The 52575-nt window shown below is 40.7% G+C and overlaps 1 protein-coding gene across 1 annotated transcript; it reads left to right on the forward strand.

Annotated features, from left to right (window-relative positions):
• The first annotated feature begins 1947 nt into the window (after positions 1-1947).
• GOLPH3 (golgi phosphoprotein 3) lies at positions 1948-33639 on the forward strand. Its single transcript, XM_030237184.2, has 4 exons — positions 1948-2329; positions 22462-22593; positions 26295-26409; positions 29826-33639. Exons 1-4 carry the CDS (start codon positions 2114-2116, stop codon positions 30248-30250), a joined length of 888 nt encoding a protein of 295 aa, XP_030093044.1. The 5' UTR covers positions 1948-2113; the 3' UTR covers positions 30251-33639.
• The last annotated feature ends 18936 nt before the right edge of the window (positions 33640-52575 follow it).

Raw genomic sequence — 52575 nt, forward strand, 5'->3', positions numbered from 1 at the left:
GGAAAATATCCAAGTTGCTCAGAGAGGACTAAATGAATAAATGTTTGAGTTTAATTATAACTCAAAAATGACATTCCCAGGAAACGCATCTTGTAGTGCTATTGTTACATCTCTTCTTTGAGCAAACGATAATTTGATAAAAATAACCGTGATGGTATAACCTTCAGCTTTGGTTTGGCATTTGAGCTGGTACAGAAGGACATTTTAATTAACAAAAAACCCAGAAAGAAAAAAAAATTCAGAATGTTGCACAGTAAGTGGACTGTGAATAATCAGCAGGCCTCAAAAACCAGAAGAGGAACAATCAGCAAACACTTGCGTGAGCGACCCAGATCCTCTGGGGATCAGGACTGTCCATCTGCTATTCTTTCTTATGCTGCACCAAATTGTCACTGAGTCACAATAGGAAGGGATGCAAGAACTGGGCATGTGGAAAATAATGAAAGCTAAAGTCACTTCCAGAGTGACTCAGAGCGCTTGGCAAACAGGGTCCAGTTAGGAAAAAAAAAAATCAAAACAAAACCAACAAATTAAAACACCAAACAAACAACTCATTAAAACCAACCATCTATTTATTGACATATTTTATTTATATATTAAATACCTATTTTACATATCTTTGTATTTATAAATCTCATAAATACAATATTGGTTAAATGCAATATTCTAACTGTGAACTAAAAAGTGTAAGCCATCCTTGCCTACAGCATGAACACCTTTATTTTGCAATAAATTACAGTGCCTGAAAACTTACATGGGACTTATTCTTGATAGGAATTTTTTTGAGTTTTTGGTGTGCCACATACAAAAGGGCTCAAGGTTTGAAAAGGTGCCCATCAACAGAACTGAGGGACTCCATCTCCAAAATCTGAAGTGAAAACTGTTGAGAGCTCACCTGAGTTCACCTCACAGGTACATGTATATATTCATGGAATCATGGCATTTGGGCTGGAAAAGATCATCTTGTTACAATCTCTGCCATGGACAGGGATACAGAATCACAGAATCAGCCACAGGCTGGAAAAGACCTCTGAGATCTGTGAGTCCAGCCTGTGACAGAACACCATCGTGTCAACCAGACCTCGGCACCGAGTGCCACATCCAGGCTTTCCTTAGACACCTCCAGGGATGGTGACTCCACCACCTCTCTGGGCAGTCCAGTCCAATGTCTAATCACCCTTTCTGTGAAGAAATGCTTCCTAATGTTCAGCCTGAACCTTCTCTGGCACAGCTCGAGGCTGTATGCTCTTGTCCTGCCAAGACAAGAGGCCAAACGCCACCGGGCTACACCCTCCTATCAAGGAGTTTGGAAAGAGTGATAAGGCTCCCCTTGAGCCTCCTTTTCTCCAAACACCCCCAGCTCCCTCAGCTTCTCCTCATCAGCCTTGTGCTCCAGACCCTTCCCCAGCTCCACTGCCCTTCTCTAAACTACTCAGTGTCTTGTGAGGGGCCCAGGAGCGCTCACTGCACAGTCCCAGTGTGGCCCCACCAGTGCCGCACCCAAGGGTATGGTCACTGCCCCGCTCCTGGGCCCACACACCTCCACCAGCCCAGGCTGCTCGCTGCCACATCCACCCCAGCAGTCGGACACCGTTTTCCGGCTGAACTCGAATGGTCAGTCACTGGAACAGACTGCCCAGGGGCGTGGGGGGGTCACCATCCCTGGAAGTCAAGAGCCGTCTGGATCCGGCGCGGGTGATGTGGTTTAGGGGTTACAGGGGCAGTTCTGGGAGGACGGTTGTACTGGATTGTCTCGAAGGTCTCTTCTAACTTTAATGATTGAATGAAACCAAGCGGACTTGCGGCTGTGCAAACGAGGCACTCGTGGAAGCGCACCCCGATCCCAAAGGCAGCGCAGTGCCCGCCCCGGGTCACGGCCGTGCTCCTTCAGCCGCGGGTCCCTTTCCGGCGCCGCCCCGCCCGGCGCTGCCACATCCTCCGCTGACATCAGCCCGCGCCGCCATATTGAGCCGCCGCCGCCGCCAGCGCGGCCGCCCCGGGACCGGCCCGCTCCCCATGACTGCCCCCGGCCGGGCCGCGTAGGGCGGAGCGGCTCCAGCCCGGCCCGTCCCCTCCCCGAGCCGCCGCCGAGCTCCGCTCTCTCCCCGACACCATGACTTCCCTGACCCAGCGCAGCTCCGGGCTGGTGCAGCGCCGGACCGAGGCCTCCCGCAGCGCCGCCGCCGCCGATAAGGAGCGGGGCGCCGGCGGCGGCCCCGAGGATGAAGGGCGCCGGGACGAGTCCGGCGACGACGAGAAGGGAGATTCCAAGGAAACGCGGCTCACCCTCATGGAGGAGGTGCTGCTGCTGGGCCTCAAGGACCGTGAGGTGCGGCCCGGGGCGCTGGGCAGGGGGTGCCCGAGGGCAGAGCGGCTCTTGGGGAAGAGGAGCCTTGTGGTGGGATGGGGTCAAGGGCGCTGCAGAATGAGTGTGGCTGTGGATTAGGTCAGAGGGGTTGGGGGACGTGATGTGCCTGGAACAGCTTTGGTATTTTGGAGGAGATGGGGAAAAGGTGCACGGATTTTGGGGAGGGGGAACCTGGCAGAGTTTGTGGCGCTGCAGTTTGGTTGCGGGGTTCCCAGAGGGGCTGACATATGAATACACATGGAAGGGAATATAGAGGACCCGGGAGGTGCTGGGTATGGGGACCAGGGCTTCAGGCCAGCGTTGGACTTGAGGGCCTGGGTGAACCTGGCACATTTATCCTTCTTCAATTTATCCGTGCCTCTAATGTAGGAGATCCCTCTACTCGCGGGGGTTTTGTCAGAACTCTGGTACTTAGGAGGTCCTCAAGTGCTCTAGGATGCTGAGCAGTCCTTTTCTGCTAAGATTTCGCAGAGTAATGCATGTGAAAAATATAAAATTGGGGGGAGGGCTATATGACAGAAATGGGCCATAAGTAATGAGAAGCGTGTCAAAATTAAGAAATGGCATTATTATATAACTTTGTATTTTTACTGATTTCATTACTTAAGAGTTTGCCATGGTACTGTGAGTAAGTCATTGAGGAAGGTGTACTTCCACCACTGTGTTGGATTTTTTTTTTTTGTTTGAAAAGGCAGTCAATGTAGAAAGTCACACTGTGGAATGAGAGTTCTATCAGGGAAGCAGTTTAATTTGATGAGGTGTATGATTAAAGGGTGATACACCCTTATTTTAGATATGAGATACAGTATGGATTTGATTGAGTGACCAGCTTTTGTTTTTTAATTTGTGTGACAAGTAAATAATTTAATCCAGTTCATTGATTTGAATGGAAGTCTCTTGAAACCCTGCCTGTTCAGAAGGTCAAGATACTGTGGGAGAGAAGCTGGTAAGTTATATGTTCTTTGACAGGGCGTTGCATCTGCAATAAATTTACTGGTTGATAGTGAATGAAGAGTGGTTTTCGTGATTAATGTTTGCTTTTTTAGCACATATCTCAGCACCAAGCCTGTCTGAGTTCAAGCAGCGTTTGGACAGTACTCTTGGGCACATGGTGTGACCCTTGGGGATGATGCTGTGCAGGAGCTGGACTCAGTGATCCTTGTGGGTCCCTGCCAACCCAGTTTATTCTGTAACTCTATGATCTGTTTATGTACCTGCTACAGTAGCGTTGTTTTTCTCAGACTGTGTGTTTCAGAGCATATTCTTGTAGCCCCATCATTTCAGGTGGACCTTGCCATGGAGTCCTGATAACCTAAGCAGATAGTGATCTCTGCTTCTATGTGTGAAATTGAAGGCTTGTTGAATTGAATGCATATCAGCATTTTTCCTTCTACATGCCTGAATAGTTGGGGGAAAGTATGTTAGGAGTGGCAGGAGCGGTTGCTGGCAGAATTGGTTGAGGATACATTACCTTGAGGAAGGTGGTATAAACTGGGTGATCTTTCAGCCTGTTTTTTGGCTGGGATTATGTGCTAAATCTGCTGAATTGGTGGGCATTATGCTGTAAAGATCTCAAGGTAGGGAGCGTTGTGTCTGCCAGGACAAATATGTGGCACAGTTCTTTGTGGTGTATCAAAGTTAACATTGGGTCTAAAAGTCTACCTTTGCAATGGTATGCATCAAAGTTATAAATTATCTGACTTTGCTAAGCACAGCAGTGACATATGTTGAAGATGATCTGTTATTCCTTTGTAGAGAAAAAGGAACTGAATGGTTACAGTGGCGTGGATATCTCTTAAGTCCCTTGAGATTTTGCAGTGGAGACATCAGACACAAAGAATTGTAATTTCAGCTCTAGGGCAGGGGGCTTAAATGCAGGAGCTGTAGCATACCCTCTTTGTGAGCTTTGTTAGACATGAAGCATTGGGATTTAGACCTTGGGTTTGGGTCTGCTTGTGCCCCTGTGTACAGGGCACACAATTTAAACCATTTGTCATGTGTTTTCCTTCCAAAACTGGAAATAAAACTGCAGGCTCATTTTTCCAATATGAATATTTTTTGTTCTCTCTTGTTCTAATGATAAGTAAGCAGAACCAGCTTACTTTACACATCTGGAAATGTTTTTTTTCAAAGTCTTTACTTCCAGTAGAACTGATTTACTGTAGCATTTGAGTGAGACTTTCTCAAGAGAGCAAGCAAAGCAGAGCAATATAGAGTCTGTAAAGTGTAATTGTGAAACTATATGAAGTCTAAGGGACAGGCAAAGGCAAGTTTATGAGATACAAGCTTGATTGGAAGTTTGTAAATTTAAAGCTGAGAATATCCTTCCTGTTTATTCCAATAGGCGAAAACAATTTAATGTTTACTTTAAAATAAAAAAAATACAAGAACATATAAATAAAAAAATATAAAAACAAGAACTCTGTTTTGGCCAAAGAACATATTTCCCTATAAATAAATGCTTTCTCAGAACACTCACTGAGACATGCATTGATAACATAGCTTTCAGATTTTTAGGTAATTTTAAACACTAGTGCATATGGTTTAACTTCATATTATTTGTATACAAAGCAGCTCACATGTAGGGAGCTACCTGTATAATTTCTAAGTATATGTGGAAGAGTCTTTGCTACTAGGAGACAGTTTTTCAGGAAGATATTTAATGATGCATTGATGAGTTCAGTGTTTCCAGGAGATTGTTAGATAATTGCATACAAAATAGCTCACACATACGGAGCTACCTTTATAATTTCTAAGTCTACATGGAAGGGTCTTTGCTACTAGGAGACAGTTTTTAGTGACAGGAAGATACTTAGTGATGCATTGATGAGTTTGGTGTTTCCAGGAGATTATTAGATACTCATGTGAATCTTGTTTCCAGGGTGGTGTGGTGGTTGTAAACAACCACAGCAAGACTTTTGAGTTGTTGTCTGGTTGCTGCTGCAGTATGAATTCAGTGATGGGAATTTCTGGCAGCTGTAAAACAAGCACACCACCCCTCAGTCCTATTCCTGACATCTGAACACAATTACCTGTATTTGTACATTATTCTTGGACATGGCCTTTTTGTTTTTAATGTTGTGTTCCCCACCAGTTTGGCCTAATTAGGTTGTATGTAATATATGTGTTCTGATTGCTCTTTTCCACCAACAGTTCTTTTTCGGTCTATATTTTCTGTGTACACATAACTATTTTTGTATTCCAAAGTTAAGATAGGTTATAAGGGATATGAGCTGAAATACGTGCATGCTTGCATAACATGACAGATGCGGTGTCCTTGGAGGAGCAGGTAATAAACTGGAAGAAAATACATTACTAAAATTTTTCAGGGAGCCATCAAAATACCTGCATGTATTTGGAAATCCTTCAGAAACATGTCTGGAAAAGACAAGTTCATCCATTTCAAGCAGAGCAATAGCCAGTTGCTATAGGAATGAAAAGCATGCACTGAAATAAACCAGTGCTGTATTAGGTAAAAAACCAGTATTGTGATAGGATGGGTCAAAGCCACAGCAAAAGGGAGTTACAGTGTGGAACTACTGAAGCAAAAGAAGTGAGTGATTAATATTGGAAGTCATATTCTAACTTATTTAAAAATTATAGCTAAGAGATGAGTACAGGGTAGCTGTTTCATTACAGGTCCTCCCACATCTTGTAATTCAGTCCCATAAAAGTGGAGAGGTTGTGAGGTGGTCCTGCTATGTAACTTGCTCCACTGGATTTCATCCTTGTAGGGTTTCTTCTGGTTGTGGGTTTGGGCTGTTTTTTATTTTTTCGTCCTTTTTGATATTTTCTTTTGATAGTTGTTTGGAATCTATTCAAATATAGTAGTGCACTCATCTGCTTTTATCTTCTATACAATTGCCACAACTAAACAAATTGAAGCAGCTAGGGAGACCTAGCACCTACCAAGATAAAATATTTATTTGATCTGTAACTAATTCCTGACTTGTTGAAAAAATACTCATGTAAAGTATGCTGAAAAATATGTGGGTACTGCAGTCTACTGCAAGATTAAATATTTCTTAGATTTTTTTACCCTTTCTTAGCTGAAGACTAAAATGTCATTTGTGGGAGTGAAATAATGTCAAATCACTTCATTAGGTATAGAAATTATCTTGGATCTTTGTTGCTTATGTTTGGCCTTCAAAAATTTCATTTATTGCTGAAAATTTGGTTTTGCAGCACAGCTTTGTGTCCAGATAGGTCACATGAAGGTCTCCAGCTTATGATATTTTTCATTGTATTGAAATAAGCTTTTGGGGAAGTAATCTGCCTGCTTCAGATTTTTGTATCGACCAGATTAGTATGAAAATGTAGTTTCCTTATTATGCATTACAAATGTGAGTGTCTCAATTGGTTTCTGAATTTTATATTTTAATCCTAAAGATACTTGCGTGAAGGGTGGCATAGAAATTTTGAAAACATTCAAAATGTGGGTGGTGTTTTTCCTGCTCTTAAGGTTTGACTCAGTGAAATGGATACTGTGATGTAGAAGCCTTGAGAGGATTTGCCTTTGTAAGAAATTAACAGGTTTTGAAAAGTCTTCTTTGTATCCTTTTAGTCTTTTTTTTGTCTCATGAAAACAGTTTCAGCAAGAGGTTGAATGTCAACTTAGAAGCGCCCAAGTTTTGCTGGAAAATTTCTGAGACAAACAAGTGTAACTTGAAGAGGCATCCCCTGGGAATTCATTCACATTGCAGTTGAAGAGTGATGTATGAATGTGTTGAAACCTGGACAAAGGCATGCTTTTTCTCAAATGTCCAGGGCCTAATAACAACAATGTGTGTAATGTCTGTGGTGAAAAATTCTTTCTTTCATAGTTGCCTACCTTTTTGGTCTTTTTTATTTTTGTATTTCATGTCTATAGATAAATGACAGACTAGGAGAAGATAGGAGGTGTGGGGGGAGTACCCCAATTCTCTTTGCTACAAGATGAGTAAAGTGCCTCTTTACCATACTACTGAATAAATCCTGCTTTTGGGCTCTTTTGAGGATATGCTGATTTTGAATCATTTGCATGCAGTTGGTGTGGTTATCCCTGTTTTCATAGCATGGTTAATCTGTAAGTGATATTATTTTTCTATGGATAACTTGGAGTGTGGAAAGTTCCTTTTTTATGTCAAGCTGCCTGGTGTAGGGCAAAGACAAAAACCAAAAACCAAAGAGCATTTTTAGTAGTGCTTTCCAGTTTTTTAAGTGCTCTCAAACCGAGCTTTAACTTAAGAGCTCTTAAAAACATCCCATAACTATTCTTCCTCTCCCTTTAGCAAGCTGCTTTTATTGAACATTTTTAATGTAAAGTGTATATATAGGAAAGTTTTGCTCTTTACTGCTAGAAGATAAATAATCATTAAACTGAAAATAATGTTTTATATTAAAGAAGTCATGTTTTTTTTTCAGGTAGTCTTTAATCCTGATGTAGATAACATTTAGTTATCAACATTAACTAACATATAAATGCTATATTAATAGCATTTCCATTCCATTAGAAGTCCATGTAGTGGACTTCTTTGCAAGGGTAAATTGACCAGACTAAGTATTGCAGATAGTATATTCAAGAATTACTTTCTTGCAGATCAAATAATTACTACAGCACATACTCATCTCTCTGTTTCATTACTGGGAAGAGGGGATGCTAGTCTGGAGTAAATGTGCTTGGTTTCCTCTGAACAACATTTTCAGTCCATTTTTATAAGTTTTAATAAAAGAAGAAAATAATTAGTTAACTAGCCATGTGCAACTTTTAACTGTTTGGGGTTTTTTCTGGCTTGCAAACAGGTCTTAGATAAATTTCAGTAACTTGCTTTCTCTCAGAAGTATTGATAAAATGTTACTGCAGAATGATTTCACATGCACTTTTCAGACATAAGAATTATGAGATTGCGCATAAAATAGTTCTCAGCTGCTCTCTTCCTCCAAGTACACTGTGCGTAAGCCTGGATGAGTAGAAGCACATGTGAGTAGCAGCACAAAATCATTGTGCATTGGCCTGAGTGTGAACCAGCATTGTGCGTGCCAAGTCTTTCCCACTCCCCCGGTAAAACCTATACTAAACTACCACATTTCACCTTTTTTTTTCCTTTTTCTTGCCATGTTTGTGGTGGTCTGTTGAGATAATAAACCCTACAAGCGAGGTCTTTATATAGGTGCTATTTTCAAAGCTCTGTTTTTATTTGTGGATGTTACCGGATTTGTTCATCACACTGGGAAATTAGTTGTCAGGCTTTTTACATATCTTTCTGTTGCTGATACTCTTTTAAGCACTTGTAAGCTGCTTTTTGCTATATACTTTCTAGTCATCTGCCTTTATGGTCTTACCAAATAGCATGATGGAGTTGTGTTATTTAGAGTCCTTAGCTGCCAGACTGTCTTTTGTACATGGTTTATACTAGGATGTTTGTTTTTAGCTTGTCATTCTTGTACAGCACAGCACATTGCACGTCCATGTTTTTTTGTTTCAATAGACACTTGATTTTACTGTGGCACTTCCACAGCAGTCTCTACCATGAGAGAAGCATTCTGTATGTATTATGTTGTAATTTCAGTATTCTGTCTTCTGCAGTGCACAGTGACCAGGCAAGTATATGATGCTCATTGTGTAGCTTGAAGTAAATGTCAGGTGTATATTCTGTCTGTACTGATCACTCAGGGAGGGCTAACTGCAGCTACACTGCTTGAGCTGGATTTTTAAATGGAACTCCTGCTTTAGCAGCTTCTGCAAACTATGTCTGAGACTCTCAGTTTACAATTAGTATGTGTTAAATACTAAAAAGGAGGAATTTGTTCCTTTCGATGTGAGAACAGTGCAGTGGGTGGACTTTTTATTTAACCCCATAACAATGATGTTGACATGGCATTATTATGAGTTACTCTGTTTCTTGAAGATTGCTTGCACCTGGACAAGTGAAAGAAGTGAGGAACTAGAAGTTTGTTCTGAAAAGAACTGAAAGGAAGATGGACGATATTTAGACTAAGAATAGAGGAATCTCTCTCCATTATGTACAAAGACCCAAACCACAACTCTAGAATTCTATCCACATTAATGCATATTAAACAAAATTAAGCATTGTGCACCTCCCCACTTTGAAATAATACAGTGTTTTATACAGTGTTTTTAATTGTGGCTGCTGTAAAAGAAAAGGTAGAAGAGAGGGAAGTTGTAGATGTTTTATGTGGGTGCAGATACCCTCTATATATAAACCTGGAGGACAGAATTATAATTTTAATAAATGTGGCCTGCTTAGTCAAAATTAGTGAAATCTCCACCTCTTATTTAGTCAGCCTATAAGGAGCCTGGTTTGTCTGTATCAGAAAGACATACTAGATTCAGGTTTTTCCTTTTGTTTTTAAGAGAAGTGTACTGGACCTGTCTGCTGTAGAGTTAATTTTTGTCAGAGCAGCCAATAAGGTGCCATGTTTTTTATTTTTGACCAAAACAATGCTGATAACACAAAACAGTGGTGATAACACACACCCTGTGCTTTCTGTTGCTGAGCAGTGTTTGCACAGCATCAAGGCCTCCTCTGTTTCTCACTCTGCCCACCTCTTCAGTGGGGAGTGGAAGAGGCTGGGAGGGGGCACAGCCAGGACAGCAGACCCCAGCTGACCAGAGGGGTACCTTAGGCTAAGTGGTGCCATGGTCAGCAATAAAAAGAGAGTGGAGAGAGCAGGGTGGGTGGTCATAGCCAAGGGACCACCTGGGCATCAGTCTGCTTGTGGTAGTTGGTAAGCATTTGATATCACTTACTTTTGTTTTTTCACTTAAGGCCTTCCTTTTCTCTCCCCCCATGCCAAAGTGACTGAGGGAACAGTTTTATGGGACTTAGCTGCCACCAAGGTTTAGCCCAGCACTAGGGGACACTAAATTCTACTTAAACAGTTCTTTCATATAAATGTTAGATTTTATGTTCAGTAACAATAGAAGGTAGAGTAGAAATCAGTTTGTTGAAATCAAAGGTTATTGAACAAACTAATTATGTCTTAATTTTGCACCAATATGAAGGTAATAGAGATTGGACACTGAAGGAAGGTGGCTTTGCAAGAGTCATGCAAATATTTGAAGTCATTATCTGCTTGTGTATACAGTTAATCATGAAGAAAGTTAGGCTTCTAAGTTTGTCTTATCATTTTTAAATGAGCAGTCAGACTCTTAAATGTTGATTTAATCAGAGGTCTCATAAGGGTTCAGCAGTGTGTGTATGCTAGTTGCCTCTTCTTTAGAAAATTTATGGTTTTTTATTATCTCCATTTTAATGAGAGATGTGCCTGTGTAACATCTGTGTGTACGTGCTTGAAAACATGGGCAGTAACATCTTGCTTCAGTGCTGCAGTGCCTGACAGCTGCTGCTGTGTGTTACTTATTCCTAAATGCAGTGGCAGGTTAATCAAATACCTGACAAGTTCCTTGTCAAGAGTACTGTGCTTTGTAGAATATGTAAGCATGCTTTCCTAAAGTATTTCCATGTTTGACTGTCAGAACATTTCAGAGATTTCCCCCACTAACTTATCTTCTATTTATAACTGGAATACAATTTATGTTCCAGTAAATGGCTAATGATTTCATTTGCATTAAAAGAGGAAATCAAGAGGGACTGGAGTAAAACATCAAAATCCTTGCCTTGTAGTATTCCAGTAATAAACACTTCTGCACTCTGGCTTGACTTTTTCTTCTTAATTTTCAAAAGTTTCGTAGGTTAGGATGTACCATTAGGTGTTCCTGCAAGTTTCTGGGTTGAGAAGGTGGTGGCTTACTTGAAAGGTCAGATTTGCAGGAAAGAACTATCTAGTATAGGTTGAAAAAGACCTAATGTAATGTGAAGATGAATCCATTTTATTTAAATTGCACATGATTGAAGTTTGAATATTTTTCCTTTGACTTGAGAAAATCCAGAGTATTCCTATAGCAGTGTCTTACTTGAATATTTTTTTAGTATTTACACATTTTGGGCATCTTGTTTTTATCTTTTTATTATTATTACTCTGTTTCCTGATGGCACTAACTTGAGAGTAGCTGTTGACCCCTGAAAGTCATAGAGACCCAGCAGAGAGACCTTGACAAATCAGAGAGTTTGATACCACCAGCTGTGTGAAGTTTAACAAGGGCAAGTGCCAGATTCTGCAGCTGGGATGGGTCAACCCTGGATGTGGGGAGGAGTGAGATTCTGGAGATGCCTCAGGCGCATGGCAGGATTGTTTGGGGTGTCCTGTGCGGGGCCAGGAGTTGGGCTTGGTGATCTTTGTGATTCCCTTCCACCTAAGGTTATGGATACAGGATATGATAGGTTATGATGCTGTGATTTCTGAGGGATGACTGGCAAAAGAGACCAATGTCTCCTAAAATTATTTTGTTTTCAGAATGTCATCAAAATGTTTTTTCCAGCTATTTCTTTTACTGTATCTGAAATCCCTTCGTTACCCATTTTAAAGATATCTGAAAAATGAAACTCCCACTTTTGGTAATTAAATCTATTATTTGTCTATATAATACATAGAAAATAGCCTTCACTGAATGCTCCCATGTCAAGTGAAGCTGGGTCATGTATTTAACCAAATGTTTTAAAATAGGTTGGTCTGTAGAAGCAGTGAAAATCAATATATGACAGACAGTAGTGTGAAAACCATTTAGTAAGGAAAATGGAGAGTTAGTCCTTTAGAATTTGGTAATAATTAAGAATTTTATTGAAATATGTTGTCTGAACCAAAATTCAGTTTTGTGTTTCAGGATTGCTTAGTGTCTTGGAATCTAGGCATGGAGAAAAAAATGAATGTATTTTCAACTTAACTATCATTCTTGTATTCCAGATTTTTTTTGTGCAGGATGTTTTTTGTCTGTCTTGTTTGATAAGTCCATTGATGGGGAGAAGATTGAAACTGTTATTGAAGAGTTGTTCAAGCAAGACACCCTAGACCTGACATTTTATTTTATTTTCGGCTAAGGCCACACAGTTCCTTGCCAAAAAAAGTTAATCTGGGACTTGCCAAAGAATGCTGCCAGAGAAGCTGGACTTGGTTTTCAGTTTAAATATGTCTGCCATTGTGCAGCATTGTAGTATCGTGGAGTATGAGATTTTCTTAGAGGTAACAAGTTGATAGCTATTAAGAGCTAATAAACAGAAATATGTATGTTGAATGTATATTAGAAAGTAAGAATAGCTGGGTCATTAAAGCATATGCATAATTTGACTGTGTCAGCTTGTATTGTTTGAGACTTACTGCCTGCTGGAGCTTCTGTGCTGTGATTACATTCAGGTTGATATAAATTACAGTAACCTGCATTGGAAAGAAAAGATCTTTTTGGTTCCCTGAAGATGAAAATGGATCAGTTCATATAAGATACCTATGATGAGAACAGTCTTTCTTTACCTTGAGAATTCAAGTAATTTTGGACATTCCAGCCTGTGTTCAATGAATGTTGCAATAGTTTTTCCTTTTCCTCATCTTCTGTAATTGTTTTCTGTTATTTGCATTTTCCCCACATTCCCTTAAATATGTTTAGTTAGGCTGGCAGAAAGACTCTTCATTGTTTCTTGCTGGACTTCGAGGTGCTTTATATGTTTATTCCATCTAAGGCCCCTGAAGCAAAGTCAGAGGTTCACAGAGGTCTGTATAAGGACCCAGCTGAAGTGGAACAAATGGTGGCTGGCTGCAGGAGAGAAGTTCTAGTGTTGACCAGCATTTCTGTTTGTCATTGAAAACTTGGAAAAGTTTGTGGACTTTTTTGAATTTTGTGTTCTTGAATTACAAGACCAGTTTGCCTGCTGTTATGCTGTGAAGCTTGTTGTAACAGTATGCTGGAAGGAAAGACTTCTTTTTTTTTTCTTTGCTTTTTAAAGAGGGTTCCTAATTTCTAAGGGATAATCTAAAATTTATGTAGTTGAAGTTTTTGACTGAAAAAGTCAGGTGTCAGATTTGTTGGACAAATACTTTATATAACACGCTTGGTATTAAGTTAAGCATCTATAGCATCAGTCTTGCTGACTCTGACCCCATTCAAGAAATGCAAAACTGTACTAGTTCCTTATAGAACAATGACGTTCCTAAATAAATAACTAACTTTTAACAGCTTTTCATATCTAAAGAATCCATAAACTTATTGCTGTTTTATTGCTCAGTAACTCAGCTCCTGACTTTGATTTGCATGAGATTTCTGCTTGCATTTGTGTTATCGCAAAGTAGAGGTTTGCTTACCTGCAACAGTGTCAGACCATTTATCTTTCTGCAATCAGCAGTTCCAGTCAGCAGTTTCACCTTCAGCTAGAAAGGATAGGAACAGAATCAGGTGCAGGTGTTAGAAGACAATGCTCCATACTGTTCTTTGTCCTCTCCTAGTGCTGTCAGCTGGTATCTCCATTTAATCCAGGAGGACATAGTGTTTCTGTTATAGAGGAGTGCTGGTGATAGATGCATTTGGAATGCATAAAATTAGGCTTTTGGGTCACCAGAATGAATTGAAATTCTATGCTAAAATTTTATTTATAATAAACCAAGTACTGTTGTTATCATTTCTCTGTATGTTCTGCTAATATTTTGTACTTTGCCTATTTGGATTTGGGAGCATCTCTAAGGAGATGTGTTGTGGAAGTTCTTCAGGAGATATAAGTGCTTTTGAAAATTCAAAGTAATGTTAGTAGTTGTTGAGACACTACATAAGGGCAACGGTGTATTAAGATGATAGTTGTCTTTTTTGAGAATATGATAGCCCAATGCCTTTCACTCCACTCATATTCTTCATTAAAAATCAAAATACTTTTAGGCAGTGTTTGTTTCAAAAGCAATCATAGCTGTGAAGCAGATTAAAGTTGTAAAGTTGCTTGTGGCCAATTCTTACATTGGAGATAGGATGTAGGGGGAAGGAAGCAGACATCTCTGACATGAAAACTGTTGCAGACAAAAGTTCCTAATAACTCTTCACCTGCTGCAGAGCACCTGGAGAGTGTGTGCTGTTAATCCTTTCCCTTCTGTTCTCCCCAGCTGTCTCTGTCATCACAAAACTACTACTTCAGGGAGGAACTTGTTGACTAAAAAAGTGAGAATTCTGTCACAATTATGATTAAGTCCATTATGAAATACAATTTGCCACAGCTTTATCTATTTCAAGATAAATTGTCTCTGCTGGTCTTTTGCAGTAGGTTTCAAATGGGTGACAGATGATGATTTTATATTATTATGTTCTCTCTGTGCTTTGTGTTGGCTAATAATAACCTAGTAGATGCCTCTGAAAGAACTTGCTGTTGCTTCAGAGAATCAGAAAGGGATGCTATTGCTGCCTTGTCAGATTTAAATAAAATAACTTGAACTTATGATCATTGGGGTGGTCATTGCTGAAGTCCAAAATAGGGAACTGAAAGTTATGATGAATATTGCATGATACCTTAAGCTTTATGCTTTTTTGTCTTTTTTGAGCATATTTTGGTCATGAGTGGCTTCAGCAAAAGTATCCCAATTATATACAACTTTTTTTCCTCTGTTCTTTGTCCCATAGACTAAGTTCTAGCTGAAACTATTCAGGTTATAAAAACTATTCAGGGTTAGAATGCAATTTATCTATTGAAGTGGGTTGTCATGGAATGGGATGCTGTTACATTTTGCTGTCTGTCCCAACCACATTCTTTCCCTTTTCCATGCTGTCTCTGAAATTTGTTCACGTGCATGGTGAATCAGGTGAGGAAAATGTCAATTAGCTCTCAGAAAGACCACTTGCTCATCTGGCTGACAACACAAATGCTGCTGTGGGCTCAGGCAAGAACAGCAGTGTGCTTCCATGGAATGAAGAAATGCTTTGTCTTCAACAGGAGTTCAGGCTTTGGACTGCTTCTTTGGTTTAGTCCTCAAATGGCTAAAAATGAAGCTGTGGGGAAGGACGTACCTTCTCCAGTTACATGCAAGGTTTTGTGCAAAGCTAAAATGAGATGTGGTGACATTCATTTGAAAGGTCAGTAAAACTGAAATTAATCTCTCTAAGGTAAAAGGTAGTGATTCACAAGGGTTGCTTGTGCTGGGAAAGTAACTGAACTCTGGGGTATTGTTTTGTCTCGTTTCTTTTACTGCTGTTTTTCCCCTGGTGTTTCTTCCTGCCACTCTTAGTACCTCTAAGAAAAAAAAAATTTTATATATATATATATATATATATATATATATAATATATATATAATATATATATATTGAATATAATATCAATATATCAGAATTAACTACACACAGTGAGCATGCAGGTACATTTTTCTTCCATGACACTGCTGTATAAGTGCTAGATGTAAGTAGACTCTATTCTAATTGTGCTATTCAAAATGAAAAGCAGCTCATATAAAATTTATACCAGCAGATGACTCAATTTACCTTTTCCAATCCTACAGGTGTTCTGAACTGACTTTGAAAAGTTTTTTTTCCAAGTTCTACATTCAGTTTAGTTAGTCCATCTTAGGCTTACATTTTTTGACCACTGTTTCCTCTTATGCTAATCTAAACGGTAGAACTGAACATTGTGGTTTTATCTGTCCCCAAACTATATGTTTATAATTCTGGCATGTGTATTTGGCAAGGGCCCCTAATTGTCCTCAGTAACTTCCCTTGATGCCAGCAAGGGTGGCGAATTTTCCAGTATGTTTCTCATCTGCAGTTTGTGAGAACAGAAAAATAGTCTGCTGCACATTGGAAAGAATAGCAAGGTAGAAACACCTGTTTGGGAAAGCTCAACACTTTCTTGTATATAAACAAACCCATAGTTTTGTGTCTCAGAGCTTTTATGTTGCAACCCCCAACAGACTGTTTGAGTGCCATCTATGCAGAAGAAAGGAAAGTAACAGCAAACTCCAGCAAGTTTGAGAAGTCTGATTTTTATCTTTTATCATCTAGGAGGAGTTTTTTGCAATTTTTTTGCTGAAATACTATTCTAATAGAGAACAGGGTACCTGTAAATTCAGAATTTACTGTTTTCACTAATGTGAAAGCTTTCCTTAACCTGGATTGTGCCTCCTAGCTGAGAATACGAGAAGCTAAGGATTTGATGTCTTCTGACAAGACCTCAGAGCTGGGACTCCTGAACTCCTCAGGTGTTGCAGTTGTTCACTTCTGCTTTCTGTTGGCCAACTTCCCTTCTGATTGAGCTGCCACGGCTGGAGAGAGTTTAACCGATATTTTATTTGTTTCATCTGGACATGAAGTTTCAGAAATTGCATTATTTACCAAATTTCAAAGTCTTTTTGTTTGTTTCTTTCATAATAGAAAAATTCGCAGTTTCCTGAGAACAGGAATTCAAGGGTTTGGGTAGCTGTAGTAATGTTTCTCCTTTAGAAGGTTCCCTTCAATTATTTGGTTTATATTGGTTGTTTATTATAGATGTTTTAGTTCTGTGTTTTGGTAGAGGGTGCTAGGTGAGGGTCTAAGGGGTACTGTTAAGTTTGAATTTAAAATGAAAAGGCTTTTAGTAAGAGAAGCATAGACTGGGCGTTATTATGTGCATTATCCAAGAGAAACTTCTGTTGTGGTTCCTCATAAATGTAAATTGAGTCTGAGTCTGGGCCAAAACTTCAACCTAACACTGACCTGTAATAATAAATACGAGGGTGTGTGGATCTGAGGATGGGCCTGAGGGACCTGTTATGCTAAAATAAAGAAATAATTCATTTTTGGAGAGTAGGCATCAGTAACCCACAAGTTAACTTCACATACTGTTACATGACTTTATGATGCCTTTTTAAAAGCCCCTGGTTTCCAATTGCAATGGCTCTGTGATTTGCAAAGTAATCTGCAGTAGCTTGAGACTCTTTGGATTAGAATGCATGGGCAGCTGCAGTCTGTGTTCTGTAAACAGCTGCCCTTAACCACGTGAGTTAAACACATCATATTTACTTATATTACCATGCCTGAATTTTGAAGCCTCAAAGTTGTAACTCTGCAAGCATTTAGCTTTCCTTTCTCTTGAATCTGAGGTATTTTCATGGATTTTTTACTGTGTCTTGCTCCTTTCTTGTCTGTGCCAGGTACAGCAGAAGTGCTGTTCACCTATTCTGAGTTAACTGAAGAAGGGGAGAAAGAATGTATATTTCTGTAGTGGGAAGAGATTTTTAACAACTGTAATAAATAAAACAAAGTATTCTTGAGTAAAAGGTTACCCAGTCTTTTCTGAGACTTTTGTTCTATGTTTTATTAAGAAAGTTTTCTTTTTCTTTTTTAACTTTGTAATCCATTATGGAGTACTTCATAAATGTGAAGTACATCCACAGCTTAATTGCATTTTTTGTACTGTTACTGCTGGGTAACTTCAAATTGCACGTGGGAAACAGAAAATAGTGATGTCGATTTAGTGGGGTCTTTCTCTCTGTTTTTTTAGTTATTTTTTGTTTGCTTGTTTCAAATAGAGTTAGTGTGACAGTAGCCTGGAAGCTGTGAGAGTCATTGATCTGTGAAGGTTGGCTGTTTTGTGCTTAAGTGAAATGATTTTGAAGTTTTGTGCAAGTCTTAAAGCAGCCTTAATTGTGTAGAAATCGCTAACATGGCACCCAATATCTTGAGACACATCTGATTTTTTTTTTTTTTGTCTTCTCACTCTGATTTTTTTACATACTTATGAAATTATAGTGGTCATGGCTGCAGTGCCCTGTTGGATCACAGATAAGGTGTTAGCAATCTGGTTTAAAGAAAGGAAAAGTTACAAACAACCTTATGAATTTATAATCTCTTGGGTAACTTAATGTCTCTAAAGAGACAAAGTAGAAGCAGGAACTGGAAGGTAAGGTAGTTTTGGTAACTGGCCTTTGTTATACAATGGACTGTTTAATAGTTGGCACTTTCAAGTGATTAATGAATAACTGAACAGGAATACCTGTGTGAGCTGGAAGTGGGTAGAAGGCAAATGAATAGGAGAAAGTGAATAAATGCCATAGGAGCTGGTGGGAAAGAAATGGCCTAATGAACACGGATTTTAAATAACTTATTCCTAAAGCAGAAAGAGGATCTTAGTCTCAGCTCTGTGCTTTGCCATACCTGGGTGGAAGGTCTGAGCTTTCAAAGTTAATATGGAAACAAGTATTTAGTGTAAACTTTATTCTATTTTCCCTTTTTGCTTGTCTAGCAAAACTAGTTTTTTGCTGAAAGTTTCTAGGTCATGTCTGACAAAAAATGCTTTTGTGCTGTGTTTGTGTAAATAAACATGACAGTTGTAAACAGTTTTTTGATCTTTGAGTCATTGTAGATTTAAAATTTTGTCTTGCAAGCTATTCATAGCTTAAAGTGCTATTCTAGTGTGATTGCCGTCAGATAACAATAATCTCCTGCTTTGTAAGTCTTACCCCCTGCTGCTTAGCAACTTTAATGAAATAAGTATTTCTTAGAGTTAGAGAGTTTATAAAGCTGCAGAGAGTTTATAAAGACTTGCGGGAAGATGAAGTAAAAATACTTGGTATTGTATTTGTGAGAAAACTAGCACTGTTTAAGAGCATTAAATAGTAGAATGAGTTGCATTTCTGCATAGTTTGATCTTCTTCTGTTTGATCTTCAGTCAAGTGTTTTGAGACTGCTAGGAATTGAAATAAATGAACAGTTTTAAAAACCGTGTCCCTGTCTTGTTCCGTGTGCTGTAATGAGCAGTGGACAGGTTATATTCAGGGACATGGGATCAGGATGACAATTCCCCCAGTGGACATTGACTTCATCCTGGTCCATGTGTGGTTTACAGATTGGTTGCTGTCTGTCAAACTTCATTATTGTTCTTGTTTTTTAAAGAAGTTTTAATTTTTTTTAAAACGTCTGTCTTCCTGTTAAAACAATTGAGTGGGAAAACAGAATAGAAATTGGCTACTGACTCCTGACCTGTGAGCTAGCTTGGTTTATCATCTTTTAACCCTTGTTTCCTTTACAAATAGTGCATTATTCTATTTTACCATTCCACCTCTCTATAAATTATTAATCTCCACCCCTTTGTTTCTCTTTTTTGCATCTTTTCTAGTTATGCTATATACCAATATTAAAGTAGGTGTCAATAAGTTGTTTGGAATATCAAAGATAAGTGTCTCCCATTCAGTTCTTGTTAATCCAGGAAGACTGAGTTAATTTAAAGGATGATTTAGTTAGACTGATGTGTGCTGATATTCAGTGAAAGTTCCTTTGGTTGTCTGGTATCTTTGCATTAGGTGTCAAACCCATTCATCCACCAGAACCATCTGGAAAGATCAGTTTAATGGATTAAAAAGAATCTCTTTCCTAACTCTGTTATTAGCTGTACAATTTCTGTGTGTGGAAATATAATGTTCCTTCTCTAGAGGATCACCTGTGAACTCTGAGCCTGAGGGGCAGATGGAAAAAAGATGGTGGCACCAGAATCCATTCTCATGGCTTCACTGTCATCCAACCCACCAAAATAAGCAGCTCCATTTATGAAGGATGTAATATTTTTCAGCCGGCTTTCAAGATTAGTTGGTTAAAAAGTTTTAGGTGGTTCTGCAGTCTCCATCCTTGGAAGCTTTTGAGACATGCTTGAATAGACCCCTGAGCAACTTGACCTGACTTCATACCTGAGCCTGCTTGCTGCAGGAGGTTGGACTAGAGACTCATGTGGTCATTTTTGACCTGACTTATCTTACAAGCGAGCCTGCATTTCTCTGCAACCCTCAGCCTATGGCCATCTATGTTAACTACTGGAACAGAGGAGTTTACATCTCGTAATTGGTGCTGGGAGTGGTGCAGTTAAAGTCACTTCATTGAAAAATAGTAATTAAAAAAATAAATTCATCTTGCATTGCTAAAAAAAGGGAACGAGCATCAGCAGTTTGTTTGCATAATGATCTGAGATTTTCTGTGAGTATAAAGAAGTGTAAATTTATTGTGCCTGTGAATTTGTACTGTAGATTTTTAGTTTGTGTATATTGTCTGACTTCAAAAATTATTATTAAAGAGACTGGCTGGAAATAGAATGTAGGAGTCATATCTCTTCCCACTCAACCAAATACTGCACTTTATTGTGTGTTATTTGGCAAAAAATGTCTGGTGACAACCAAAATCTTAATTACGGAATGGCAATATAGGAGTAGCTGATACCTGCAAAGTATCAGGTCTAGAGTAGAAGGCTGATTAGATAACTTCTCAAATGCCTTTTCAAACTCATATTTATGGTGTTTTAAACAAATATATGGGACCTATTGCAGTAATTACCTTAGAGATTAAGGGCTTTTGTAGACTCTTCATAAGTATTGGTCATCTGTATAATACAGCTTTTGAAAATAGCTGAGTGCAAAATTGAAACAAGTATTCTCACATTGCTGGAAAGCTGTAACTGATGGCATTAGTTAGAGACTTGTTTGTAAATTTACTTGACTTAAAAAATGCGCCCCTTATATCTATATGTTGGCAGCTTTCATCTGCAAAAATAATAAAATGGACTTGCTTTTGTTTTAAGTTAGTCTGGGTTATTGGTTAAGACAAATTTATGAAAAGCAGTCTCGGGACTTTAGCTGGTCAGAGTGACCCCGAGGTACTTTAAAAAGTCTCTTTTCCCAGCCCGGTGGTCCAGGAATCAGTCAGAACTCTCCAGTTCTCAGTCTCAAGGTCATTTATTGTTTCTTATCTATAAAATTCTTTCTCCTAGCCTGCCGAGGTCTGCTCAGCAGGAGAGACAGAGGCAGTCTGCCTGCCCCTGGGTGGTGTTATCTTTTTAGACTAAAAACTTTCTAATACCTATCACCTATGTTAGACAGCTTCTATTCTAAAGCAGTCTAAAAGTGCCAACATCACAGGAGAAGATGGAGGTCAAGAAGAAGAAGGAGAAAGGCTGGACACACCCAGATTCTTCTGTCTTGCTCTCTGAACCTCCATTCTAAAAACCCCAAAAATCTGTTCTTCCACCCCATGACAAACTAATTCCTCTTCTACTTAGACTTTCCTGGCTTGCAGATCTTCATATAAGGTTGTTAACTTGCTCCATGGGTCATAATCAAAATCACAGGTGTCTTGGGCTCTGTTCCAGGGTCTCTGAGACCCCTGGCAGGGGTCTTGGCAATCCAGGACAGCCAGAAAGATGTCCTGAATTCCGACAAAGCAGAGTCCTCTTCTGCTCTTCCTCCACCTTGTCTTGTGTACAGCATCTTTCTCTGAAGTATCTCAAAGTTGGTGTTTTCAGAAATGCTTCGCTAGAGGACTTTGGAAAGATCTTTATGAATAATATCAAACATTTCTCAGAACATTTCTCAGTGATTTTACTTTTAACTTAGATACTCAAAAAATATACAAGAACATTGTTGGCTACTCCATATGACATAATTCTTTTTCTAAGATTTTTTTGGTCATAATTGTTGAATAATGGAGTACAAAAGTCAGTAGTTGTTTCTAGATACTGATGAGTAAATGTATTGGGTCAAGTGGTCTGTTCTACCATTTAAGCAGACAGCTGGCAATGCAGAAGTAGAGAGAAATCACAGTTAGTGAGGTGTGCTTAGTGGACTAAATGTGGTTTGCAGTTTTCCAGTTTGTATAAGAACTATGCTTCAAGCTCTAAAAGCACATATTTTCAAGGGATTTAAATGACAAAGTAGTAGCTGTTATAAATATTTATTGGAAAGCTTTTTTCTTTTAGTTTTCTATGTTCAAGCCAAAAGAATCTGTTCTGTGATTTGTGTTGATTGCCATGTTTGTGTTTTCCAGTATATTCCATAGTTAATTTTAATATCCATTATTAGTTTATTATTGCTATCTCAGTGCCACATTGTTTATGCATGTAAAATCATATTAATATTTCTTGGTCACTCATAAAGCCATGTGATGTCAGCAATGCCAAATGCTTGATGTCTTAAAAACATCTTAAGTTTATTTTGACTGTGTGTAAAACTACACTTTATACCTCACAGTTCTTGGTATTGCCCTCTTTCATTCTGTATCATTTTCCTGAGGATTCTGAGTTCTTCACAAGGCAGACACTGAGTGTCAAAACTAACTGAGGATGAGACTGTTTCTCTTTATGTTTTCAGGGCAGGAATGATAGTGACTAGTGGTGCTACTTCAAAAGTGTGAAAGCAGGGGAGCTGCTTAGAGAACACAGAAAGGCCCTTTTTCTGTTCTCTTTCAGGTGGAGATGGAGATATCTTACTGTCTTTCCTTCTTCACAGGGTTACACATCGTTCTGGAATGATTGCATCTCCTCAGGATTACGTGGCTGTATGTTAATTGAATTGGCATTGCGGGGGCGTCTCCAGCTGGAGGCCTGTGGAATGAGGCGCAAAAGTCTGCTAACAAGAAAGGTAAGTGCAGGAAAATGATCACATTTACTTGTCAGGCTCCACGCAATACAGGAGCTGTAAATTACAACTGGTTCAAAGAAAAAGCCTGTTTTAGTTTTTTTTTTAATGTGAAGATGATGATTCTGAGTAATGACCTAGGGCAGATGTGCAAAGTTAAAAGGTGTTTCTGTGGTGAGAAGTGCCTTGGAACATCTCTGGTACCTGTTCTGTGCCCATGTTTGTTCTCCGATGTGTTGCTGGTACTGTTGCCAACCAGCCATTGGCAGTGGCTCTGGCTGGCATGTGGTGGCAGCAGTTACTGCCAGTGGCACCAGACACAATCTGCCAAAGGAACTGGCTTTTGCAATGCTGTGGGATGTGGGCTGAGGCTGAAAGGAATGGATAACTGTCAGACACCAGATGTGTCCTGCAAGCCACCAGTTGACTTCTGGTGTATACAAGACTGCAGTTTGTGCTTGCATTGCATGGGAAGGAAACCCTCATTGTTCTTGGGACCCCTGAGAACATACAACTATCTACTTCAAGCAGGAGGCTGGTGTGTAAAATTGGTTGTGCTCTCTGACCTTCAGGATGGCCACATCTCTACGGTCCCTTAGAATTGGGCTGAAGATTTGAGGCCTTTATTTTTTACTTTTACCACTGAATTTTCCTTTTGTACAAAATGTGCAAAGTCATGCTCTTGGAAGAATTTTTACTTCATCAGCATTAGAGGATACTTGTAAAATAAGCCTATTGAAAACCTGGTCAAATGTTGTCTGTCCACCACAAATAAATTCTCTTATGGCACATTTCTCTGTCAATATTATCTTTTGCTAAATTTTAAGGCAAGCTTGTGAATTCCCTAACCTTCTCCCAGCTCCCTTCATTTCAGAAAAATCAAACCTCTGTTCCGACAAACAGTCCCTACTTCTTTTAGCCTCGTTTAAGCATATTCAGCATTGATTAGTTCGCACATTTTTTTTTCCTCCAGAGCTTTTGGCTTCTTAGGCATTCAGTAATCTTCTTAGGCATTCAGTCAGGAGTTATTTTCATTCTGTGAAAACCTTGTCAGTTCTATCCACTTGAAATATTAACTGTGAGGTTGCTGGGTTTTTTAAGAAAATGGAAAAATAACCTGTATATGTATTCACTAAAGATTACAAACAAAATTATTGGTCTGAGTTGTGATTGGTTTTTGTTTGATTGTGGTTGCATGTTTTTGTTAAATTTTATAATGTGGTTTTGGCATTGGGTAGGTGTGTTTGTTTAAAGTTACCTAAAATCTGCACAATTTAGAGGTTTTCTTATTCTGCAGTTGTAAAGTATTTGAGATGCTTTTCAGTTTTCAGGCAGGATGGTTCTATAAAAATAGGCATTAATTTAAAATTTAGATGAAGGTTGGTTTCTGCTTAAGTACTTCCCTGCAAATAAAATCCCTAAACACACCACCTCCATCAATTTAGAAATCAGTCTTGTGAATGACTTGTGTTATTTTGCACCTTATTTGAAGTTTTCCATTAACACTAAATTTCAGTTTTGTTTCTGTGTTGGCCAGATTTAAATCTCTACTCTGTCAAGTGTCCTCCTTGTCCTGCTTCTGCAGGCTTTGATCCCCATGCCCTTAGCTTTGGCTGTGAAATAAATACTGTGCCTTATAAGTGGAAAGAGCTGTCTAATACTACATCCAAGGTTGTAATTCAAGGGCGAAATAATTTACTTTGTTGAGTTTTGTTTTTACTGGAACCACTCTCTTGATCTTGTCATCAGGTGGGGCACAAGTGATAAGGTGAGGAGAAGAGGGTAAACTCAAGTTTTTTGGGAAGTAGCACAGATTTATAACCGTGGCTTTAATAATATAATTAACTTGAAAGAATGATAGCTACAAAGATTTTCACCTAAAGCCTTAAATCAGATTGATCTCTGCTGATAATATTTTGTACTTCAGAATGGATCAAGATGCATTAAATCTATGATTGAATGCCATAGACAGTCAAATGAGACTGAGAAAAGAATGGACAAGGACTTGATGGACCTTAGTGAGACTTTGTAAGTGGATATGATCTGTTACACATGGAAACATCCTTGTAAATTTGGCTTAAGAGTATGTAATTGTCACACCATTTTGGAGTTCTGTCTACTGGGATCAATATTAGAAACAAATAAATGAATTTTGAGGTTTGCAAATGGTTATTGAGAATAGAAGATGGTACTCTACATTGCCTTACAGGGTCAGAGAGCAAACCAAAGCGATAGAGTTCTTAGAATTGAAAGGAATCCTAAAAAATCCTTGGCAGATTTTCTTCAGTATTTTATTGCCAACAATTCTGAACAATTCATGCAAGAGTGAATTTTTGTATTAAAACTAAAAAATGAAGTTTACTTAAAAATCTGTGCTTAATCTTTTAGCTTTGCTTAATTACAGAGCTGCATTGTGAAATAGGCAAATTAAATATTCTGTATAATTGAAATTTCCTTAGTTGATAAGTACCAGGCAAATCTAGTACCTGATTCATCACTGAAAAATTTGAATACAGTCAGGCTAAGGACTAGCATTACTGAAGAAACAGTACTGAACTATGGAACAGTATGACATTTCCAGAACACCTTTCTGACTCCTCTGAAGTGTTAAGAAAAATAAGAGCTTCCATTTCCTGCTTTTCATATGTGTATATATATATGTATATGGAATTGTGTTGATGTATTCATTTTTCTGTCATCTGGTACCTCTTCCCTGATGCTTGTAAAGTGCTAGCTTGTAAACTATTTAAATTGTCAGATATAATAGTAACAGCAACAACAACAATAACTGTTGTTGTTGTTAACTGTAGTAATTATTCTATAAATAAGGATTTTATTTAAATATACTGACTTGAGCTAATCTGTAAGTTTAATCTGTAAGTTTTCATTTGGTGCTCTTGATTTTCTCCTGAAAAAGAACTGTATTTGTGCGTGGTTTCTGTAACTACTTATACTGGTAAACAAACAGTTACTCACATTTTTGAATTTTATTATGTTCCTCTGAATCAGTTTTTTTGTTGTGCTTTCCTGAGTGAAGAACACAAATTATTTTAGAAATTATTAAATAAGAGACTTACATTGTATTGCATTTATTGTTGCATGTTAAGGGGTTTATTAGTACATGTATATTTTCCCTAGTACATGTGGTTTAACTGTTATTAAATGAAACCCTATTAGCTGGCAGTGTTTTCTTCAGAACTGCAAAACTTGCAGATGTTGTATGAACCTATTTTTATTCATTCATATATTGAAGAAAACTAGTTTTTATGCTTTTTTGTTGTTGTTGTTGTTATTTTCATACAACCTTATTGTTTTACTCAGTATTTTGAATAGATTGATTTGAAGCAGTAAAATAGACTGTATTCAGAAACTAATTTAGTGCAATGCGCTTTGTTTTTGGGAGGTAGCAGGGGACCTGGCTTGATAAGTGAGTTATTTTCCTTCAAAATACAGCTTTTAAGTTTGTTATTAATACTATAATTTTAGCCCATTAAGATTAAGTTACAGATAATGTCAGGCTTAACATATTTTGAATTAAAACACATGTAGTTTTGGGTTTTTCAAAGTTGCGTATTCTTAAGAGAGTGTTGTTATTTAAAAAAAAAAATAAATTTGGTTTTCCTGACAGGTAGGTTTTTTATTGATGGGTGTGTTTGTCATATATGAATTATGTCAAAATACTGACTGTGTTTATTCATTCTTAGGTGATTTGCAAGTCAGATGCTCCTACAGGGGATGTTCTGCTTGATGAAGCTCTGAAACACATAAAAGAGACCCAGCCTCCTGAAACAGTACAAAATTGGATTGAACTGCTTAGTGGTAAGCCTTGCACATAATGTATTTGCTTTTTTTACCCAAATAAAGCTAATTATCTGCCATCACTAGAGATTATATTGCAAGGTTTTTTGAGAGGAAAATATGCAAAAAAGTTAATTAGCGTCCTCTAGGGTAGTCTCTTGTTGATTGTAGCCTTTAATCAAATATAAGTTACTGTTGCTTTTGACTTAACTTGGTACAGAAAGGATCTGTATGGAAGTGTCAAAGGACATCTCAACTTGGTGGAAGAGGTGCCTTCCGCTGACTGAAGTAAATCAGGACTGCATCCTGGAGATGTAACTGCCTTTCTCTGTGTTGGGAAATGATGGTTGGTGGAAGTTTGGAGCCTGAATGTGTGCACTGAGTATTCAGATCTTGCAATAAAGAAAGGAGGTGAAGAGCTCATAGCTTGCACACAAAACTTGAGGGTGATTTTGCCATTAATCATAAAGAAAAATGAAGCATTAGGAGTTTTATTTTTTAATTAACTGAAGAAATGTAATAAATATTTTTAAATGTTAGATACTTCTTGTTGATCAAAACAAAGTCTTCAAGATAAGTACTTTGCACATAGTTTTCCCTGGAAAGCTAGTAAATAGTTGAATAAAAATGAAATGTCAGTGATCATAGAATTTTGAATAGGTTTGGTTGGAAGGGACTTTTACAGGCCATCTAGTCCAGCCCCTCTGCAGTCAACAGGGACACCTTCCACTAGACCATCCAACTGGACCTTGGATGCTTCCAGGGACAAGGCATCCACCACCTCTCTGGGCCATCCATTCTGGTGTCTGATTGTGAAAAACCTCTTCCTTGTATCCAGTCTCAGCCTGTTCTTCTTCGCTTTGAAACTGTTACTTGTGTCCCAGGCTCTGCTAAAATGTCTGACCCCATCTTTCTTGCAGTCCCCCTTTAAGCCCAGAAAGGCTGCAGCAAGACTTCCTTAGAGCCTTCGCCTCTCCAGGCTGAACTGCAGACAGAATTGATCACTAGCCTTCATCTGTTTTCACAAAGCACATAAATGCAGCTTCCTTGGAGTAGATCAGAGCTGTACTTCATTTGTGCAAACAGCACAGGAAAAAACCCTGCACTATTGACCCTCGTTGTCAGCAATGTGACTGTGAGGTTTGGGGTAATGAGATTTGGAAGTTGCCTGTGTAAAAGCTGCTGCTTCTTAAAACCTATAAGCTGCAGAAATGAGCAAAATCTCTTCACCTTTCTCTGATTTCCTGTTTTCTTTGTTCTTCCCATTCATTCTGCACCACCTTAAACAGCCTTTCTTGCACACCATTCATTCTCAGGTCCTTGCCATCTCCCCTCTCCTGCTCCTTGGCTGTCAGGCAGGGGGGAGACTGGACTACACATCAGGAGGGGAATGGCTGTTGCAGAGCCATGCAGTTCAGTTCTCACTCAGCTCCCCTTCCCTCTTACAGCTGGCAAAAACAATTCATTTTTCTTGTCCCAAATTCATAATTTGTGCTGACATTTCACCTTCTTTCCCAGTGCAACGCCCATCTAGTTAGGACTGGCTCAAAAAAGGTCAGATAATGAATGAACTAGTGTTGTAGGTTTTCTTTGAGTTAGGCTAAGTTTTTCCTGACCCTACTGAGCTTTGGCTCTGGGAAGATAGTTATCATCAGTGCTGTGGCTGAGGCTTGAATCAATACTTTTTACTAACATATGTTTATTAATCACTAATTCTTAGATGGTATTAGTGTTCTTTGGTTCCCATGGTTTAGAGATCTGTCCTTCTGAAGAAAAATATTTCAATGGGTCTGGGCAGGGGTTTTTATTTTTATTGGTTGGTTGGTTTTGCTTTATTTTGCTTTATTTAATAAATTCATAAATTCTATTAGAATTTTGCCTTAGGGACCAGGTTGATCCTGGAAAAATATCTTCTCTATTCATGGTTATCAGTGATGCAGAGAGCTGCTTGGAGTTACAGTACAAGTGAGTTCAAAGCCATCATGTAAATAAATATGTGGACATGTAAGGTGATGTTTGGCAGGCTGATGTTTATAAGGTAGCCTCTAAAGAAGGAAAAGGTAGGGAATATAGATGTTTGGATGAAAATGTCATGTTTTCTGCAGATGTAGCAAACATCTCTCTCCGTGTCTGCAGAGTGTCTGTGTAATTGAAGAGCTTGGTCACAAGGTGTCATCACAGCACTGACTTTCAGCCACATGGCAACTGCACAAAAATCTAGGAAATAGCATTTGCCCTGTGAAAGGTAGTAAGGAAACCACTTTTTTGTGTTTGTGTGATAGTTACATTTATGATCAAAGTGGGGAATCACATTCAGTGATGTGTAGCTGGACATGTGTAGTTCAGGCCTGGTTGGGTTTTCTGCCTTTCACTCTGCAGTTGGAGTCACCTCATTTGTTTACTTATCTTGGCTGTTACTTGGATACAGTGTGTGTCACCTCCATCACAGTGGGAGAAACCTCAAAGTCACCTGTGGCTTATTGTTGTTGTTATTATTTTATGCTAACCAATAAATTTTTAAAAGCTTGGTACAGAAATTCTCATATCATTTATGGAAAACCTCCATCCCTGTAAGAAATACAAAGCTGTTCCTTTTCTTGCCCCTTAAAATGCATAGTCTTTTACATCAGGAGGGGATTATGATAAATTCTAAAGTAAGCTGGAATTAAATTTTTTAGCCTGTTAAATAAGCTCTTAAGCAAAGGTAGAATTCTCAAAGATAAACAGTTTTAGTTGGAGCTGTTAATGCTGATTTTGTCCTTTGTCAATTTCCTCTATGCATATGGTCACACACTCTGAAGGGCCCAGGTCCTCTGCCTTACAAAAAGGCAGTAGAAATAATTTATATAGAAGCATTAAAGACTCTGTCTAATATGTGGTTCATGTGGGCACACCTGTGCCACACACACTCTCACAGTGCATGGTCACTGTTTCATATGGTGGAGGCAGGAAGGGGGAGAGAAGTGGAAACCTGCAAAAATAAATAAATGCACTGGGTAATTGTGCATTAGCTTGTCTCTGTGGCAGAAGAAAAGCAGTAACACTTCTCCTGGTCTCTGACGTAGTAAAAGACTGTAGAAGGTGCTTAATTTTACTTTATTTTTATTGTTACTCGAAGTACATTAATTCTGCATAACTGGTTGAGTTTTTATTTTACAATACAAGGTTTTTGTTTATTTTTCATATCTGTAATCAAGACATGGTTTAGCTATCCTTTGATCCAAACTGTCAGTGTACCCCAGAGCTGCTCCAAGGAGGTTCTCCTGGTCTCTGCCTCCATGCCAGGGATCAGAGAAATGCTGACAGGAGCACAGCTTCTTGTAGTTTGCTATGTGATTTTGACAGCTCATTCTGTACCATAGAGAGGGAAAAAAAATCACTGCAGCAGTGCAGCTTAAACTTTGTCTGACTGTTGTGTGGTTTTTTTGCTGTTTTAGGTGAAACATGGAACCCACTGAAGTTGCACTACCAACTACGAAATGTCCGTGAGCGGTTAGCTAAAAATCTAGTGGAAAAAGGTGTACTGACAACAGAGAAACAGAACTTCCTTCTTTTTGACATGACTACACACCCTCTCACCAACAACAACATCAAACAACGCCTCATCAAGAAGGTTCAGGAGGCAGTTCTTGACAAGTGGGTGAACGACCCCCACCGCATGGACAAGCGCTTGCTGGCGCTCGTGTATTTAGCCCATGCCTCAGACGTCCTGGAGAACGCTTTTGCCCCCCTCCTGGATGAGCAGTATGATTTAGCCACAAAGAGAGTGCGGCAGCTCCTGGATTTAGACCCTGAGGTTGAATGTATGAAAACCAACACGAATGAAGTTCTGTGGGCTGTTGTAGCAGCTTTCACAAAGTAACTGCATTCAGACTGAAGTGTTCTCTCTTCTTTCATGTAAACCAGTTTTTTTCTCTTTTATTGACTATTCATGTTTTCTGTAATTTGTACCTTCTCACATGATGAATCAGCTTTTGTTTAATGGGAATGATAAGTGGTGTATTCCCTACTTCTCTATCTGTATACAGGATTCTGCTGGTACAAGAGACTTTCCTGTTTAAAACAACAGAAGAAGGGTGAACTGCCATATTGGCATTCCATTTCCTATTAGTTTGAGTTACCTTAAACACTTTGTTTAATTTTTCACCTCATTGTTATTGAAGTGGTTTGTCACCAAAGCTCCATGTTGAAGTGTCTGTCAAGACATTTTATACACAGATATTTTCAATTACATATACAAAATGACTTAAAAAGCTGAAATGCCATTAAGCAGCTTTGTCAATAGTTCCTGTAAAATGCCCCATAAATTTTAATTTTCATGCAGGTCTCTTGTGTACTTATATTTTCATTAGAATGATAGCTGAGTCATAAGGCTAGTATAGAAAGGTCCAATTGTTTCATAAACCAGTTTTGGGAGGGGATACATTCCATTATATTGTGTATATATAGTTCAAATTGTATATTAACAACTGCCCCATCTTAGTATTTTGCAAGATCTACTTACTTGTACACCTGGTGCCCCTTATTTGCTGTCAGCCATTGCCATCTGATGCAAAAGGCCTCCTGCAGAGGTCCTGTGTGTGAAAGCTGTTTGTTTCCAGAGTCTCTGGACTTTGTCATCCAGGTATTCTCAGTCTATGCATTGCCTTTGAAAATTAGTGAATGAAAGAGACTGCTTTCTATCATTGGTATTTTTTTCTTTCCCTCCACTTCTGTATGGAAAAGACTCATGACCAGTACAATTCTTGAGTGCAGTTTTTGGTTTTGTACACAAATTAATGTTTGTCTCATAAACCTTGAACTATTTTACACTTCAAAAACAAAAAGTCAGTCCTAGCAGGTGTTGCATGTAAATCGTTAGCAAGTAATGGCAGCAGTTCAGAGAATTCAGATTTCTGTAATGGGATGTTCTGCTATATTTTAATTTTTATATATACAATTATGCTGATTAGCACACTATTGTAAAAAAACCCAAAACCTATATAAAACCCTGGCTTTTTAAAATTTATTGCCTCTTTGCCGCTGCTTGTTATTTCCCATTGGTTTCACAGTGTAAATATTATGCATTGAAAAAATTAAGCATTGATTTCTATACTTTTTTCATCATACCAATGCAGATTTATAGTGGGGCTTACAGGTGTTTAGAAACCTTTTGGTTAATATTCAGAACAAGAATACTAGATGGTGTATAACTGTAGAGTTGAAATTTAAGAGATCCCTTAATCTGTATACTAGCTTTTTACCTACAGTAAATAAACTATGATCTTGAAAGTGCCTGAAACAGAGTAAGCATGTCACTTATACTTTTTTGTTGCTAATTAGAAAGGTTTTATTGCCTAACTGAAAGCTTTAGTTTATATCCTTCTTATTAGAAAGGGAGAATTTATATTAAGTAGTTCAAACTGACTTAATCAGTGGTGTTGCTCAGATCTGCAGGATTCATTGCTGGATCAGGCTGAATTAATCTGGGAAGTGTGCAGCTGTGCCTGCCCTAGTAGACCTCTTCAGTCTTGAGCACAGCTCTATGGCCTCATCTGTGACTGGACTTCCAATTTTGCACTTCATTTTCAATCACTGAGATGCTTAAGTAGTTGACTTTAAATACAAGTTAAATTCATCGCACCTCTATAACCTTTTTTAAGAAAGGTTTTTAAAAATACGGTCCTTGACATTTAATGGCACACTGTTCTTTCAGTTCTTAATGCTATTTCTTTAGACAAATGAAAATAAAAGTATATTGTAAAGTATTTCAAGCTCTGGTTTACAAATAAAAAGACAAACAGTGTTCTTTCACTTGTAAGATGCTGTGTTGAAAATTTTGAGTGGCTTGGGCATGAACTTGGGACATCGTCTTTTAAACATTTCAAGCTGTGATTGCTTTTAAGTGGAAGGAAAATGAAAATTGCTGTGTTGCTCTTATATTTGACAGCTTATGGAATACTTTCTGTATACTTGATAGTAGATGCAGCTCACAGCTTTCATTGTCTCATGTGATCTGTTTTCTCATTTTCTGTTGCTCTTTGAGAGGAGGAAAAAGTAATTAGGCGGAAAGGTCAGAAAAATGGTGGAGTATGCAGGAGCAACTTATGTGCACAAAACTTTTAAAATGGCTTTGAAAATCTAAGCTTCTTGAAGCATGCTTCAGACTGAAGATATCTTTCACAGTCCTTTTTCTGGCCTCTCTTCATTCTGTGAGTATTTTCCATTTTCCTGTTGGCTTCATGTTTGGTTGTGGGGGATATTGGAGTTTTATCACCCTTATGGTCTATGTGGTTTAGAAGAAATCTATGGTTTAGAATCTTTTTTATTTGGGTTTTGGATTTTTGGGGTTTTTTTTTTCTCCACACAGAGGATAACTGCACACAGTATTTATCAGCTTTATTTTGCTTAGATAGGACCTCTGACCACAATGGGGAGAGTCTGTGCTGGACATATCAAAGAAATTTTATGTAAGTGAGGAAGGGTTTGGGAAGAGCAGCAGTGTCTTTTGCTGGACCACCTGGTGTAAACCTGGATGTGCAGGGGAAATAGATGAGCTTTTGGAGTCCTTAGTCCTAAAATTGTTTTTCAAAAAGCCCAAAACCTTAAGGAAGGTAAGTTTGGTAGGTTAACAGGAACTGGTTTGGCTGACATCATTGCCTTTGTTGCTATTTCAGATTTTAAAAAAATGGTTAAACATGGGAGACTGTTGATGAGATTCAGGTACCCTTCTACCTGTAGGCTGCTCCTGCAGCTCCTGGACACCTACCTGGTTTCCAGAAAGTTCTGTCTGCTCCAAACCCTCAGCTCTCAGTGGCTGCTTCAAGTGAAGACTCTTACCCCAAGCCTGAACTTGAACACGTGCCTCAAGGAACAGCATGTATTATTCAGGGACACATTCTTTTAAAACAAACTTTCAAGTCAAAAACAGGATTTTGAAAGTTAAATCACCAAGCAGTGTATATATATATATATACACACACACAGACACACACACATTTTCACAGTCCTTGAGATTGACGTCGTCCTCTCCTGTGTTTCTAGAGCTGGCATTACAGTGCTGTTACATGGACTGGTAGTGAAACGTGTGTACCATAAATGATACTTTTGAGGCAAAATTTGCGTAAGTGGCGGTAAAAGGCTGCTGACTGTGTGCTTGTGTGTTCATGCCCATTCCTCCTACAAGGTGAAGATATGTGTTAACTGATGTGTTCTCTGTGAACTGGACTGAATCTGTACTGTAACAAAATAAAGCACTCTTTCATGCCATCAGCTGCAGGTGGTTACTGCGTATCACATGCATGCAATACCTAAAGGATATATTTTTTTCATTTGCTCAGTAATTTCCAGTTTTTCCTCAGGCTGCATTATTCACCAGTTTGAGGAACAACTTTTTTTTAAGGTTTTCATCAAAGCCTAACCTCTGCTTCAGCTGGGCTTCAGGCAGTCCAAGCAGCCAAATTCTGTTATGTCCCAGTTATCACTATTGTCCATCTCTCTCTGTGAAGGGGGGGGGAGTGTCCAGCTTCAGAGAAGTAGGAATTTTTTTATAAAATAATTTATTTTTGGAAAAGTAAGTTTATTCTGTGGAAATGCTTACTGCATTTAACAATTTAATTACTTAAGAAATGAGATGCTGTCAGGTGCTTTGTCAGTGTTAAATGTAAAGTGGGACCTCAGGTGTGTGTGTGGGGTGACTGCCTTAGGGCAGTGGTTGGGGAAGAATCCTGGTCAAAGCTGCTGGCTGTCCTTGTTAATCTCTGAATAAGATCTGGAGTTTCCTCACCGTGGGTCTTGCTTTCTCCTGCCCACACAGCAACAGCATGAAGCCTGTGGAAAGCTGATGGTAAGAAACATCTTCTGACCCTGAAGAAAGCTGCTGTAGAAACACAAGAAATCCTGAGTCCCAGGACAGCAGACAAAACTAGGGAAAGAAATGCTGATAAATAGTAGCCTTTGGCTTTCCCCTTAACCTCTACCTTTGTGTACTTCCAGATAATTTGCTGGTTCAACTTTTTTCTCCCCTGACTCTGGGCTTTGGTCTTCTCTGTTTCTTGTCTTTTTGCTTGGTGACTTCAGCAACAGTGTGTCCAGAAGGACCAGGGCAGCGATTGTCGTCCTGTACTCAGCACTGGTGAGGCCACACCTGGAGTTTTGTGTCCAGTTCTGGGCCCCTTAATTCAGTGGGGACATTTGAGGTGCTGGAATGTGTCCAGAGGAGGGGAACACAGCTGGGGAAGCGTCTGGGGCATAAATTCTCTGAGGAACAGTTGAGGGAGCTGGGGATGTTTATCCTGGCGAAAAGGAGGCTCAGGGGGACCTTGTCACTCTCTGCAACTCCCTGAAAGGAGGGTGTAGCCAGGTGGGGGTTAGGCTCTTTTCCCAGGGAACAAGTGACAAAACAAGGGGAAATGGCCTCAAGTTGTGCTACAGGAGGTTCAAGCTGGACATCAGGAAGAATTTTTGATTGAAAGGATGGTTAAGCACTGGAATGGGTTGCCCAGGGCGGTGAACCATTCCTGGAAGTGTTCAGGAAACAACTAGATGTGGCACTTCGTCCTGTGTTTTAAGAGGTGGTTGATTAAAGCCCTCTCTTCTCTGATTTGATTTTCCCATCAAAGCCTCAAGGAGCCTCCTCTTTTTCAACAAATTGGTTAGTCAAAAGTAGCTGCCTTGATGGCTGAACTGAAGCAGCTGGTGGCCTGCTACAGTTCATAACACCTGGTTTGTTAAGGTGAACCTGGTGCTAATTTACCTTGAAACTTCTCTTTGCCAGCTTCTAAAGCAAGTTATAGTCCATGCAGCAGGGAGAACTTGCAGCTGAGGGTGATGATTTTACTAGTTCTCTAATATAAGTAGGTTTTGTGAGCCAGTGCTTCAAGGACTTGCTAACTCTCACTCAAGATTTTCCTACAGTGAGAGTATTCTATACAACAATAATGTTCTCTTGGGCTTTCTTGCTTATTAAAAGAGTTGAGTTTGTGTTGCAGGTCAAAGAAGCAGCTCTGTTAGGGTATTTATTTTTCCAAAAGTGTAGACCCTATTATTTACAAGGTTTCTTTTTGTGTATGTTATGTGATTAAATAGGATGAGTGGGAGAAGAAAAAGGTATAATTACACTAACAGTGCAATGGAATACACCATTTTTATGGCACAATGTACTAAAGTGTTTTGGTCTTTCATTTGTTTTCTTGATTACCACCAATTCATCATTCAGCTAATTCTCATGTAGTGCCTCTGATATCTGCTCAAAAGGGGTTTGCCATCATCTAATGTACTAGTCCTTCAAGATTTGTATTCTGCTGCCCCTTTCTTTTTTACATTTATTGAAATCTTGGCTTTTTTTGTCCCTTTGACATGGGATTGATTTTGAAGGTAGATGTTAAAGAAGACTTTGGTGGTTGCAAAGTGCAATGACAAGCAGTTTATAAGCTTTCTTTGCTACTGCCAGGGCATCTTTATAGGTCCTTCTTTGTTTCCTGACTGTTTAAATGAAACCAAATCATGTCTCAAGCAGCTTTTAGAATCCTGCTTTGACTCCTTAAACTTCTCAGGACTTCAGACACTTCTGAAAAATACAATTTAAGTCATGAATAGGTTTTGCAGTGTTAAACAAAACAACTTCTACACAGTATTAAAAACCTCAGCCTTGTGTTTTCAGAGAACTTGCAGAAGGTATTTATCAAAGACAGATCATTTTTCCAAGCAGGAATCTTATGGTAGCCCACTCAGCAGTGTCAGTAAGCCAAGTCCTTGGCAGAGAAGTCACACTGTTGCCTGAACAAAAACTGGTCCAAGGGAACTTCCTGTCCTGGAAAGGTTTGGGATTCCTCCGGTCATTACCCTTTCTCAGTGTTCCTAAGATCTTGCATGGATATATGCATCATTTCTCTTCCCTCCCAGTGCATTTGATGTTGGCTGTGGGCCAGAGGCTGGGAGCACTCAGTGCCTCTCAGGTGAGGTGGGAGCCGGTCTCCATCCCAGCAGGCCATGAGCTTCACATCCATGGCAGATCTGAGCATCCTCCCTGGAGCCTGTTCCTGCAGCGGTCCCACTGTGTGTGCCAGGGAGACCTCTGTGGCAGGAGATTTATCCCTGGAGTGCAGCAGAGGAGGCGGGGGAGCTGTGCAGTGAGAGTCTGGCTGTGCCCACCAGTGAATGCACTGCAGATGTGTCTGCAGCGCCTGTGCCTGCGTGGGAGGGAGCAGCAGCTGCTCACAAAGGTCCCACTCAGCCCGGAAAGCGCCACGTCACGCGGGCGAGCGGCTCTGCTTGAAACAAGAGAGTGCACGTGACCTTCCTCAAGCTGGAATACATACAAATAAAACAGGCCTGAAATAAAATGTAATTATAAACACATAATAACAACTGGGGCCTGTTTGTTGGATTTGTTGCAAACAGGAAATGGAGCTAAATTCGCTGCATTAGTAGATGCCTCACTGCAAAGATGTTGCCTGATGTTAGGCTCTAGCTATTGAGAGCTTCCTTCTGAGATCCAGCTGAAGATTTGCACACATTTTAATATACCCAAATCTGAGATGCTCATCAAAAAACATCAGAATGTACAAGCAGTACTAATATGCAAAGAAATTTGCACACAGCATTTATAGACATTTCAGCCAGCTCCTAACATTATCTTTTAAGAGGACACAAAGTTGTCTTTTGCTTGTACTGAAGTATCCTTTTTTTTTTTTAATTTTAAGTTCTTCTTGGTCAGGACTTTCTGCCAAGATCACATATGGCTGACAGTCAGCACAAGGGTTAAGGATTTGTGAGCCACACACAGCAGATAAATCTGGCACATTTTCAATTTCTCTGCACAGGGATAGAGAGAAGCAGCAGCCTTAATTGAAGTATGTCCTCTGAAGGTAATTGCTTCAGAGATAACTAGAGGTACAAGCAGTTTGGTGACTATGCTGCTCTTAGTGTGTCTTGCAGGCTCTGTTCATCAGCAGCACAGAAAGGAGTTCAGAAACCCTGTGGGGTTGCAGTAATGAATGAGGTTTAGTTCTGCTTGGTCCTCAGCTCTTCGCTTATACAGTCAAATGAGTCCCAGCTCTCCCACATCAATGTCTCTGAGCTGCCCAGGGCTCTGCAGATTTGCCACTTGCCTGTTTCAGATCTGCAGGAGCTGTCAGGGCTGCCGTGGGAGCTGCTCTGCTCCCAGGCTCTTCCCTTCTCCAAGGCTAGGAGCCTCATGTTCCTAGGCTTCCCTCTCTCAGCCCTGGGGATCTATCAAGTTCACAAGGCAGCACCCCAGATGAGGGGGCCCGTAGTGAGCACTGTGAGTCTGAAAGTGAGGGAGAAAACCAAGTGGCATGAGAGATGAGGAAACACACAGATGGCTGATGTGTGCTCTTCTCTGCTTGCCCCAGAGCTCAGGGTGTGCCCCAAGAGTTTGGGATGGAGGGGGGCAGCCAGCATCAGGGACTGCTCAGGGAGGTTGGATGTACAGATCCATACAGCTGGATGGGATTTACCCCAAGGAGCTGACAGTAAGGGACAGATTCAGCTGGGAATAACACAGTGACTCAGAGACCGCCTTGGGGACTGGGCCAGTGTTGTACCTCCCTTTGAGGTGGAGAGCAGGGTACAGTCAGCCTTGTCTCAAATCCTGTGGAGGTGCAGGATGTGCAACCTCTTAGTGGCCTCTTAAGGCCACTCCTAACGTGTAGTAGGGCAGGAAGGCACTAGGGAATGGTCATTCATTAAATCCAACTTGGCCTGACTGACAAAATTGCCTTTTGTGATGAAATGCCTCCTGTGGGGACTGGGAGGGGAGTAACAATGGATGCTTGGCTTCAGAGAGGCTTTCAACACCATCTCATCCTTTTTGGGAAAGAAGTTGCAGAAGACTTATCAACACTAGCAATACATCAACATGTGAAGTATGGCTTGTGGTCCCCTGGTTCAGAAAGAAAGTTGAGGAAATAAGGTCCATCAAGGGGCAGTCAGGATGATTCTGGGCCTGGGGTTACAAGAAGAAGAGGTAGAAAGAGCTGGGATATTTTAATCTAGGGAGGAGGAGGACTAGGGGTCCACAAGTACTTGGTAGGGGAGTTCCAAACTAGCAAGCTACACTTCTTTCAGTAGCAGCAGATAACACACCAGTGGGTGATAACATCAAACTGCACTTTTGGAGTTTCAGATTGAACTTCAGGAAAATTTCCTCCCTGGGAGGTGTACAACCCTGAAATAGACTAACCAGAGGCACTGTGGTAGCTCCGTCCTTGGAGGTCTTGTGCACTGGTCTAGACAAAGCCACAGCTGACCGGATCCACTGTTGGCAAAAACCCTTCTCCAAGTGGGAGGTTGAGCTGGAAGACCTCCAAAGGTCCTTTTCAGCTAATATTTCTGTAAACCTATGATCAGTTTCATTGCTTGGGCTGTGGCTGCTAAGTTGGACACTCCAACAAGCTTCCTGCTCAAAAGGTAGGTCAAATAGCAGGGAAACAGAGGGTGGTCTGCTCATTTTCTTCAAGCAGCAGAAATTCAGTCCTCACAATACTATTCAGCTTTGTCCTGAATGCCCCAAATTTTCACATGTGCCAGAAGCTGTGCTCAGTTCTTTCATGGAACTGGATTTAGATGCAGATTTTCAATGTCTAATTTGACAGATAAACTGGAGTTATTGCCAACCAAACTGCCACAATCAATACTTCTTTTGCAAGATGGTGACAATATCAGGCAGATAATGCTCCAAGGGGTCTCATCCAGGCAGCAAACCCCAGGGAAGGCACCTGCCTGCTGTTTGGCATGAGGTATGTGGGGAGAGGCAGAAATGCTGCACCTCTGCCCACTACTGTCAGAATAGCAGAGCTGAGAAGTTTTTTGAGCTTTTGTGACGTTCTTCAAGTCCATGGGTGTTATTTATAGTTATTTTCACTTCTTCATGAAGAAAACCCCTTGTTGTGGATACTTCTGTTAAATAAAAGGAGGTGAGAAACTATTTTTCAAAACAGTAATTTATGGGATATTTTCAGCAAATACATACACCTGTTGCTTTCTTCAAAGACAGGGCATATCTGCACTGGTGAAATACTTGCCTTTCCTAATTTATGCACATTCATTTCTATGAATGAGTATCAAGGAATTCAGTGGTGTAGCATGAACTTGTATTCCCTGCAGGGATCTCTCCTGTTGTACTGCTCTGCACAGTAAGAGACTCTTTCATTTACAGCATAATGTTCAGCATAGGTTCTTGTGGTGTCCTGTTTTTCAATTCAACATGATTTAAGTCCAATAAGCAAATTGCCACCTCTGTCCAGCCTGCCTCAAGAAGAGAAAAAGTCTAATGCCACTTCAGAAATTAGCAGCCAGGCACCTATCCTAACAAACATTTATTGTTATATAAGGAGGAACATCAGCCAGGATCACTTAGACTCAGTCAAAAACAACAACAAAAAAGAAGAGTTAAAAAGCAAACTCAGCTGCAATTCTGGTTTGCTAAAGAGTTGTACTCATATCATAAATTGTGGTAATTGTTTTTTAATTAAATTAAGTGTGCACATAGCTATATAATTAAAAAGCATGTAGGCGTTCCAGATTTCTTTAGAAACTACCCACCACTTTCAGTCTTGCTGTCTGCTTTAAGCCACAGGGCATGTGAACCAACCTTTCTGAATCTTTGGGAAAAGGAAGGGGAATTTTTAAAACAGGTGCTCCAAGTTTTCAAAAAGAGTGTTTTACAGCAGCCACTGGAAACTCGATCCCTGGGTACACAGCAGGATGTGCCAGAGACAGGATGGAATAGAAAGGAAGGGGTAGAGCTTTGAACTGAACTCACCGAAAGCAGAGACTGACCCCAGTGCCCAGGGAAATCAGTGGCTCTGAAAGCATTTGTTGCCTTTGGAAGACAGTTTGTTCTGTGTGATTGTAAAAATGTTACATCATGACAATTCTTGTTCTTGTTGCCCTCTGTTTATAAGTGATTGTAAAAATGTTATATTGGTTCAATTCTTGTCCTTGTTGACTCTGTTTATGTGGTTGTGAGGTCTCCAGCTTTTATCACAGGACAGACCACATGGGTGCTTCAGTAAGCACCCAACATTCAAGTTTCTGTGTTCTCTAATGCATGAGCTGAACTTCTCGAGTTTTTACATGAAATGCACCTTACTTGGGTGCCTCTTACTTCTAGGACTGAAGGGACAATTCTTAGTCTCCGCTCTGTCTTTTCTCTAAAAGAGTCACTTTGCTTTCTTGTTAGCCCTCTTTCATGACCTGCTGTATCACATGGTTCCTAAAAAACCCAACCCAAATGAAAGTAAAATTCACAGTATTCCACACAAGTCAGATATTCCAAGTTGTAAAGAGTCACTGCATATCTACATCATCACTTGGCATGCTCTGAGATGGATAAGGTTCTCCTTGAAGCTCCAGGAGCTTGTGCAATGGCTGTTAAGAATGTGAGGAGAGGAGGTGAAGCTGTTAAGAATGTGAGGAGAGGCTTTGAAGGTGAGGAGAGACTGTCAGTAAATCAAGTCCCATCTCGTGACCAAACCCTCTCTCTGTTACTCCCTGTGTATCATGGGTTTTGGCTACATTGGATTTTCTGGTAAGATATCCTGCCATGATGTACAGAGATGGCAGGAGACTGAGAGCCTTACACTTCTTTTTCATGCTTCACTAACTTCATTTGGATGAGATTACTGTGGTGCTGATACTGTGCAAGGGCTCTCTGCATTTCCAAGGCAAGTATCCTGACTGTAACTCCCAGCCATTGCACTGAGATGTTTTCCCTCTGAAGATGCATTGACATTGAAATGAAGTAAATTCAGAATTTATTCAAGGACAGACTGAACTGCTTAAGAACATGTCCGTGCAGAAGAGCACACACATTCTCCTGGCACAATTACACCAGTAAAATAAAGTGCTAGGCACCAACACAGCTCCCCACAACGGCCCTGTTGTTTTGGTGTAGAAATAGGCTTTCTTTTCCTATTCTTTTAAACTCCTTCCAAAGGGATCTTGGAAGCTCTCCCAGTGCTCTCTTCTGCCTGGGGGAAGATTTGAGGTAGGTGAGAAGCACCTGAGCCTGCGCTGTGGCTTCACCCCAAATGCCACATGTAAATCTGGAGATGCCCTGGGTCTGTGATCCTCTTGGATGTGGGACATGAGTTTTACATGGGCTAACAAAAGCTCATGACAGTCCCTGCCACTAGTTATACTTCTAGAAAAGCTCACCACCCCAAGACCAGCTGGGACCCCACTTCACCATCACAGCCCATGAGGCACACAAGTTCACACTTTCACAATCACTTATACAGAAGAGCCATTTCTGATTTATACCTCAAAGACAGTTGCCTCAGAGATTGATTTAGGTTGGCTTTTTATGTTGGGTTTTGGGCATTTTTTTTGGTTTTTGGGGGGGGGGGCGGGGGATAAGTTAAGAGCAACAGGAATATAAAGGCATGAAAGTTCACTGGAGCTTGTTTCAGCCTGTAAGTGGGTCACAAGACACAAGCGCTGAGTGAAATAACACCCACACAAATCAAATAAAAGAGTAGCTAACCTGTATTTAAAAAGAATAATCTTTCTAGATGCCTTAGTCATAGATGTCTTACCCATGAAAAATTCAACACACCAAGCACTTAGTGGAGAACCAGCCACAGAGTATGCCTCGAAACCCAGGTACAAAATTATCAGACTGACATTAGTAGTTAAATCACCTCCTCCCAGTGCTCCAGGGACCTGGGATGCATGCAGTTTCCATCAGAAATAATGAAATTCATGAGTGTGAACCTTGGAAGTGGCGCCTAGTGGGAGCTTTATGGGAGAAAATCTTACCAAAGTATCCCATTTGGAAGTTGTCCTCAAGAGAAAACAAAAAGAAAAATTCAACAAACCAGTAAGTCACCTGAAGAATGAGAGAGCAGGTAGCTCTGCACGAATCCCTGCACGGACACCAGCTATCACTGCTGAAAGAGGGATGCTGCTGCGCAGAGCCATGAGCTGAGAGAGTTATCCTCCAAGCAGCTCTGAGAGCCAGCACCGAGGTTTTATCTCTGCTGCCAGCAATTACAGCACAGGCCCAACCGGCACCACGGTTTGCTGCAATTACCATGGAAGTTTTGTGTTCCAGTGGTTGTGTCTGGCTGCTGGGAGGCTGCGGGCAGACACAGCCGCGGTGTGCGGGGCTGGGCAGCGCTGCAGGGACGGGGCTTGGCTCCGGAGCAGCCCCGCAGGAGCCAGGAGCAGGGCTCGAGTGAGCAGGCTGCCTGTTGGAACTCTGACTCCTGGCATTCCAACAGCTGCCTGGGAAGGGAGACACGGGAGCACCAGCCCGAATGCCTGGAGGGGCTGGCTAATAAGCTAACAGCCCTTCAGCCTGCTCCTTGCTGGGCTGGCAGCCTGGGAGCTCCGTGTGTGGGGCCCAGGCCTCGGGCCTGCCCTGGCGGGGCTGTCCGGCCCGGCGGAGTTTCCATCTGTATGTTTGCATCCCGGTGTGTTTCCATCAGTGTGTTTGCATGCCGGTGTGTTTCCATCGGTGTGTTTGCATCCCGGTGTGTCTCCATCGGTGTGTTTGCATCCCGGTGTGTCTCCATCGGTGTTTGCCCAGCCGCGCTGCCCGGGGCAGGCCCGGCCTGCCTCCGGCTGCTCCGCACAGGCAGGGCTGGGCTCCCCTGCGCTACTGCTCTGGGCTTTTACCCACGGAGACCAGACAGACACAGCTTCTGGCAGCCGGGCCAGCCTGAGGTGAGCTCCCCTGCCGAATCAGTCTGCGTTTCGCTGGGCAGATCTGCCCAGCTCCTGTTTGCCCGTGCGGCAGCGGTGCGGATGAAGGGCAGCGGCAGCGGGAGGTGAATCAGAGCCATGAGTCACTCGGTTTTAACTTACCTCTGCTTCTCTGCTGGGAATCGGAGATAACTGCAGATAATGCAGTTACTCTCCAGCTCTGGGCTTGCCCTGTCATCATCCTGTGCTTTCATGGTGAAAGGGAAGAGAGCAGGGCATCTCTCCTCCTGCACAATCACATGGTACCCGAATGTGTCTACAGACTTCTGTCCTCCCATCAGCAATACCTCTGGCTTTTTTTTTTTTTTTTTAATTCACACTAAGAACCAGAATGGGATAATTTCACAACAAAAATGGTAACAGCTGACATAAAAGACAGCAGGAATGTAAGACTTTTTGCACCTGCCATAATGATCTGTATGTGGTGTCCTGTCATTGCTGAGGAAGGTCAGCAATGGACCTTCCTCAGACAGGTGGTTTTCCCCCACCTATTCAAGCCTGAGTTTCAATGTGCCCTGATGCACCAGCCCATGAACAAACCGAAGGTGAGGGGCTCTGTCCCTGCAACATTGAGTCCAGAACCCCCCACACTGATGGTATAAATAACCAGGGTACAGACTGGCTAAGGTGGGGATTCTTGGTAGCCAAATTCTGGGGCACCAGAGAGAAATCCAACAGCAAATCACAGAAGTGTTTTCTGTATTTAAGATAGCCTCATGTTTGTCAATCAGTTTACAGTCCATGCTTTCATGGTCCCACAGTTCACGAATCATGAGTGACTCCAGAAGTGCAATTAGTAGGGCTTTTCTTATCAAGCTGTAGTTCAGCTGGTTTTGGATGATGATGAGAACAAAAAATACTTTTATTGCCCATAAATACAGACCCTGAAGTCTGTGGGAAGTTCCCTTTACCTGTTGAAAACCCACTTTAAAAAGAAAACTGAAACTCTTGACCTTGAAATAGCTTCTAGATTCTAAAAGCAGCACATCTAGCTGCCTGTTACAGACATTAATCACTGCTGTATTTTTCACAGCATGTAAAATTTTAGTAATAGAATCACTGTCCCCATTGCCATTCTTGCGACTAAAAGCTGATAAATAGAAGCACTGACCTCAGCTGGTTGATTTAACCTGATGAGTCATGATCTTGAGGTCACATATGCTTCCTCTCCTCTGCTAATATTCTTGTTCCTATTTATTTTTTAAAGTGTGCTGGCATGCTGCGTACCATAGAATAGCTTCTCTAATGGGCAATTCCAGAAATAGAAATATCCCACTGGTTCCCTCTCCTTTGTCAGGGCTTCACAGTCCCCACTTAGTCTACACAGAGCTGCAGCAGCTCAAAGAGATACCGGCAGAAAAAGAGGATGGGCAGAGCTTGGCTGTCAAGCAGTGAATTCCTCTTGAAGTTCTCTGTCCAAGAAGCAACATGGCATATTCTCCCTTTTTGCGTTACAAGGATCTCAGCTGTAGAGAAAAGTGAAGCAGATGTGGGCTCTTCCCCTTCAGCTGCTGTGGGAAGCCTTGTACCTGCCACAGCAGGTGGGTTCTGCCCTCAGCAATAGCTCTGGTGTTGCTCTCAATGAGATTTTTCTCTGCAAAAGTCTCACTTTTTCATCATAACTGAACAAGAGTTCTGAATCACAGTTGTGTTGGCATTTCAGTCAGGATGGTGGTCCACAGCAGGCTCCTTGCCTTGGACTAGCATCCTCCTGGGCACCATGCAGAAATGCAGAGTGGAAAACCCTTATCAATCTCCTAGACAGATGTGGTTTGCAGCTCAGTGACTTTGGAAGTTTACACTCACAGGTACAATATTTAATGACTGGTTGTGGCACTTGGTGCTTGGTTGGCAAGGTGGTGTTTGCCAAAGGCTGGCTTTGATGACATTGTGGGGGGGGGGTCTTTCCAACCCTAGTGATTCTGTGGTGCTGTGAAGGAATGACAGCTATCCTCACTGCTGTACCTATGTTGACCTAAACTGGTGAACCATGGTCCCGGAGCTGTGTGTGCTTTCTCTACCCCCATCCAGATGGGTACAACAGGCAGGAGTGACTGCACAGGAAAAGGACGAGATGAGGCTGGGCAGATACATGTGCTCAGCCCCCACAGTCACACAGGTGTCCCATAGCAGACAGGATGCCAGGCCAGGAGGGGATGTGAAGGACTCTGGCACCTTACATCTTGGGCTAGGGAGGAATATAAAAGTGACTGATGGAAGTTGTCAGAAGTCGGTCTACCAGTATGTAATCTGGCACCATCAGAAATGGCATTTGCTCAATGACCTTCCACCAGCCCTGTAATTACAACCTCAAAAAACTGCAATTGATATAATTTTCAAAAGTTGTATCTATACCCAGAACATGGCCCACAGTCCAGTGGCCTCCATGAAGACAGGAACCCGTCTGGATTGTAAGACAGAAACTTGGCAGGGCCCAGGCTGTCACACAAGACCCCAGAGGCCCATGCTTTCACAGCCTGTAGGTGCTCCCAAGCAGGCTTGAAATAAAGACCTGATGGGGGCTATTTCTCTGCTGGCCTCCAACTGGGAGACCAGGTGAGAGGCAGGAGGCTCCTTTGCCCCATTCCCAGCTTGCAGACTGGGTACATGGGACATAACTTGGGAGTTACCAACCCATTGCTGTGCTGTCTTTTCCTCCCCTGTGGGCAGATCTGTGGTGCTGCAGCTCCCTAAAGGAGCAGAGCAGGAGCAGCTGGTTGCTGAGCTGCGCTGCGCAGGTGGAGAGTGATGGGTTTGCACCTGGGTGTTGCTGGATCCATTTGGCACTAGGTACATCTCAGATTGACATTGGCAAGGAAGTCTTAAAAAAAATAAAAAGAAACGAGCTGATGCAAAGGCCTTTGGCTGCCTGCATAGCAGACACTTGGATCACAAGTGTCACTTAGACCCCTTTGATACTCAAAGTGTTTATGGCACTTACGCTCCTTTACTCCAAGCAAATTAACTCAAAATCAGTCTAAGCCTTCCATTAAACCTGACAGATTCATGATAAGGAGAAGGGCTCATTCATTTCCCACTCTCAAAAAGAAATAGGCATATAAACATCTTTTGTGCTGAATCACTTCCATGTGGGAATTCACCAGGCTGGAGAACCTAACACGCTGCTGATTCTGGCCCACAGCTGGACCCGTTTCTGTTCAGGCATAGCTTTACTCCTCCCTTCTCTGGATGGTAATTCTCTGCCTTCTGACTCTTTAATGTCACTGAAATGGGATTTGTATGGGGAATATTTAGCAATATTGCATTAGTATTTGACATTTCATCTCTTGGAAGTTTTTTGATGACGTTATTTGCAAGGACATTTTTCATCACTGTAAATTGCACTCCTTCAGGAGCACTATAACAGTTTAATTTTCTAGGTCTGTCTTTTTGTCTCTTCCTCTCTATCAGGATTTCTGCAGATTTATTTGATTCATAGGTCCTTTGGATTTCTTATGCTTGTTACAACGCACCTATGTCCCAATGGCACAGAAAAACATTTATTTGAAGTAACAGCTTTGGCTTACAGGGCTTTGTATATGATACAAAAATAGAACTGTGTAGAAAACATTTTTTATTAACTTTTTCAGAATGCTAGACCCCAGGTAGTTCAAGCTGAATAACAACATGTCTGACCCCAAAAAAGGAAACCAAATATTGGTTGCTAGAAATGACCACTGAGGGAAGATCTGGGAGCTCTGAGAGATTTTTGCTGCTTCACAGCTCTCCATATCATATACTCTGAGGACTACAGAATTCAAGCATGCAGATTTTTTCATTAGCCAGTTAGTATTTTGCTAGCCAAGGATTTTTTTCCCCTGTGTTCATTTTTAGGGATTTTTTTGTTTGTTTGTTTTTAACAATGACATAGAATAAATACTCAAGAAATGTTACAGTGCAAATGTCTCAATGAAAAGATATTCAGAAAGGTTGCTGTGGCTGTGCAATGGGAGGCTGATAAATACTAACTCAGCCCACACAGTTAGTGATATTCTTGTTCTTCTAGGTGTTTTTTATTATGTTTTTTATCCAGAAAACTTTTGTGATGAAGGATTTCTAACTGTAACAAATAAATTTTGGGGACAAACCTGTAGGAACAAAAAATATAAACAAAAAAGGTTGCTACATATACTATACTGTTAAAAACTGACAGATTAAACTAAAAAGTCTCTCGTGAATATTGAATATCCATATGCAGTATTACAGAGACCTTCCTGATCCACTAAGACATTCTGACAGTGCACCTAATTTCTGCCTTGCCCTCATTTAACAAGATGAGTTTTCCTTTCTTCAGCACTTTACATCTGAGATTCCAAATGCCTTGGACAGGCATCTGCCATATGGACCCTGGGGATGAAGATGTAATTTTTTGTCCTTATTTGACATGGTAGAATATGAAGACATATAGATATGGAGAACTCAAAAAAACCTGTTGAGGGAGAGCTGCCTTTGGAAATGGTACATCCATTTCAGAGCTGCTTGAATTTCCAGAAAAATCACTGCTGTTATGAGCAAAAGCTTTAAAATATCTCTTCCTTTCTTATTTTTTTCCTAGTTTAGAAAAATAGTTACTGGCAGATGGCCTGCACTGCTCAGCACTCATTCAAACAGCACTGAAATATTAGGAATTTCTATCCATGTGTCCAGGCACACAGAGACCCACATGCACAAGCAGAGACAATTCTAGGCTGGGTTTTAATGTGATTTTTCAAATCAAAGCATACTTGGAGGCAGATGTCAGACCAGATTCAAGCTAAATTTGTAGGCTGAGCTCATCAGAAGAATGGTACTATCTGACTGCAAAGGATTATAATGATGAACATGTGTGACAAGTATTTTATTGAACAACGGGTAGACCGTTTAAGGGATTCGTCTGCAGCAAGTGCTTCCTGCAAGGAGAGGACATCAGACTGGTTGTTTGTGTTATGAAATCAGGATGATCCCTTTGGTTCTGGTGGACTGTAACTTGTGTTGGATAAAGCAGGGGGAAATCAGGAGCAGTGCCAATACCCAGGAACAGGGAAGTGCTGGCAGCTGGGTAGCCTTGGGGCAGTGCTTCTCCAGAGCTCCTTAATCTCTTAAAACACTTCTCTTTGCACAGCCCCTGATTAATGTGATACTGACTAGGCACTGCCTCTGCTATTTGTGCATTAAGGCTGTGGACATTCCCTACTGACAGATTGCTTTGGAAATGTTTAAGCAAGGCTTGGTATCTATTGCAGAGTTATTTGATAACTCCTTGGTGCCAGTGCTCTGCAAAAAGGCTTCAATCAGAGCTTTTCTTATCATCCTGTCGAGACAGCACACACTCAACTATTGTAAATAAAACATTCTGGTTTCTCCTATAGGTATGAGCAGATAAAGATTTTTGTGCAAAGATGAAGTTCAAATGAGGAAGGTGCTTTTGAAATGGTTCAATATATGTGACCACATATTTAACAATGAAATCTAATGAATTCTGACACACAGAGGCATTGCTGTGCGCAAAGGGAGGAATTGATGACCTAATAACAGAAGTCGAAGAAAAACAAACACAGTGTCAGAGCAGACTTGATAAACACTGCACAATATAAAGAGGGGGATTACTAATTTCCTGAAGGAATTAGCAAAAAGTCTTACCTCAATGAGAAGCTCTAAGATCTCTAGTGACTGTTTTATTTTAACCTTAGGATTTATCTATCTATTTCATTGGTCTCTTGTCTACAGTCAAGATCATCCAGTGGGGGTGCCCTCTGAAACTGAAACAAGTGTTGATCTTGGAATTCCATGGAAGAGGGTCTTTAGAGAACTGTGTCTTATGTATACCAAAATAATCTAAGGCTTTTACCCTCAGGGACTTGAAAATATAATATTTCTATGAACAGTTGTAGCTATGTGTTTGAATCTGAGACTCTTTGACTAGTAATATTGACATTGGTCCCCTTAAAGTATTTATATAGAGTACATATCTTAGAGTTTTGCAGAAAATGAAAATTTAATGTATGATATTCACAAACAATATATAGCAAATGTATCTAGTGTATATTTTCCCATTTTAAATTTTAAGGCTTGTTGATAATTAATGTGATGCTGACAAGTAAAGGCCCTTTTACTTCCTGCCTTTACCTCTCCACCCCACATGTTCAGGGCAGTTATGCTTTTGTTTCATGCTAATCAAAACTAAATACTTCTTAGGGGTTGACCTCTTTTGTGCTCCATGGTATCTGTGGAACTTTACATCCTAGTTAGGCTTGTGGTTTGTCTATGAAAATCCAGGAGAGGCATAAATAGAGAGAAATCCCTGCTGATAGATTCACAGCTCTTTGCTTGTTTTTCCCCCTTGCTGTAGGGTTTCAGAAAGGAGTGAAAAAATATTGGATCAGGATCATTGTTTTTTCATTATTGCTGCTCTCGTTTGTGGTTGATGATCCAAATCAAAGCTGGAACAAAGTGTAGTGTCACTGCTACAAATGACACAAGGCTGTGCAGAGCCAAATTGTGACTGTGGCTCTGAGCCTGGTATGACACTTCATTTTCTGTGCAAGGCTCTATCCACCTTCCAAGATTTCTCTTTTTCAGCCCTTTTAGTCTCATATTTACTGCAGCACATTATGGAGGAGACATATGTAATGTGTTCCCTCTCTTGGGCTTTGCTTATGCAAAGAAAATCACTGTCACTGCTGCTGCAGAGGAAGCAGCACGGATACATTCTTTCAAAGTAAGACAGCGTCCTGGAAAAATTGCTCTGCTTTTAAAGTAATTATTTCCAAATAAAATTGGAACAGTGTGCCCACCTGAGGACCATGATAACTCTGGCTTATTACTGTAATCATGCTGGTTAATTTTTCCATGTAGAATAGTTTGTTTCAGCCTCCTTGTGAATGGAATTTACAATAGCACAGCCAGTGGTGGCTCGTCCTTGGTCTATTTCATACCAGCTATGTCCATGGGGGAGTCTGTGTAAAGGGCAGATATAAGATGAGAGAGAAGATTATTATATCATAATAAAAATGAAGGGTACCAGTTTTGTTCCATAAACACAGCAAAGCACAAATCTTGCCAGTGGAGCTCACAATGTGTCAGGACTCACGCTGCGGTTTTTAAATCACAGCCTGAAATTTGGAAACTGCTGGAGGACAGTCATAATTCAGGTTAATCAGTCCCAGGTACTTATTGCCCCACTTTTAGCTGTCAGTGGTGGCAGCATTATGTACACCCTTCCTGGGCATGAAGATGCTGTGCTTTTTCATTTACACCTTATTCTGTACCTACTGTTAGACAGTCTGTCCCCAAGCACTAAAAAAGACCTATCAAGTCTACAGGAAAACTTCAGGATAAGCTACAGGAAAACTTCAGAATAATATAAACCCCCCACATCTGGGGACTTCAGAGAGAGCTGAGGGCAGGTCACAGCTCAGCCTATCTGCCTGAATTGCTGGTTGCTATCCAGCCATCCCCAGAGCTCAGCAGAAGATGGACACTGCCAGGGTGGCAGGGGTCAGGACAGAAAATCCTGCTTGCTCTTGGAAAATGTGACAAAATTACAGATTGCTGAAGATGGCATTGGGATAAAATGTTGTTAGGATGACAAAATTCTGCTATGTAGCCACTCTGAAAGTACTCCATGTTTCTGAAAATACGCTACTGAAGTTTAGTCCTGCTGATACAGCCACACAATGTTATATGATCTCAGGAGCATTTGGATCTCAAAAGCTGAATATTATTCCATTGGCCTAATCTGATCTTTTTCTCTGCTTTCTGGGTTCTCTCTTTGTCCTTGGGCTCCAGAATCTCTTCAAGTTCTTCTGGCTTCCAGAGAACCGTTTTAGTTTCAGCATTCTTCTCTTATCTAAAGCAATTAAAAATGAGACTTTGGACACTCTCTGGGAGGTGAAGTATGAAAGACATTGAGGGATATATTAAATCTCTACTCAGCTGGTGTCTGAGAAAAACACAGAATGCTACTGATGCTATCAACATCTGACCAGGCTGCAAAATACAAATACTGCAATTCCTGTATATCAGCGTTGGGAGGGCCATACTCCTGAAACCCTATTTAATTAGGATTTTGATGCTCATATTGCACAAGAGGTGCATAACCTTCAGGAAGAGAAGCAGGAAAAGCAGTGTTTCTAGGATATATAACAGATATATTGCTGACAGCCTCCAGAGTGACTGATTCTGGTGGTTGATAAAGCTGACCTTTCCATAGAGATCTGCAGAATAAACCCAACACATATAGCACAATATCTTTTTTCACCTTTTGGCCTGAAATCAGAAGATGTAAGCAGTGATTGATTTACATCATAAAGCCAAAGGCCAACAGCTGCCTATGAAAGCTTAGTAAAAGACATTGTTTATGAGCATTAGGTTTGACTCCAGTGTGTAATCCTGCCAGAGGCCAAATGCTCTGCAGCAGGAGCACCCAGCCTTCAGTGCTTTGTATTGTTTTCTTGTAATTGATGCAGAAAATGGGGAAAATGGACACGACTGACTTTAGAGAGATTTAAATGATACTGTTATATGGGAGGAAAGAAAGATAAAGCAGTCCCTTTCCATGCCACTTCTCTGTTGGTGTAACCCCTGAAATGAACAGAATTCCTCTGATTTGAAGAAGAAGTGATTCAGGCATAATCTGGTCTTTTGCCTTAGTGAGCTGCATAAATGGGCTGGACTTGTGTATCTTTAAAAAATCAAGATAATGTGTCATCAGAAGTTAGTATATATTATATATATATTAGTGTTAGTTAGTATATTGGTGATTCTGATCCATACATTGCTGCTAAAGTAAATCATAACATTTGCATGGCTATTGGATATTATTTCCCAGCACAACTAATCATAAGTAAAACTTGTGCTCTGAAATAAGGGGTCACCAATTTTTCCCTCTGGGAAAAATTCCCAGAGGGCCCTCTGGGAATTTTTCATGTCCCACTGGGATATAATCACAGTTTTAAACTGGAGAGTCAAAAGGTATAATTCTCAGAGTTACCCTGCTTCACCTCATCATCCATCTTGCTGTTGTGAGCCAGCACCATTTCCAGAGAGCTACCTGGCAGCACAGAGGAGTGATTTGCAAGCATGTCTGTTCTCATGGGGATAAATAATGAACTGAGCATCATTCAAAGGCGGGTTCCTAGAAACAGGGGAGAAAGTCGTGAAAGGGGGCTGAATTAGTTTCCTGTTGCAGTGCTTTTAAAGAGGCCTTCATACCCTGTGACTTTGCACTGGCAGGGGCACAGGGCGGCATTAACCACATGGGTGGGGTCTTGAGCAGTGGCAGGACTTGTTGCACTCCCAAATCTGTTGCCACTATCATTTCATTGAATTGTGTGCTGGATTAACCCTGGGCCCCACAGGGCCTAATGGGCTCACACTGCAGAGCGAAGACTCAGGGGAAAACCAGGGAGGGACAAGGTCCTCCTGAGTACTGTGGGTTAGTGGGGTCTGGCGAGGTGTCATTCTGTTTGCCGGCATTGCTGGTGGGAAAACCTC

This window comes from Serinus canaria, chromosome Z (assembly GCF_022539315.1).
Source record: "Serinus canaria isolate serCan28SL12 chromosome Z, serCan2020, whole genome shotgun sequence".
Classification (NCBI taxonomy): Eukaryota; Metazoa; Chordata; class Aves; order Passeriformes; family Fringillidae; genus Serinus; species Serinus canaria.

Excerpts from the sequence above, each read along its gene's own strand:
- GOLPH3 (XM_030237184.2), top strand. The coding sequence starts at position 2,114 with ATGACTTCCCTGACCCAGCGCAGCTCCGGGCTGGTGCAGCGCCGGACC. Across the intron at positions 22,594-26,294 it reads AAAGTCTGCTAACAAGAAAG|GTGATTTGCAAGTCAGATGC; the intron begins GTAAGTGCAGGA and ends ATTCATTCTTAG. Across the intron at positions 26,410-29,825 it reads TTGGATTGAACTGCTTAGTG|GTGAAACATGGAACCCACTG; the intron begins GTAAGCCTTGCA and ends TTGCTGTTTTAG.